Source organism: Chiloscyllium punctatum, chromosome 27 (assembly GCF_047496795.1).
Source record: "Chiloscyllium punctatum isolate Juve2018m chromosome 27, sChiPun1.3, whole genome shotgun sequence".
NCBI lineage: Eukaryota > Metazoa > Chordata > Chondrichthyes > Orectolobiformes > Hemiscylliidae > Chiloscyllium > Chiloscyllium punctatum.
In genome coordinates this window covers 28338010-28400786 of record NC_092765.1, presented here as the reverse complement: position 1 = coordinate 28400786, position 62777 = coordinate 28338010, and the positions used below count along the sequence as shown (strand labels likewise).

General features: G+C 38.8%; 1 protein-coding gene and 1 long non-coding RNA gene across 2 annotated transcripts; one reads left to right on the top strand and one right to left on the bottom strand.

Moving 5' to 3' along the window:
• Positions 1 to 5196: 5196 nt before the first annotated feature.
• On the bottom strand, positions 5197 to 30186 carry psmb2 (proteasome 20S subunit beta 2). Its single transcript, XM_072548394.1, has 6 exons — positions 30008 to 30186; positions 26275 to 26397; positions 25128 to 25198; positions 7565 to 7727; positions 6001 to 6050; positions 5197 to 5387 (listed from the first exon to the last, which is right to left on the bottom strand). Exons 1-6 carry the CDS (start codon positions 30096 to 30098, stop codon positions 5286 to 5288), a joined length of 600 nt encoding a protein of 199 aa, XP_072404495.1. The 5' UTR covers positions 30099 to 30186; the 3' UTR covers positions 5197 to 5285.
• A 50-nt stretch (positions 30187 to 30236) lies between these two features.
• Positions 30237 to 38174, top strand: LOC140453586 (uncharacterized). The gene is made up of 3 exons (XR_011952443.1): positions 30237 to 30685; positions 33402 to 33621; positions 36302 to 38174. It is a non-coding gene; the product is annotated as an uncharacterized lncRNA (long non-coding RNA).
• The last annotated feature ends 24603 nt before the right edge of the window (positions 38175 to 62777 follow it).

The window sequence follows — 62777 nt, the reverse complement described above, 5'->3', positions numbered from 1 at the left end:
CCACAAAAGCAAATAGGCCATTGGCTTGAAATGTTAACGGATCATAGATGGTGCCTCACCTGCTCAGTACTTTCTATTATGCTGGGAAGGGTTTACCTTCAAGTTGCAGTGAGCCACACAAGTGCAGTGTATCAAAAGCAGTGATGATTATACAGATCTTCTATGGTGTGCAAGCCGCTTTGGACAGCAGCTTCAGATTAGAAATTTTGTACATATGCAGCCCTGTATGTGAACCAGGTAAATGGACTCTATATCCTTTAATACAACATAAATGAATTAGAAACATGACAGTTTTTACCTAGTGTATCTTTAAATGCTGTAAAACAAACACAAGAAAAATCAGGTGTTAGGTGGAAATTACCTCTTCAATATAATTCCTCTAATTGAATTAGCATCAACTTCTTCAGACACATTTATTACATTTCAATTTTTAAAAAAATTTAGATTTGAAAATCTGAGCAAAATCTTTGGTCAGTATGTACACATTATAAGTGAGTATCAATGACATTGCTATCATTAGCTATTGAAGCATAATAGAAAGCTTTGGCTTTAAAAGTCTTAATGCAGATGTAACAGGAATAAGAGACCGTTCAGCCCCTCAAGCATATTCTAGCATTCAATTTGACAATGAACTGATCTGCATCTCAAACCCACAGACCTGCTTTGATTATCATCATCTAATAAACATCCCCTGGTTTGAAAGTTCAGTTGACACAGAATCTACAGTCTTCTGTTGAAGAGTTTTAGTTTTTCACAAACATTTTTGTGAAGAAGTGCCTTTTCATTTAACTCCTGATTGACCTGGTTAATTTTAATAATCTGACACCAGCTGAGGAAATAATTTATCTGTCCCATCAAATCCTCTTATTTCAGCCAAATTCCAAATGTTTATATAAACCTTTTTGTAAAAAAAAAAGCCCTAAATCAACATATTTTCTCCATTTCAAATTTTGAATGCCATGAAATTCTCAATGAAAGCTGCCGGCTGGTTATGTGTCTGCAAAGAGTGGAGTAATACCCTTGCTGCCTTGGAGCCTCTCTCAGCGGGGAAGCCGGAGGGTCTCCAGCCTTAGGCGAAACATATGTTACTTTCAAACTGATTAATACGAGTTTATTTTGGAGCAATAATTATCAAATGTCTATTAATCACCTCTGTGCACATGAGCACCACTGAATAAAGATCACCTCATTGAAACAGAGGCACGCACACTAAAAAACAACAAAGAAACAGGTGAACAGCCACAGAAAAGAATTTTGTTACATCTCTCAGTATCAGTAATTGTGCTGAGATGCCATTCTGGCAGATTGTTTAATCAGAATTTAACTTAGAAAAAATATAGTTTTGTGTCACAATTTTAAATCACTAAAACCTTTGCACATGTCCACTCTAATTAGCCATGTTAATTAGATACAGTAGATCCACACAATGGCAGTGACCTTTCCTTTAATGACAGATTCAAGCGACAAGGCCAGCTTCTAAACACTCAATTTATCAGAGTAAAATGCAATAAGTTTCAACTGATGAAGTAGCTGAAAAAAAATGGACCATTACAAAGAAAACAGAGGGGTCTGGTGAATATCCTAGTTCTTACTAAAATAAAGCAGCTTTGGTACAACTTATGGCAAAATTCACTCTCTCAGAAATGGGATCAGTTTTGAGGAGCTAACAAAAAAATTTAGGAAATGCAGGAGAAAGCAGCAATAAAACTGACTGCGCCCTATTGACAGGGCCAGGCAAAATATTAGCTGTGCAGTTTTTTTAAAAAAAACATTGAAACTAACTTCAATGTAAATGAACCTGCAGTTGTATCGCAGTCCTATCAGTGAACTGTAACTATTAATAACAATGGAGGGCACTGGTGATGAAAATTAGTGGGTGCTCAAAAATTCCAGTTTCCACTTTCAAAATGATAGCTCACTTCGCAGGGAGAGGGGTATAACTGGGAGAAAGGGATAACTGGGGGAAAGGCAATTATGATGCAATTAGGCAAGATTTAGGATGCATAGGATGGTGAAGGAAACTGCAGGGGATGGACAGACTTGAATTGTGGAGCTTATTCAAGGAACAGCTACTGTGGGTCCTTGATAAACATATACCTATCAGGCAGGTAGTTGTTGAGATGGGGAGCCATGGTTTACAAAAGATGTTGAAGCTCTTGTTAAGAGAAAGAAGGCGGCTTATGTGAGGAGGAGGCATGAAGGCTCAGTTAAGGGGCTTGAGAATTATAAGTTAGCCAGAATAGATCAAAAGAGAGGGCTAAGAAGAGCCAGGAAGGTACATGAGAAATTGTTGGGGGATAGGATCAAGGCAAACCCTAAGGTCTTCTATCGGTATATCGGGAACAAAAGAATGACTACAGTAGGATTAAGGCCAATCAAAGTGGGAAGCTGTGTGTGGAATCTGAGGACATAAGAAAAGCACTTAATAAATACTTGACAGTATTCACATTGGAAAAGGGCAATGTTACTGAGAATATAGAGAAACAGGCTACTAGATTAGATGGGATTGCAGTTGACAAAGAGGTAGTTTTAGCAATTTTGGAAGATCAGAAAATAAATAAGAACCCTGGGCCGGATGGAATTTATCCTAGGATTCTCTGAGAAGCCAGAGAGGAGGTTGCAGAGCACTTGGCTTTGATCTTTACGCCATCATTATCAACAGGAGCAGTGCCAGAAGACTGGAGAAAAGTAAATGTTGCCTTGTTTAAGAAGGGGAGTCAGGACAACCCTGGTCATTATAGGCCAGTGAGCCTTACTTTGGTTGTGGGTAAGGTGTTAGAAAAGGTTATAAGAGATATGAAGTATAATCATCTCAAAAGGAATTATTTGAATAGGAATACTAAACAGAGTTTTGAGAAGGGTAGGTCATGCCTAACTAAACTAACCTTATTGAGTTCTTCGAGGTGGTGACAAAACAGGTGGATGAAGGTAAAGCGGTTGATTTGGTGTATATGGACTTTAGTAAGGCGTTTGATAAGGTTCCACATGATAGGCTAATGCACAAAATACAGAGTTTCAGGATTGAAGGTGTTTTGGGGTTTGGATCAGAAATTGATGAGCTGAAAGACTGAGGATGGTGGTTGATGGGAAATGTTCATCCCGGAGCTCAGTTATCAGTGGTGTGCCACAAGGATCTGTTTTGGGACCACTGCTGATTGCCATTATTATAAATGATCTAGATGTGGGCATAGAAAGATGGGTTAGTAAATTTGCAGATGACACTAAGGTAGGCAGAGTTGTGGATAGTGCTGAAGGATGTTGTGCGTTATAGAGGGACATAGATAAGATGCAGAGCTGGGCTGAGAAGTAGCAAATGGAGTTTAATGTGGAAAAGGGAGAGGTAGTTCACTTCGGAAGAAGTGACAGGAATGCAGAGTACTGGGCTAATGGTAAAATTCTTGGCAGTGTAGATGGGCAACTTGGATGAACAGAGAGATATCAGTGTCCAGGTGCATAAATCCCTGAAAGTTGCCACCCAGTTGTTAGGGTTGTTAAGAAGGCATATGGTTTGTGGTGTTTATTGGTAGGGGGATTGAGCTTTGGAGCCACGAGGTCATGCTTCAGCTGTACAAGACACTAAGGCCATAGCTGGAGTATTGCGTACAGTTCTGGTCACTGCATTATAGGAAGGACATGGAAGCTCTGGAAACGGTTCAGAGGAGATTCACTTGGATGTTGTCTGATATGGAAGGAAGGTCTTATGAGGAAAGGCTGAGGGAACTGAGGCTGTTTTTGTTGGAAAGAAGGTTGAGAGGTGACTTAATCGAGACATACAAGACGATCAGAGGGTTAGATCGGGTGGACAGGGAGAGCCTTTTTCTTCAGATGGGGAAGGCTTTAAATTGAGGGGTGATAGATCTGGGACAGACATCAGAGGTAGTTTCTTTACTCGGAGATATAGGGGCGTGGAATGGTTTGCTTGCAACAGTAGTAGACTTGCCGATGTTAAGGGCATTTAAACAGACATTGGACATACATATAGATAATAATCGAAGAGTGTAGCTTAGATGGGCATCAGATTAATTTCACAGGTCAAAGCAACATCAAGGGCCAAAGGGCCTGTACTGTGCTGTAACATTCTACATCAGACAGCCCTAAATCTCTGAGCTTCATGACAAATGTATTCCCCTCTACCCAACAGATGTTAGATGTCTAGCACTGGATACAGTTACTTTAATGTTAACCCTCAGATCAGTAATACTGAAAAATTAAAGTTTATATATCAACTTTTGACTACTCATTCGAGGAATGACTTCAATTTACTATTTATAGGTTTTATACAGCAGCTTGACCTCCAGTCCTTCTAAAAAAAAATCAGTAGTGATTTGCAATATTGCACAATTGAGCCTGCAAAAACTTTCTAACGCCTGATTTTTAAATAGGTTTTAAATCTAGTGTGATCAGTGGATATGATGCAATTAAAAAGATTAAATCAATCTCTTGATTCTGATTAATATACTACAAAATGATAATTTACAGAATGGTTATAGCACAGGAAGAAGCCATTTGGCCCACATTTCCAGGAGGGTTATCTGGAATGGATCACTTCATTCAGGAAATAAGAATGAAGTAAATTTTATTTCCATGAAAGCTGCACTTTTGCATTAATTAGCAGAAAAAAAATAAATAAAGTAGCGCTTCTTCCAATAATAGAAAACAACTGTTCAGAGCTTTGAAGGAAAAAAGTGAATTCAATCCAGGACAAAACCGGGAAGGCCGGGGCATGATGGCACTCTTCCAGTCAGACCCCGTGCTTTGCAAATATAAATCATTTTATGAATATATTTGCGATGAGATCTACGTTCAGCAGGATACAGCATGAAACATTTCTTTGTTTCTGTCTATATAAAGTTTTAAATGTCATGAGTCTCAAGAATCTTGTGTCAATTAATGATTGCATCAGTTACAAACCTCACCTTTTTTAAAGAAGAAATATTGATTTGCTCGTAATGAATTGAATAAGGCATCCTTCCATCTCAATTTTATGAGAGATGCAATGCAAATAATCTAGCACAAAACCAGAAAGAATAAACTGACACACTTAATTCTGAAATAATTCAATGCATAGTATTTCAGTTTGTATTTCATACTTTCTGTAATTGTTCAAGAATTTTCTACTTTCAAAATTCATATCCCCAATTAACATTGCGTCAATATAAATTTGAACAGAGAGAATTGAAAGACCACATTTTCAAATAAATTCCAGAACTCTGAACCTCCAGCTTTATTCTGAGCTCATATACATAAATCTCTGAAAGTAAAAACAAAAATTACTGCAAGTAAAATTATATTTTTGACACAGAAATTTGTTCCATATCATGAACACCATCATTATCAACGATTCGAACAGTAAACGAGGGAAGATTCAGAATAAACCGTTTTTGGATCTGAAAAAGAGAACAAATAAATGAATCTTACAAAACTAATATTTCATTTAGCAATGACAAACAATGGAAGCATTTAATCCTACATACATTCAACAGGAAAATATTTTTCTACCTTGTATATGAAATTGGCTTTCGACAGTAACAAATTCATATAATGGAATAACAGGACACCTTATGTCAGCTGTTATTCAAAAGATTTAAGACACTGCAAATATGATTGTTTTGAAGCTGGAATTGTCCCTTATTTGCTGTCTACAAGTACGTTAGCATTTTGAGTCAGGTGGAAACCCACATGCAGTCAAAAGTGTTGTCAGAGAACACTTTCATTAAATGAAGGATGAACCCACAGCAGGCAGTTCATAAATTCAACAATTGTGAAATAACACTCTTCAAAAGAAAAAATTTTACTCTGCTTAGAACATGAATACTGCTGCCTGGTTGGAACGCAGCAGCACAGGGGAAATGAAGGGAATAAACTGTTTTATTTTCATCTGCTGATGTCATGTGTGAAAATATAAACATATGCAGCAACTTTCAGAAGTCTCACAGCTGAATACTGTTCTTTGTATCAAACAAATTTTCCAATACAACTGTATTCAGATTTGGACCTCACCTCTTGCAAGCATTTCTTCAACAGCTCTAATGCCTCTTCGCGTGTGAGATCTGCAAACACACATTGTTTCAATTTTTGAAGACTTCTCAAATAAAAGCAATCCTCCTCTCCACCCCCCCCCTCCCCTACCGCACAAAATTAAATAAAGTCCAGACTTTAAAACAGGAGTTATCTGACTCACAGCTGAATATAGTCCATATGTAAAGCAGGGTTTTTAAACAGAGTCAGACCCACTCAAACTGCAAGCTGGAACGAATCAATTAGTTTTTAGAAATCGAAGCGCATCAGAATCCACCCCCTTTTCCTGGTCCAAACTCGGGAAAAGGACAGGCACCTCTTAGATTCAATTTATTGCAAACAGTGTGAAAATGAGCTCCATCTGCAGATGCCGGCTGCAGTTAGTGCACTTCTTTCACTGGCCTCCTGCTGAGCATTAGATTCATCAATGCAAGTGACACGTGCTTTTTACTTCTAGGAGTATGGACCTGTGTTTCCTCTGCATTATTTGCAGTTCAGTCAATGCCACTTAAGACAGTGACAGCAAGTAGTTTCTTTTATAGTGTACAATGAATATATGTTTTTAACCATTGAAGCACTAGTAATTGTTTTAAATAGTGCAAAAAACTGGCCTTGGCTAGTTAAAAGCCTAGTACTAGTACAAATATTGCGATCTTATAATTCTACTTTAGCTGGATACACTAATTTCTGTATATTTTATCATACTTGCAACTGTGTTGATCACATCGTATGCACATCCTCAATTTTAGAAGATATTTTAAGTTGCTTAAGTAGGATTCTAGCTCGTGAACATCTTAAAGTGGTTACGTGTGTTTTGGAATTTAAAAAACAAGATTAAAATCTAATTTTCATCAGATTGGTGAATGCATTCAATAGGGTATTGCAGAAGAATGAAACAATGACCACGGGACATTTTACATGTTTTACTTTTCTGTTCGCCTCCCTGAAGAGCAACCTTCTGCATTCTTTAATGTCAGATGTGTCAACACAATGTCAAAGTGAGTGAACTGCATTTTGGTAAAAAATTAAATTCAAACTGCTGACTCCAAAATAATTCACTAAAACATTAACCAAATTACCATTTTAATCTTAAATTTAGAAAACAGTTAATATTTTAAATCACTTGGTATTTAGAAAGTTCCTTTTCTATCAGCTCTTTACAGTTGGCGTCACAAAATATACATTGGCTGCTTCCAAGGAAAAAGTTTGCTTGTTACCGAAGTATCTTTGGACTGGCTCAATGTTAATCTTGTGTCTGAGAGTAACTCGCATGCTGAAAATTAAACTTAAGAAAAAGCCTCGAAACAAATTAAATCAAAACACATGTAGACTAAATGTCCAACACAAGAGTTGGAGGAACACAAGTGACTGAAAAGCTGCTGGCATAAACAGGACAACTGCACACTGTTGCGGGTGTAACACTTGGCTTTCATCTGCTCAGACAAACACGTTCAATCCTGTGGTGCAAAGTAGCTGGAAAATAGGGCAAGTACATAAAAATCTGCAGCACAATGCCAAAGTTCTTCTCACCACAAATGACACCCACCTGGCTTATAGTATCGGTCCAAGATACTGAGGGTTAGAAATGCTCCATATCCATGAGCAGCAAAAGGGGCTTTAGCCAGAGCTGCCAGGTAGTCCATGTAGTAGAGTGCTGGACCCTCGTGTTCATCACAGCCAGCTAGAAGCATATTCACATGGTACGGCGTCTAAAAAATAAAATGGGATGGCATCATAATGAGGGTAATTATCACTGAAAACAAACTGATAATGCTTTTGATAAATGGCACTTTTCAATTCTATAAATAAATTCTGTATTTCACGCACCTGAGTAATAATTGGAACTTGACAAATTTCCTAACAACAACTTTAAACTAAAATGGAGGGATACTATGATTTGTTATCTGACAAATAAAATCAAAAGGTGGCCAAAAATCAAAAACTTTTGTATAGCAACTAACTACAGAGTTAATCAGACAGATCAATTACTGTTATTCAACACACTTAGCTGGCTTTAAATGCCAAAGAAATTTCTTACCCAAAGGCATTTAACTATCCCAATTTTATAAAAAGCTCAAATCTTGAATACTGTGAAACTGCATTATTATATCAGCATAAATGAATAAAATTAAAGAATTAATTTTCCTTTTGTGAGTGTCAATGCCTGGCAAATATTGTTTCCTAATTCATCAATAAGCATTACACTTTGTAATGTGGCAGTACTGCTAATATGACATGGGGTTTGAAGGCACAGAACATTGTGTTCCTCGTCACGGCATATCACTGTACTTTAGCAGACTCAAACTAGGTTTTAAAGGAAAAATACAATCAGTATGAAAATGAACAAACTAGCATTTGAGCCAGTTTGTAGCTTTTGGGCTTCGCAATCACTTTTGTTTGAGTTTGACCTGTGCTTTATATCTAGTCATCTGAAAGGAAGGAAGGAAGGAAAAAAGAATATGCATCTTTCCAGTTAAAAAGATGGAGATAACATGGTCCAGGATTTAATAAACTTGTACATTGATAAACAGCAGTTACTTTATACCTCTGAATCAGAAGCCAATAATCCCATGCATGTATAACACAGTTATTGTGCATTTATCCTCAGTACTTTCCTTGCTGTTTCAAAAGGTTCATGGTGAATAACAGGATGAATAACTGAAGTTTGCCAGCAATCAACAATGGGCTTGTAACATCAGTGTAATAGAACAACATATCTGATACAAACCGTCATTAAACTGCATTTGATGGGAAATGAAAAGGGGGGTGGGGGGGGTGCTTAATGTATCAAGTAGAACAATCAAAATGGACAAGTCATGTTCCTTAGGCGATACATATCCAATTGGTTTAATAGGTCACATGATGCAGGATACTTGGTTGCTAATCTCAGACAAAAGCAATGGTCTTTACCATGCATCCAAGACTACAGCCAACTATTCTCACTGAACAATTTTCAAATATGATTACCAGACAGGTTATGATTCCAGATGATTTAAAAAAAACAAAGAATTAACTTTTTAAAATTTGAAATGTTAATTTAATTAAGTCAGTGAGATTTTAACAAGTGAACGTGATAGAGGAGAAAACAAGCGAGAGACAGCATCCAAATCACAGTTAACAAAATAATCTTTTAAGGTTTAAGACATCATTTGAAACTCAAGCAAAGACCAAAAACATTGTTACAAAAACAAATCTCATTGGATTATTAACATATCAATTTGGACACAAAATTATGTCTAATGGATTTATCGCTATCCACAGATAGCTTTAAATGAAAAAAAATTGAGTTGTTGAGCCTATTAGGTCTTTGTTAAAACAATGACTTGCATTATCAAATCTTTAAGAAATGCAAGTTTGTGTTAGGCTTGATTAAAGAAAAACAAAGACTGCTAATAAAATTTAGAAAGTAAACTGTGTGAAATTACACAGGCCTGGTAATCAATTTAATGAAGAAATGTAAAAGCAAATGGGGGGGGGGGGGGGGGCACGTTACTGACGAGATTTTCTGCGACATCTGGTGAAACAAGCTCACAGTTCGGGCAGAGAGTGAGGAAGTATCCTACTGAGCAGGGGAGCGGGAGCGTTAATCTCATATTGGAACTCTTCCAACCCCCAGCAGCCATAATTAAATCTTTAGAAACTTGCACCACAGCCGGCACAACTTGAGAAAGAATAAAACACTGACGAGGGAAGTCTTACTGACTGACTTCCTGACCAATCACAGCAGAATAATACAACATTACAACAAACACCCAACCGTGCCAACCCATTTACCTTCTAATTTATCTAATTTGGTAATCAAACCTATGCTTAAAACAAATCAAATCCTTAGTCCCTGCCTTTTCAAACAGAAGGTGAACAAAAGGATTGAAGAATTGATTCTCTGAAGAATTAGAAAACAAATCCAGAATAAATAGCAACAACATTGGCATGTAACTCTAAAGCCCAGCATCATTTATCTACATTTTTCATTTGCTTGTAAAAGCAAGATAGCTCAGATATCCCTCAGAAATAGATGTCACCTTGAGCCAAACAGCTAGCAAAAGTATCCCAAAGCAGTCTCTGGAGGAAGTGGACAAATAAAATTACCTCCATAGAGAGGGCTGAGTGACTTCTAGTGAAGATGAAGATTTGAAACCAAAGACTTAGCTTTGTAATTTTGCCTCAATCTTTGATGTGATGGGATCAAGAAAGACAAACCTAGTGTATTTTAGCATTTTTAAAAAAATAAATCAAATATAAATTGTTTTACATTGTTCAAGACCCATACTAATTCCTAAAAGCATGGGCCTCGCACAGTGAACTTGAAGCTCGATACAAAACTGTAGGGAATCGTTAAAAAGCACCTAAATGGAAGCCTTCCTGGCAGGCAACTTTAACGAGTCATCGCAATGTAACATTTGCCTGGCGGCCAGCTGTACAAGACTCAAGCTTCTGGGAATCTGTGACACTAGCTAAGGATCTCACAGCAAAATAACTCCAATTTCAACAGTCTGCCAATTATATTGTACCATTATAGTACAATATTCCTTTCCTATGAGATCTACTTGTCACTATTTGAAATTAATGCATAGCAGTTTCAGTAGACTTCCACATTAGTGGCATCACAAAGAATAGTGGTCATATTATATGAGGTGCATTTGTAAACAAGCATGTAGTGACCATGAGGCTGCATAGAAGTCGTTCCCTTTAAGAAACTGCACGTTTATGTTTGCACACAAAAGATACTATATTGTGCAAAGGAACACACTGTACCTACTGAGAGGACATTAAAACGGACTTGTAGAAATATAACCTTTCTTCAGAGTCAGCATACATGGTAACATAACTAAGCCAGTGATGTGGGAAGAAATCAACCTTTGTAAGTTGCAAAGTTGATGTTGTTTATTGTTGTGTAATCTATTCCATTGTCTAAGGGAGTAACTGAACAACACTTTGTTACATAAAAAGCTAATCCTTTGGAGCTAAAAGAAAACAAACAAACATATTTTATACGATTAGTTAGGAAAGCAAAGCTACTGTGTATACTCGAGTAACAGTCGATCTCATGCAAAAGTCGACCCCTTATTTTTGGCCAAATAGTCTGGAATTTTCCACATATCTCATGTAAAAGCCAGCTCTAATTCTTCACAGGTAACAGATCAATGTTTGTGAGTCAGTGTGCCGGCCGTCACGTCCCACTCCAGCTCTCCAGTCTGCTGGTTGCTCCACTCTGCTTCTGGTCTTCCAGTCCGCTGGCTGTTGTGTTCCACTTTGAATTTTCAGAATTACTCTAATTCATTGTTTATTTTTCTTTATTCAGTTAGCGATCAATTGGCTTCTGCTAATGATATGGTATGAGTTTTTACGGGCATGAATTTCAGCCCCTCAAAAGTAGTATCCATGTAATAGTCAACTCCATAAAGTTAACCGTAAAAGGTAGTTTAAAAAAATTGACAATTACTTGAATATATATGGTATTTCTCTCCACACCATTTTTTTCAATTTGTTTGTTGGAAATAATAATCAACAGAAAAAAAAATTAGCTCATTGACACATACCTCAGAACATGAAAAGAAAATCATTAGTTTTAACATGTTTCCTCTCACCAGAAAGGATCAAACTAAACAAAAAAAGAGCAGAGGCCTGAAGAAATGAAGGCTTGAGAAAAGGCCAGTTTATTCTATCTTTGCTCATAGGACAATTAATAATAACTCTTACAATAGTTGGGGAAAAAACTTCTAAAATTTGAAGAACTCAAATAAACTATATTGAACCCTGATAGAACCCTTCTTCCTGCACTGAGTTAGCAATTTCCCAGAGAAATGTGGGCAAATAACTAAATGTGGTTAACTTCCAAACAATTAAACACAAGGTAGTACTGGTTTAGATCATTCTAAAAGAATACCAGATGTGTTATAGAACATGCCCTCACTGCAGTAAGCATGACTGTTCAATCATCGAGCCACCTTTTAAAAATGGCAGAAATTAGCTGAATGCTAATTATTCAGGAGATGAATAAAAAAAATGAACTTTTACATATTTTCTAAGAAGCTGCTGAAACAATTTGAATCTTGATTGATAAGTTAGATGTTCTTAAAACCTAAATGCTTTCTTTAAATTTTATAATGAAATCCCTGCAGCCAAAATGTTTCAGAAACAGACGAAATACCACGATGTATATTGCAGATCCAGGAACTTGAGTTCTTGCCATAATCTGCACCAGTCATAATTTTGAATACAATATTGGATTCTGATGTGGTATATGCCAACACTCATTAATTAATTTGCCTAAAATGTATTACATAGATGAGCTCGGGAAAGCTAGTCCTCAGGTGCGGCTTTAAGAATCTACTTTTGAACAGGAAATATGGCTGTACCTAATTTGAAAAATCATACACACTTAAAAAAACAGGTCACTTTAGTTTTCAAAACTAACTTGCAACAGATTTAACAGGAATACATTGGTAAAAGCTCCAGATGATATTTGAAAAAAGATCAAAGGTAATTAGAAAACAATAATATAAGTGGTTCCCTAAAAGGTTTTTTTTTACAGTGATACAATTGTCCACCTCAACTAAGCGGACAATGGAAAATAGTGGATATATTAGTCCTCAATTTTGGTCTCTTATGTTACATAATTCCTAGGGCTTTGCTGTAAGACAAATGCATTACAAATTGATCACAATATAAGTGATCAACATTTTTGAGGTCAAGAACTTGCTAATACATATTAATGCATTCAATACTTTAATATCTTTGTATGAAATATAATACAAACATTGAATGAACACCCACACTACATCAAATTACAACTAATAAAGTGACAGTGTCTCCAGTTAAATACTCATTCATCACCTCTTAATTAAATTTGTTATATTTAATGCTTCCCTTTCTGCCATGGATTACAGGTGCCTCGACACTGTACACTTATTTCATTGTAAATCACAACAGTTAATTTGAGAAGTGTTTTTTAAGAGCAAAAGTATGAAGTTAATAAATTAGAATTTTATCACACGCATTCCAGCGTAAAGATGCCAGCGTACAAATTAACTGTTAAAAGATTTGTTTTTGACAATAAAAGAATTTATAGTCAGGTTCTGAGCTAAATTCAGAACAGAGATCAATACAGCTGAAGCCTATTAATTGGGATACAATAGTGAAAATTAAATACATCTGTTTCAGACAGCCATTTTTAAATAAAATCCATCAGTGCTAATTTTAAGTTACGAATGAAAGATAAACTTTGGAGCTTAATATTTAAAATAAACTTTAATTTATCAGTTATTACCTGCGGGAAACTTTTAAAAAGTTTAAACATTGATATCACATTCAGATTTTCCTGACATTTAGTGCAAGATGTGGTAGCTCGAAACTTTATTTTATAGTAACGTATTCAAGTACATCCTTTGAAGGGCCCAAGTAAAATATTTTACGACATTTTGTAGTCTTAAAAAAACATATCACAGCTCCTGCAGAAGTTGCAATGCTTTCTTCCACTTGAGTCAGATAATATAGGCTATTCAGAATATCCATGAAGCATGAATATGCACTGTATGAACTGTAAATAGCTCTCATTTTTCAAAACCAGTAATACACATTTGGCAGTGGTGTTTGTAACTACTTTCCTATTTAGTGCTTCAGGTCGCATAACTATAACCCCCCAGCTCTGCTACAGCTGTAATTAAGTAGTCAGCGAGCACAAGGAATTTAAAGCACTAGATTTCAATACAAGCACACTTAAACATCGTAAATTTGAACCCATCAGCTACTACTAGGAAAATAAAACCCACGATCACCACATTCCGTAGCCACCCATAAAAAAAACAGTACAACAGCTACTTAGAGCCAAGAACTGACTTCCTACACAATTTCACTTGCAGCCACATAGATTCTTAATACTTCTCCACAGTGGATGATGGTAACCTTCAGAATGCATATTTTCTGAACAACCCATTAGCTTTGCGATTCATTGCTGAATGAAGTTCTATGTGAATGGCAGACTACCCGTGCATTTAATATTCAATTTCTGTTTCCATCTTGAAAATCGACTGGCTTGACAGTCAACTTTGAAGCTCCAAAATAAAAGTTCAGCGTATTAATGGCCCATTGCACTCTCATAAATTTACAAAATTAAAAAGATGAAAAGTTAAAATGATATTTTAAAATTCTGTAAGTCACAAAAATAACACTTTTAGAAAGAGCTGAGTAATGTACTGAATTTTTAATTTTCAACCATATTTCTATAAAACTAAATAAACAATGAACTAACTTGATGACCAATTGGAAAAAAAAGTTACTACTTTTTCAGATGGCAATTAAAGCAAGATGATTTCAATTTAAATCCACATGTAGAAGAAAACCTGTAAAATTGATCTTAAAAATGGCCTTCAAATGGATATTTAATGTCATAAAAAGAGTACAGTATACAAAATTAAGTAGCTACTACATTAAGGGTATAGACAGAGACACCTGAAACATGAGAATATATTGTTTGTGCACCTAAAAGCTAGATACTTTGCAACAAAGTCAAAAGGTAATCTTATGCTACCTCTACAATGCAAAAGTGACTCAAAGAAAATGGCATTAAGAATTACAACCGTAACTACAATAAAACTATCCTTGGGTTCATAACTTATCATGGGATGAGAAGAACAGATATGATAGGATTTGTTGAACATTCGGTTCTGTACATTTTTGATATCTGTGTGCTATATGGATTGTCCCTGACATGGGGTGGGCCCCAATCTCAATAATAAAACAGGGAATCCAACTGAAACAGGACAGGTATAATTGTTTTAGAATTGTATTCATGCTTTCGGAGTAATTATGCTGTTACCAACTCTGTCCCTAAAAGGTGTCTGTATGTGCATGTGTGTATGCAAGAGAGAGGCAAAGAGGGAGATAGAGTGTGCGTGTGTGCGCTCGCGTGCATGCGCGTGGGGTATTTTTATGGGGGTGGGGGGGAGCTCTATTCAGCTAAAGGAACTATCACAATTACAAAAGAGGTCCCATTAAAAATGCATTTACATTACATAACACACTGTCAAACGAATGCCAAATAATAGTTTCTCACGTGCTATGGATTTACTATAACCAGCCGCTGAATCAGAGTGGAGTGTGTGGTGCTGGAAAAGCACAGGTCAGGCAGCATCCATGGAGCAGGAGAATCGACGCTTTGGTTATATGATGATGGGATAATGCCTGAAACATTCACTCTCCTGCTCCTCGGATGCTGCCTGACCTGCTGCGCTTTTCCAGCACCACACTCTCGACTCTGATCTCCAGCATCTGCAGTCCTCACTTTCTCCTAGCCCCTGAATCAGTCTATCAAATTTTAAATGTCCTAGGAGTTAAATAGCATTGCAAAAAGAAAATTTTCCAACCACTAACCAATGCTGTCATTAAGAAGGGTTTACACTCAAAGAGGATTACCAGAAAAAAAGGCCTGAATATTAAATACTATTCATGAAATAATTGAGATTAAATTGGATTGTACAGTGCATGTGGTTGTATCAGGAAATAACAGCTTCACTAATTCAGACTTAGTTCAGAGATGCCACTTAAAGTATGAGTTAAGTTTTGGAGGTTTTATTTTAGCTGGAGGAGTTTAGGAGAGGAAAACTGGAGAACAGTAAATTCCCCTGCTCACGTTCTACCATCAATATTTACCTTCAGAAGGCTGATTATAATATGGATCATTGACTTATTCAGTGCCTACATCAAAACTGTATTTTTATTCAAAAGGAAGCATTGTTGTGGGTTAACTATTTTCTGGTCTCCTGAAATTAATTGGCCAGTTACTATAACATGATATACACAGTTCCAAACCTGCGAGTACAGACAAATGACTGAAAGTAGAACTTCACATGACATCTACATGAGGTTTTGTGCTCTCCCATACAACATAGCCATTTGCCAGTTTGGTGATTTCGCAACATAACTTTTTTTTCCATGTTTAAACAATGAACAGCAAATACACTATTATGTTTTTAGCCAAATAAACTAAGAATGATCAGATATGGTCACTAGCATAGAGATCACAAACAAAATGTTTCTGACCAGCTGTGAAAACTATTGTTACTTTAACGTCCTGTTTAAATAAAGAAATGCACAGAGCAAGTTTGCCTTGAAACTTGAGGCACGGCTTGAAATTAAATTCATTGGAGTAGTTCCAAGAACTTGGCTTTACATTTGGAAATTTATGAACAAGGTTGCAAACTTGTTCACTAAAATTCATACTCTACCTCTGATAAATTAAGATGAATTTGGATTTTCAGTTACCCTTCTTAGAGGCAATGGATGTGATTTTAAGGAGAATGCATAAATTTGCTGCAATAACATAAGATTCTTAACCATTCAGAGTTAAGAATGGTTGAGATAAACTAACTTGAGATAAATTAATTCCAAATTATGTTTGAAGAAGTGATTTTCACTTGCCACTGTATTTTTAGTGCTTGACCATTTGAATAAACACTTTGCACATGCTGTAACCGTTTGCTGCACAAGATACAGAATCATTTAAATTCACGTAAAAATATGTACTGAAGATATACTGGCTGGTTATGGATTGGGCCTGTACGTGACCAACTGTTGACATTATGGTAAAATTATAAAATGAACAAGGACATGTTTTTAACCACAGTGTATTAGGTGATTGATTGACAGGTATGAACTGAGAAACATAATCTGAACGAGCTGGGACTTGTTCAACGTGATGACATCATCTTACTGCTCACAACTCTGAATGCATATTTAACAAGCAGAGTACTATTCTATCAATTGATTCATGAAATCGAAATATTTCACAGTTTGAATGAGGATGGATTATATAAATCACATCTGTTAATCACCTTCTCACCAAAACTGTGCGCCAAATAGCAACTGAAAAATAGGTTTCACAGAAAATCCACAAAATAACAGGATAATTGATATGCTACTCGGTATTACAAGAAAATACAAGGTAGAGCTCAAACTTTAACACATTTCACAAAATATTATGAAAATGTTAAAGCTTATGGTATTGTCTCTCATCATGCTTATTACTCCAAAAGTACAGAGATTTAAGACTTCAGAGGTTAGGACCCTGTCAAACGTTTTATACATCAGAAATTTTATCACTCAAGGGGGCGGAGTCTAGCTAATAACTGCAGCTGGCTGTGTCGTCTAGAATCCAAGGCAGGCAGCGATCGCAGTTCTGGGAAATAAGTGTCGTTCCATCCTTTAGCTCACTTTAAACACATTCTTCCATTGAGATCACAGCTCCAAGCCACCAGGGAAAATTAAACAGCTGGCTAACTAAAAACGTTAGGTGTCAAGGGAGGGCAAGGTTCAGTGCCAATACAACATCATCAATTATGGATAATTTAATTGGGATGTTTTGCCCACCCTTCTGCGCAAAGTGCAAGAGGGGGGCTGATGAAGCTAGCTGATTAGGTGTCTGACACACATCACATGATTAGCAACATATGGCACAGGTAAATGCTGTGAATGGTTAAGCATGTACTCCCCTGCCAGAGCACTGTAATTGTGACTTGTTACAACTGATTAAAATAAATTCAGTAATAAGGTAATTAACAAGTTTTTGGTTAGTGGAGGTCGCAAGGTGTAGCTGAGATCCCCTGTGTTTGATCCCCGCAGTCTGCCATGCCTGGACTTGCCTGACAGCCTGCCTGCTCCAGATGGACTACACTGCAGGGAGAGCACTGGCATGGGCAGATGTGCTTTTCTGGAAATGGGTAGGGGTGGGGGGGGGATGGTGTAAGCGTCGGTTGCATGTGCTCTTTCAGATGGTGATACCTTGAAGCTGGTGCTGTAGCTTACAGTAATAAAAGTGGCGGTCACAACATCACAAAGACTATTTTCAGAATAAGGGTTCTCCCACTTAAGACAGATTTAAGAAAAATTTCTTCTCCAAGAGGTTTATTAACTTTTTCAAATGCATTACTCAGTGCAGCAGAGGTTGAGTGATGGAGTACACAAGCATTAGACAGAGTTCTGATCTAAAAAGGAATTAGGTTTAAGAAGGTAAGCAGGAAAGTGAAGTTAAGCCCTTAATAAAATCAGCCAAGAACTTATTGGATAGTGCAGCAAGCTTGAGGGGCCAAATGGCCTAATCCTGCTACCATTTCTTATCTTAAGACAAAATTTCACTACGTTTTGGAAAAGGAAACAATAGCTTTGTTCCATCTTTTCACTCATCATAACGTGCACTTCTGAATTTTAAAATATTTAGCGTGATTTCAATTTTTGTAGGAATTCCAGGTATTATAATAAATTACTCACTTGAATATCATATTGGCATTTAAATATTGAGATAACACAAGTGCCTACATCCGTCAATGACAAGGAAATCATGTCTCACAAACTTGATTGAGTTTTTTGAAGTAACAAAGAGGATTGATGAGGGCAGAGCAGTAGATGTGATCTATTTGGACTTCAGTAAGGCGTTCGACAAGGTTCGCCATGGGAGACTGGTTAGAAAGGTTAGATCTCATGGAACATAGGGAGAACTAGCCATTTGAATACAGAACTGGTTCAAAGATAGAAGACAGAGGTGGTGATGGAGGGCTGTTTTTCAGACTGGAGGCCTGTGACCAGCAGAGTGCCACAAGGATTGGTGCTGGGTCCACTACTTTTCGTCATTTATATAAATGATTTGGATGCAAGTATAAGAGATGCAGTTAGTAAGTTTGCTGATGACACCAAAATTGGAGGTGTAGTGGACAGCAAAGAAGGTTACCTCAGATTACAATGAGATCTTGATCAGGTGGGTCAATGGGCTGAAAAGTGGCAGATGACATTTCAATTAGATAAATGCGAGGTGCTACATTTTGGAAAAGTAAATTTTAGCAGGACTTATACACTTAATGGTAAGGTCATCAGGAGTGTTGCTGAACAAAGAGACCTTGGAGAGTAGGTTCATAGGTCCTTGAAAGTGGAGTCGCAGATCGATAGGATAGTGAAGGCGGTATTTAGTATGCTTTCCTTTATTGGTCAGAGTATTGAGTACAGGGAGTTTGGAGGTCATGTTGCGGCTGTACAGGACATTGATTCGGCCACTTTTAGAATATTACGTGCAATTCTGATCTCCTTCCTATTGGAAGGAGGTTGTGAAACTTGAAAGAGTTCACAAAAGATTTATAAGCATGTTGTCACGGTTGGAGGATTTGAGCTATAGGGAGAGATTTAATAGGTTGGGTTGTTTTCCCTGGAGCGTCGGAGGTTGAGGTGTGACCTTATAGAGGTTTTAAAACACATGAGGGGCATAGATAGGATAAATAGACAAAGTCTCTTCCCTGGAGTGGGGGAGTCCAGAACTAGAGGGCATAGATTTAGGATGAGAGGGGAAAGATATAAAAGAGACCTAAGGGGCAACCTTTTCACACAGAGGGTGGTACTTGTATGGAATGAGCTGCCAGAGGAAGTGGTGGAGGATAGTACAATTGCAACATTTAAAAGGCATCTGGAAGGGTTTGAAGGGATATGGGGCGGGTGCTGACAGGTGGGACAAGATTGGGTTGGGATATCTGGCCGGCATGGATGACTTGAATGGAAGGGTCTGTTTTTGGGCTGTACATGTCTATGACTCCATGACAAAAAGTGTTCATGAACTGTAATAAAACCTATTTCTTATTTCTTTTGAAATCACCTAATGAGCATAAAAAAAAGCTGAAAATATTATCATAGCTTTGCAATTAAATGATGCAACATATGATCCCATCATTTGTCTGATTAAGCCTTAGGATGAATAAACCTTTGTGGCAGTTAATTCTGAACTGGAGCTGGACTAAATTTCACCTCTTAAATATAATCTCTCCTTCGCCATAAAGGTAAATGCCTGCAGTGGGAAGGAAATGTATGAAGAATAAAGACAACTGTAATTCATTTTTATTTTACAACATTGTTTTCTCTTATACAACATAACAGGGGAGGCAATGGCCTAGCACTGTTATTGCTAGTCTATTAATCCAGAAACTCAGCTAGTGGTCTGAGGACCTAGGTTTGAATCTTGTCATGGCAGATGGTGGAATGTGAATTCAATAATAATCGGGAATTCAGAACCTATTGGTGACCATGATACCATTGTCAATTGTTGGTAAAACCCATCTGCTTCACTAATATCCTTTAGGGAAGGAAAATCTGCCATATTTACCTGGTCCGGCCTACATGTGACTCCAGACCCACGGCAATGTGGTTGACTCTCAACTATCCTCTGAAATGGCCTAGCAAGCCACTCAATACAAAGTCAACTAGAGATGGGCAATACATGTTGGCCAACCAGCAACACCCATGCCACACAAGTGAATAAAGGAATGTCACAATATAATTTACAGATTGTGAAAACCACCAAGTGTCATAAACATTCTATACACTAAAACATGAATGGCAGCTAAATGGTATGGTAAACTGATTAAATGAAAAGCTGCGGCAAGGTAACAGTTTGGAGCGGTATTAAACAATTCCATGGTAAATGGATCAAAATGCTTTAGTAATATATCAAGTGACTCATGTGAATGTTTGAACTAAATCTGCATTGGGTATTGTAACATTTGAACATTCTCACTACCAGCCAGTCTATACTGGAGCAAGTGCTGGTAAATAAAGCTACTTGAGTAATTCCGTGAATTCCCACAGGTTCATAATTTATGACAAAATAGAAATTACTCAAAGGGCTTAATTAGCCACTAGGCCAGAAACAGAGAATGCAAACCTCCAAGTCATACTCAATATTGCATCTAAAACAGTTGATCATGAAAGAATTTTTAACCACTCACTATATAAAACAAAATCTCAGAGCAATATCATAGAACAGACACTCCTAAAGTTATACAATATACAAACACCATCTTACTAAATGTTATCATCTCTCTCTGGTACTGAACATTTTGCTTTGCTTGGCATTATGCAGAGCAGCAATATCATCATGTCTCCTAAATCTAGGCAGGTGATGGTGTCATGACTTCATTCATTTGGAAGAGGGAGGTTTGGACAGCAATTGAATGTGGAAAACAGGTCAAAGTTAATTATTCTTATATGCTGAGATTTATGAGAAATGGAATTGAACATACATCACTTGCTTGAGTTTTAGATACAGATACACGTAGAGAAAAAAATAAAAACTCACTCATACGTTGAATAAATAACTAACTATCTTGAATTTTTCACTCAAGTTCCTGAATGCAACAAATTGAAATAAATAGTAGCAGCTACTGTGGATCAAACTGATAATGCACGAATTGGTATGAACAATTCTGTCCATCACTAGGTGGTTTTAGGGTAGGTAAAGAGCTGTCAATACAGTCGGTTCTGCTATTGCGAGTGATTCTTCAACGCGAATTGGCTTTAACGCAATTGAAGAATGTAGAATGCAAACTTTCCTTACTTGTATTGGCTATAACGCAATTCCCAGCCCAATAATTTAAAAGGCGCGCCTATTGCGCAAGTTCCAAATAACTCATATAAAGATTACACAAGAACGGAACTATCCCGTTATGTCCCGAACCAACTGTATAGTCAGTGCTGATGAAGTCATGTGTTAAAAACATTCCTGCTCAGAGTCTTGTACGCTCATTACTCCTGCCCTTGCTGACCCAAAATTGCTTACCTCAAAGCCTCAAAATTTAAAATTCTCAAACTTGTATCTAAATAATGGCTTTATTCAACTTTATTTCTGATCTACCCTAGTCCTACAATGTGTTATTCTGGCCCATTTACTTTGGAAATCCCACCATAGCCATTCCTATTCCTATCCTCTTTCCAGTTTGCTCAAAATCTAACCTTTTGATGATGCTTTCAGTCACCCACTGCTGTTATGCTCTGTTCTGGTATTGCCAAGTTTTGTCTGATAAAGATCAGATCCGGGTTCAATTCCCGCCTCAGGCGACTCTCTGTGTGGAGTTTGCACATTCTCCCCGTGTCTGCGTGGGTTTCCTCCGGGTGCTCCGGTTTCCTCCCACAGTCCAAAGATGTGCAGGTCAGGTGAATTGACCATGCTAAATTGCCCGTAGTGTTATGTAAGGGGTAGATGTAGATGTAGGGGTATGGGTGGGTTACGCTTCGGCGGGGCGGTGTGGACTTGTTGGGCCGAAGGGCCTGTTTCCACACTGTAAGTAATCTAATGTATTAAAGCCCTCACATGGTCATAGATGTTACTTTTCATAATGTTCAGCTGACAAAAGTCACAATGCTTCTCTATTTTATGAGCAACTTTTGTTAAGAAACTGAATACTATGGTTCCACAATACACAGGCTTTAAGATTTGATTCCTCACAGAAAGGGGACAATTGCATTTCAACTTTTAACCATTCTGTCTTCTGTTTAAGGTCTGTTTAGAAACTGTGTGGATTTGGGAACTGGACACTTTCTCCAATTCACACCTTTCACTGTCAAGTAAAATACAATAGCTAGCTCATTGATCTTTAAAGCTTTGGGCAACAATGCTCTAAAAACAGTCACCAGATGGTGTCAAGTGTGGTGGCAGATAAACTTCTTCCCCCCTCTTTCTGTTACCTTGATGCACTTGGGATACTATTTGGTGCCTTCCTATGATACATTCTCCTGCACTGGGAACTCACACAGGTCCATGTTTTGCTCTGGTATGCTACAACACAATGTGATCAACACAAAAGCTGGTGCATTAATTTTAAAAATATACAATTATAAATATTGTCTAACGCTTGTAACCTGTAGATTTTGGAAAGTTTGTAAAATTATGCTGCATTTATAATAATTTCTATAATTGCATTGTATTCTACACGGGGATATGGGAAGTTGAGACACTTCAGCAGATGAACTATAAATTGGAATGAGTTCAAAAATAGAAAGAGAATGTCCATAATACGGTCAGATGTAGGTCTTTATAGAAAAATTAAAGTAAATATATTTTGAAAGTTTGGAATAGAAACAAAAATCAAAGTTATAAGATTTCAAATTAAATGGAGAACAAAACTATCTTATTTCACTGATACTTGGGCCTATAAATGCTGGAAGCTCCAGAGATCAGGATAGATCATGAAGTTGAAATATTGAATTTAATACTCTTGCATCAATCTTTGAGTTATCAAGAAACTGGGTTGTAGGTATTGTTAACTGATCAGATGGAGAGAGGTTACAGTTTTAAAGAGGGTTGTTTTTCAGACTGGAGTCCTGTGCCCAGCTGTGCGCTGAAAGGATCACTGCTGGGTCCACCGCTTTTTGTCATTTATATAAATGATTTGGATAAAAGGTATGGTAAGTAAATTTGCTGATGACACCAAAAGTGATGGTGTAGTGGACAGTGAAGAAGGTTACCTCAGAGCACAACGGGATCTTGATCAGATGGGCTGAGAAGTGGCATTTAATTTAGATAAATGTGAAGTGCTGCATTTTGGAAAGGCAAATCAGGGCAGGACTTATACACTTAATGGTAAGATCTTGGGGAGTGTTGCTGAACACGTGCAGGCTCATTGTTCCATGGAAGGGGAGTCGCAGTTAGACAGGATAGTGAAGGCAATGTTTGGTACGCTTGCCATTGATGGTCAGTGCATTGAGTAGAGGATATACAGGACATTGGTTTGGCCACTTTGGAATACTGTGTTCAACTCTGGTCTCCCTGCTATAGAAAGTTGTTGTGAAACTGGAAAGGGTTCAGAAAAGATTTACAAGCACGTTGCCAGAGTTGGAGGGTTTGAGCTACAGGGAGAGGCCGAATACACTGGGGCTATTTTCCCTAGAGCATCAGAGGCTGAGGGATGACCTTACAGAAGTTTATAAAATCATGAGGGGCATGGTTAGGGTGGATAGACAAGGTCTTTTTGCCAGGGTAGGAGAGTCCAAAATTAGAGGGCATAAGCTTAGGGTGTGAAGATAGATATTTAAAAAGGACTAAAGGGGCAACTTTTCATCCAGACAGTACATGTATATGGAATGAGAATTACAACATTTAAAAGGCATCTGTGTACATGAACAGGAGCGGTTTAGAGGGATACGGGCCAAATGCTGGCAAATGGGGCTAGATTAAGTTAGGATATCTGATTGGCATGGACAAGTTGGATTGAAGGGTCTGTTTCCATATTGTACAGCTCCATGACTCTATAACCTAGAAATCAGCATTTTTATTAGTGCTGGTAAAGTTCAGGGCAAATGTTAAAAAGTGTGTTCATGGGTTGAGGGCATTGCCAGCATTATTTTTCCATCTTTAATTGACCTGGAGTAGGTGATGATGAGCTACCTTTTTGAACCACTGTATGTGGGAGTGTGAATTGATGTATCCAAGTGCTGTTAGGAAAGTAGCCCTAAGATATTAACCCAGTGACAGTAAAGGTATAGTAATATAGTTCAAACTCAGGATGGGATGTGCCTTGCAAGTAATGTTGTCCCACTGCATCTACTTCCCTGTACATCTAATGGCAGAGGTCACAACTTTGGAAGGTGCAACTGAAGGTGCAATGGTGTGCTGCTATAGTATGTTTTGTAGAGATGGCATACACTGTTACCACTCTGTGGTGGTGGAGGGTGAGAATGTTCAAACTGGTGAATGGTGTGCCATTCAAGTGGTCTGCCTTGTCTTGGGTGATAATTGAGCTTCTTCAGTGTTGTTGGAGCTAAACTCATTCAGGCAAGTGTAAAGCATTCCATCTCACTCATGATCTGTGCCTTTTTGATCATGGCCAGGCTCTGGCGAGTCAGGAGCTGATTAACACACTGCAGAATTCCTAGCCTCTAACCTGCTCTTGAACCCACAGCATTTATATGATTGGTCTGATTCAGTTTCTGGGCAATGGTAACCCCTGGGATGTTGATATTGGGGGAATTCAGTGATGCTGAACATCAAGGGGTAATGGTTAGATTCTCTTGTTACAGACTTTTTTTTTCCCTGCACCTATTCCTCAAATGTTGCATGTAAATTGATAGAAGTCTTCAAAATTACGAGTTAGTATGCTAGGTTGAACAATGAAAAGCGTGTTTTTTTAAAATTCATTCATGGAATGTGTGCATTGCTGGTTGGGCCAGCATTTATTACCCATCCCCGGTTGCCTTTGAGAAGGTGGGTGCCTTCACAAACTGTTGCAGTCTGTTTGGGACAGGTAAATATACGAAGTCTGTAACAAATTGAAAGTTATTCATTCCTGTATAAGCTGTTCACTTACCCGACTTCGGAGGTACTCTGCCAGGTTTTTGCGAGTAAAGTTGGCAGCTGCTGAAGGGGACAGTTCGTAACCTGTAATGATGAAATAAAGATGAATGGTCTGTAACACATATGATTAAGTAGTGCTAAAATGTGCAATGTATAATTTGGAACAAACTACACATGAAACTGTACTTATGGTAATTTTTGGAATATATATGCACAATCTCCTGTGGCGTTAGACGTGGTAAATCAAAGATGATACTTTTATAATGAAAGCAATGTTATGCTACTGAATGTTATGATATAATTAAAGGAGAAATGTATCTGTACATCTTTGGCGTCAAATCATTTTCTGAAAAGATGAAAACATACTGCTTGCATTCTATTAGAGCAAAACATCCTTTTTATAAAACAAACATTCATAAGCTGAATCATAATTGCTCTGTCATCTATAGCAGTTAAGATATTAAACTGGTGCTTCCCACACCCTTGCCCACTGTGACTCCATTTTGAGGTTTCAAAATTGTCATGATCACTCAGTGAAAAATGAGAGGATGGGGCCACAGAACTATGCGAGTAGGGGCCAGGAAACAGACGATGCTTGTGAGGGAGGGGTGGAGCTACACATGGCAATTGCTACCTTCAAGCTCATTAACTGTTTTTTCTCTCTCCACAGATGCTGCGACACCTGCTTAGTTTCTCCAGCATTCTCTGAGTTTGTTTCAGATTGCCAGCATCTGCAGTATTTTGTTTTTGTGTTTTATCCTGTCTTCTTCAGGTATCAAGCAAATTGATCAGCTGGTACTAAAACATCAGGTTTCCCCCAGTAAACAGGTAGAAACTCTAAAAGGGAATGTGCCGTGAAGTGCTGCTCAGACATTTTAAAACATCTGTTTGAAATCTGATAACAGTACAGATTCTGTTAAAAATAATTTCTGACTAAGAATTTGAAAAATTTTAAGTCCACATTTGTGCTGTCAAAACTTGGACCCAAGACAGCTCTAAACAGACCATGCTGTTTAGGTTAATTAGAGAATCAATACTAACAAAAAAAATTGATGTTACATATACTCACTATCAAATACCCAATTCATACTCACTAAAATAAATGATTTGAAACCTTGACAAATTGTGAAAAAGGTGAATGAGGTATGCCAGTTACTCACCATTTCTCATTTTGTAAAGCTGTACATTTTTCTGAATGTATTCTGCAAACTGGACGGTGTCCCCAGCTTCGCCGACACATAGCAGTATGATCTTCTCACTCAGTTTAAACATTTTATCATAATCTAAATGAAACCAAGAAATTAGAAAATTAAAACTCCCAAGGCAATGACTGACAAAATCTAGAGACCCATCTTTCGAGATTCAATTACTTTAATGAACTCATATATTCAGTTAGGAGAGAAAGCAACTGACTCAAAACTGACCGTGAAACATTTTCAAAATGATCACTGTTGGCTCTGTCATTTGACACAGACACGATAGAGTAATTCATTTCAGTGTCAGAATCTATCTCACATTATATGGCTCCCTAGACTGTTCAAGATCAGCAGGGTGGGGAGGCAGCTGGCCATGAGATATATCAAGTTCAAAAAGCAAAAGAAAAATTCAAAACAATTCTGATTCGCTGGTTAGGCTCTGAATCCATTCCAGGTCCTGAGAGTAACTCAGATGAAGAAAGTAAGAAATACTAAAAAAAAAGGTGGGATTAACCAGTCTTTGGTTTGCTGTCCACCCTCTAAAAACACACTCGCTCAGCAAGTTGAGGGCTAACATTAAATTGAGATGATATTTGCATAACTCCATTTTGTCATTTTGAAATCAGTATTCATTACTACTCAGTTATACTTTCACTTTCAATTTTGTAAATGTTGCTGAATAATACTGTGAGCTAAGCTAAGGCCTGAAAGAACAGTGAAATAAGTGAACTGTAACTCTTATTTGAATGATGATCCTGAATGAAAATAATCCTTGGACAATACTAAAGAATGTCTCTCACTAAAAACCGTAAATTTTACTCTTTGAGGATATTTTGTTTCACAAAGAACTCACCTATACATCAAATTGTAGTCATTATTTCCATTAGACCTACAAAGTCCCAGTTTAAAATTACCACAACAAATTACAATTATCCAGTTTCTTAAGGGGAAATAAGCAAAGGTTTCTATGCTCTTTATAGTTTACTGGAGACATGTTCCAATGTGTACAATTTATGTCATTTTAAAAATGTGTCAAAACAAGATAGTTTTTAAAAATATTTTGCTGCACTTAAAAGGAGCATGATCCAACAAGTACTAAAACTGTTGTTTGATGAACTAACAACAACGATAACTATTTCTGTCAATGTTTGATGGTTTCTACAAGTTTCAGATTAATATTGAATTTTGAGATGGAAGAGGACCAAACAAGTTGCACTACTAAAATGTTTATGCAGGGAATTAGATTTAAGGTAAAAGTCACAATGGGATAGCTCTGCAAGCTATCAATCCAATGTATTTATCACCTCAGTAAATGTCACATGAGGATGCTACTTCATCACTGCACACATGGTGTGGAGATTATGTTGGATTGGGGTGGACAAGGTCAAGGTGAGAACATTCAGTTCTGTAGTGACAGTTACATTGTGTTTCCTTCAACAACCCATTTTTAAAATCAAAGTCACATTTGCATGCAAGTCTCTGCTCATCTTTCCAATTACTAATATAGGAAATAGGGATAGCAGTAGGCAACACAGTCTATGTGTCTATTTTGCCATTCAAGATAATCACGGCTGATCCTCAATCTCAACACATTATTCCTGCATTCTCTCCATACTCCTGTACACCTTTAGAAATCTATTTTCAAAAATATATTCAGTGGCTTGGCCTCCACAGCTTTATTTGTTAGAGAATTCCACAGGGTTCACCACCTTCTAAGCAAAGAAGTGTCAGTCCTAAATGGCCTACCACATACCTTGAGGCTGTGTGCATTGTTCTAGACCCAAACATCTCTCCAAGTAGCATAGCTGTGAAGGTCACAATTAACATCCAATGTAATTCCCCCCCCTTGGGTATCTATCTGTAACATCTTCCTGCTCCTTAGCTGCTTGTTGCCCATAACCAACATTATTCACAAACACACCAGGTTCTACAATGCGCATTGATCACATTTAACTCGATCTGAAGCATTTGTCTTTGCCCCTTACCACAATCTCTCCTCAGTAGTCACTGACTCCAGTGCTCTTCCGATACAACTGAGAGTTTGAAGCAGACTGTTCACAAGCTTGGTGTCACATAGGAATATTAGAATTTTATACTAAGGCCAAATATTTCTGCCTCAAAAATATTACCAGACCATAGTTCATCTGCTGCTAAAACTCATCTGAGCTTTTGACTGTTCTAATCTGTTCCTAGCCCACCTCTCGTGTTCCACACTCTATAAAGCTGTTGCCAATTTCATAATACCATCTGAGCACTCAATGGATTATGACTTTCTTGATTTTAGATTTCCTATCCTTGTTTGCAAATCCTTTCCTGATCTTTCCTCTCCTTAGCCGTATAAACTTACGCCAACCCCAAAACTATTGAGGTGTCTCTGCTGCACCAAGCATGGGCCCTTTATTGTCTGATCGGATGGCAGCTTTAACATTATCCTTTGTCTTTTGCCTAGATCAGCTCCAAACTATTCCCTCTCAAAATATTGCAGCAATCAGCTCCAACACCCTTCCACACAAACCTCAGGGTGATCACCTACAAACCACCCCACCAAATTCTGGGTCAGTAATTCCAACCCCACCAAATCTCCTACCCAAACTAACAGATGCTCAGCTCTGAAATACCTCGACATCTTGGGGGATCAACTAACAACCTGCTCAAACTCCAAGAGATCAGTTCCAACAATGCCCAACCACAAACTCCAAATCTCAATGGTTCATTTCCAATATCCACGCTCCTGAGGGTTTAGCTCCTCTGGGAAGGATCCCTGATAGAAGCCACTTCAGTACCAACACCTCCAAATATAGTCGGGGGGGGGGGCTGAAGAAGAGAGACATCTTCTCCAAAACCCACTCCCCAAAGCCCTGGGGGGGACCAGCTCCAATACCTACTCCCCAAAGCCCTGTGGGGGGAACCAGCTCCAATACCTACTCCCCAAAGCCCTGGGGGGGGGAACCAGCTCCAACCCCCACTCCCCAAAGCCCTGGGGGGGGGAACCAGCTCCAACCCCCACTCCCCAAAGCCCTGGAGGGGGGGGGGGGAAGGAAGGGTAACCAGCTCCAACCCCTGCTCCCCAAAGCCCTGGGGGGGGGGGGGCGTAGCCAGCTCCAACCCCCACTCCCCAAAGCCCCGGGGGGGGGGGGGGGGGGTTAACCAGCTCCAACCCCCACTCCCCAAAGCCCTGGAGGGGGGAACCAGCTCCAACCCCCACTCCCCAAAACCCCTGGGGGGGGGGGGGGGGGAAGGAAGGGTAACCAGCTCCAACCCCTGCTCCCCAAAGCCCTGGGGGGGCGTAGCCAGCTCCAACTCCCACTCCCCAAAGCCCCGGGGGGGGCGGGGTGTAACCAGCCCCAACCCCCACTCCCCAAAGCCCCGGGGGGGGGGGGGGGGGTGTAACCAGCCCCAACCCCCACTCCCCAAAGCCCTGGGGGGGGGCGTAGCCAGCTCCAACTCCCACTCCCCAAAGCCCCGGGGGGGGGGGGGGGGTGTAACCAGCCCCAACCCCCACTCCCCAAAGCCCCGGGGGGGGGGGGGGGGCGTAGCCAGCTCCAACTCCCACTCCCCAAAGCCCTGGGGGGGGGTAACCAGCTCCAATCCCCAAAGCCCTGTGATCACTCACACCACACCCCCCTCCTCAGACAGTGATGGTGTGGCCTGCGATCAGGGGCTCCCTCCGGCCTTCTTACCCTCCCCGCGTCCATACCGTGCTTCATGGCGACGATGCTGCTGGCCGCTATCATGTCGGACGCCACGAGGACGAAGTCCCTGCCCTGTATCCCTATAAGGTACTCCATGACGGTCTCCGGGAAACAGCGAGAGATTCAACAACGCGGGCCCAGCCTGAGACAGCAAAACCCGCAGAGCGCCTGCGCGGGAGCTCAAGCATCGCGAGAACTGAGTAATGGCACGTGATCCACCTTGGTGGGTGGGGCCTCTGGGTAAATGATACAACGAAAGAGATACAGTGAGGGATACATGTAGAGAATGTCGTAAGCATAGAGATTGTGATACAACATGAGCGATACAGATACAGTGAGAGAATAATTCACAAAGAGATAGAGAGGATATAGTGAGATTAATAGAGGGGATGATATAGAGATAGAGACAGAGAATGGTACACAGAGGGAGAAAGGTTCAGAGAGTGATATATTGAGTGAGAGTGATGGGGCTGAGAAAGTGATATAGTGAGAGAGCGATACAACAAGAAAGAATGTATTTCACAGAGAGTATTTTTCCTAGTTAAGTCATGACATTCAAGATATTTTATTGCACAAAGTTGCTATTATCAGTAGAAGACATTGTTACTTGTTATGAGCAAAATAGGAAGTGGTTTAATAACAAAGGCAAAAAACTTTTGGCAGAGATATTATCGCAATGTGGGGTGAGTTATACATTATTTTAAGCATCAGTTGTGAACAAGTTGTGACACACAATATTTTTGAGAATATATTTGACAAAACAGATACATAGTTACCTGATCTATTTGGGACTAATGTGAAAATTGCCATGAAAATTGCAATTTTCACGCAATGAAATGTTCAAGTGTTTTCATTCTTATGTACATTTGGCACTTCACTTTTGAACCTGCAGGATAGTTATAAAGTCCCTGGAACTTTATACAGTAACAACTTTATATGCAGTGGTCAAAATATTTCAGTTGAAAGCTTCTTGGGAGATTTTACTGAGCATCACCTTTTGATTTTAGAGATTTGATGCAGAGCTTCTTTTTAATTCTTACTAACACTTTTATGAGGTGGGCAGTGAGATAGAAATTTTATGTTCTGTATCTTTTTATTGGTTTCTTCTTGACAAAGTCCAGTCTATATGGGCAAAACTCAAAATATACTATCAAAAATTAGATGTGATCCCAAAATTGCACAACAGTTGATACATAGTCCTGAATATGCTAAGAATTACACTAACAACCCTAATTTAAAATTGTCACAACTCTGTATTCTAGATGTGGGATTACAATGTCCATCATCAAGAGTATCTCTAATAATACTCCTGACCAAACTGGCAGAGTCCCTTAGTACATAACTGCTAGACTGAATCTGTGCCAGGTGGTGAGGGAACCAACAAGAGGGAATAATCTAATCTCCTTGACCTTATACACACCAATCCACTTTTTGCAGAAGCCTTCACCGACAAATATATCAGTAGGAGTGTCCATCGTCAGTCCTTATGGAGGTGAAGTTCTGATTTAACATTGAGGATAACATCTATCATATTGTGCGGCACTGCTAGTGTTCTAAATGGCTCAAATAGATCTATCAACTCAAACCTGCATCCATAAGAACAAGGAGCAGGAGTAGGCCATCTGGCCCTTCAAGCCTGCACCGCCATTCAATAAGATCATGGCTGATCTTTTCATGGCCTCAGCTCCATTTATTCACCCTCTCACCATAACCCTTAATTCCTTTATTGTTCAAGTTGTGTGTGTGCCATCAATAACAAAAGATTTGTATTCAGTTACATGATCTGGCTTTTCCCCAGTTTACCATTAACAACAAGGTGGGAATTCATCTCTGGTTCAATGAACAGTGCTGGAGGGGATGGCAGGAGTATTATCAAATACATTTTTAAAATTCACTCAATGGGTATGGACATTGCTGGCCAGCCAGCATTTATTGCCTGTCCTGAGTTGCCCTTGAGAAGATGGTGCCTTCTTAAACTGCTGTAGTCCACATCTAAGTATTATGTGCCAAGCTTGTAAAGCTACAGCAGAGGACTATTGCATGCAAAGCAGAGTAAGCAGCATGCAATACATAAGATTAAGCAATTCTGTAACCAATGGATCAGATCTAAGCTCTGCAGTCCTGCCGCATTCAGTTTTATTCTGGTGGAGAATTTTCAATTAACAGGAGCTGGAGACTCCAAAAAACATTCCCATCCTCAATGTTGGGGCTCTGTAGCATAACTGAAAATAAAAATACAGGAATGAAGTATTTGCATCCATCTGCAGCCAAAAATGCCATATGGATGATTCATCCCTGCCTCCTTCCAGGACCCTCAACCTCACAAGGAATTGTCATGGCAAATGAACCAAAAGCAGTTATTTCCCTGAGTCTTTGTTTAATTGAAAGAGGCATGATGCCTGGGCATGTATAGGTTAGAGCCCTGCATATGAATATATGTCAGTCCTTGCAAGCATAATGAGCCACTTTGTGAGCCTGGCAGATAATGTGATGGTAACGTGCCTTTAAAAGGAATTTGTTCTGTGCTGTTCACTTGCAGAGAGATGTTGCCAGTGGCGCTGGAATGCCTACTTCAGAAACATTTAGAGTCATAGAGATGTACAGCACAGAAACAGACCCTTTGGTCCAACATGTCCATGCCAACCAGATTCCCAACTCAGTCTAGTCCCACCTGCCAGTACCTGGCCCATATCTCTCCAAACCCTTCCTATTCATATACTCATTCAGATGCCTTTTAAATGTTGCAATTGTGCTAGCCTCCACTACTTCTTCTGGTAGCCCATTCCACACATGCACCGCCCTCTGTGTGAAAAAGTTGCCCCTTAGGTCTTGTTTCTTTCCCCTCTCACCCTAAACCTATGCTGTCTAGTTCTGGACTCCCCCACCTCAGGGAAAGAGACTGTCTATTTACCCTGTTCAAGTCCCTCATGATTTTATAAACCCCTATAAGGTCACCCCTCAGCCTCTGACACTTGTATTAATATTATGAATATCTTACCAGATGTGAAAGGTGTATACTAATGTATTTGCAACGGAATGAGATTGATTTGCAACTTTTATGTTTATGACTTTGGTTTTGATAAGTATGATGATCTAAATGGCATTGCAGATAACACAACTGAAGTGATGCTTTGCTGACAATACATTACTGTAAGGAAATAATGCTCACCACTGTCTGGAGGTGCCCTGGAGGACATAGCAAACCTAATAGAGACAATCCTCAGATAAGTCTTTGGATCAAAAGGTGGGGTGGGGATGTTGCATAAGGCTGAAGATAACTGGAAGTGATAGTAATTGACAAGAGACTTAACAATGGACTGTTATGTGAATTAAGTTATACTGAGTCAGGTCTGCTGTGGGTTAAAACTGCAAGAAATCATGAAACGTTGTCTCTTGCAGATAAGACATACATTTGGACAAAACATTTGGGATTGATCATTTGCACAGAAAAATCCGAATAAGACACATTATTGGCATCGAGACTTGTCTATAAAGAGCTTGAAGCAATCTCTTTATACAACAACACGTCAAAGATTCAAGTTGTGCAAGTACCCTACATAGAAGGCGTGGTGAAGACATCGAGCAAAGTTTCAGCTTGGCCAGTTGTGAACTCTCCTAGGTAATAACATTTGGATATTGTTACAGAGATCAGGGTAGTGAAATACAGTGATTGAAATATCTCTAGTAGTTAAAAGTGTGTGTTATTCGTTCAAGAAATTCAACAAATTGTGGTTTTATAGATCTCTAAGTATCTCTGCTGTATCTTCGTCAATTATATGTATTGTTTTCTCTCAGAGACAGGCAACACTTGTCTATCAAGTTAAAGTACCAACTCAGGGTGTTGGGGGGTGTGGGGGGAAAGGGGAATAGACCAGGTAGTTATTGATTTTAAGAGTTTGTGTGATTGTCACTCCTCAAATTTTGTAAATATATTTCATTAGTAATAAATAGTTCTCTGTTCTTCATTAAACAAACTGTCAGAAGTCATTGTGATGGGAGTATAGCTCAAGGGCAGCAAGTTGTTGGAAGGCCAATTGGACAAAGTTATTGTGATGACTTCACAAAACTTTCATCACAAAATGAACCTTTGCTTCCCACTTTGTTCGTATGGGAGGCTAATTCAGTGTCCATGATGATACGAGTGAGATTAAACATTTGCATTGTTGACCAAGACAAGATTGCATTCTTAAGTGAGGAGTGTTATGGAATACTCCCCAATTAGCTCAATAGGTGCTGCTCCAACATTCAAGAAGCTTGACACCATCCAGGACAAAGCAGCCCTCTTGACTGGCACCACATTCACAAGCACCCACTCCCTCCCGATGCTCAGCAGCAACAGTGTGTACTACAGACAAGATGCACTGCAGAAATTCAAAGATAGACAGTACCTTCCAATCTTGAAGGACAAAGGCAACAGATATATGGGAATATTGCCACCTGCAAGTTCCCCACAAATCCACTCACCATCCTGATTGGAAGGGTATGGCCATTTTGTCACTGTTGCTGAGTCAAAATCCTGGAATTCCCTTCCTAAAGGTATTATGGGTCAACCTACAGCATGTGGACTGCAGCAGTTCAAGAAGGAGCTCACCACCATCTTCTCAAGGGTGACAGGGGACAGGCAATAAATGGTGGACAATCAGCGATGCCCAAGCCTCAAGTAAATTTTTTTTTTAAATTGTTAAAACTTTAAGTCGCTCACTGGTACAAATTTAACAAATCAATAAGCCTGGGTTATGCTTCAAAGTTTCTGTTGTTTGTAGTATCAAGAAAGATCCTTCAGAATCAAAGATCAGGTGGTGCAAGGCAACCAACTAGTAAATTAGCAAAATTGTTTTTTATTTTTGAAACAGTAGTGCACCAAGATATTTGTTAGTAGATTCACCACGTTCATGGGGCACAAATTATAGCAGCCACAAGCAGAACACTGTATTAGATTAGATTCCCTACAGTGCAGTAACAGGACCTTCGGCTGAACAAGTCCACACCGACCCTCCAAAGAGTAACCCACCCAGACCCATTCACCTACTCATGCACCTATCACTATGGGCAATTCACCTGACCCGCACATCTTTGGGCTGTGGGAGGAAACCCATGCAGACACAGGGAGAATGTGCAAACTCCACACAGACAGTCACCTGAGGCTGGAATTGAACCCGGGTCCCTGGCGCTGCGAGGCAGCAGTGCTAACCACTTGTAAAGGGATTTTCTATTGTTGCTATTGAATCAGCAAGAAGAACAAACAGTGGATAAACAACTTTTAGCTCTGTGAGTGGTGTTTAAAAATTAGACAAAAGAAGCATGAGTGGGTGGAGTCAAGCACCCACACACCCAGGGTTTATGTTTTGCTTTCAGTCAAAGCTGGGAGCTTTTGGGAGTTGGTTGTTGGAGCTGTTAGATACAGCTCTCTCTGCTGCAGCTAAATGTTTGAGTTCTGCCTCTGCTACTAGATTTACTATTTTGGCATTCCTTTCTCCTGGAATGGAGATATCATGTGAGAAAAATCTGTGTTGCTGAATTTGCTTTGCCAAGGTTGTGTTTGTGGGATGCTGCTATATTGGAATAGTTGACAATTAGTAGTTAAATAGCATATTCTTTTGTTAAGTATTTCAATAGAGTTAAAGTTATGCCAATTCTTTTTTGTTTTGTTTGTATTTTACCTGTGGTGTAGAATTAAGTGTATTTTGCTTAAAGCCATGTAGTGGACCAATCGATTCACATCTAGAACACTGTGCCTTACACTTTCCTTTAAACAAAATAAAAGTTATGATCTGTTTTACCTCCATGATACATTTGAAGGGGTTTGGTCTGGTCCATAATAATAATCTTAAATGAGTTGTAAATATAATTTGTATCATGCTTGGGATTATTCAGTGGGTGCTCTCCAGCCATGGACTCACATACAATGTTGGAGACTGTATTTGGAGATTGAGTACAGGTTGCCTGATACAAACAACTGAAGGGATTTGATATTGATATGATTCTCAGTTGTTGAGACACTGTGTTTACTCATCTGCCATCACACTGATGCTGAAATCTATATATTAACATTGCATATTTATGTGTTAGATTAAATTACGTTTTGGCTAATTACAGCTTTCTATTAGTGGAAATACTATTTGCATTACTACTGCATAGTATCGATGTGAAGTGGTTAGTTTCATTTGTTGCACGAATTTTTCAGAAACTTTATCCTCCCAGCATAATTTGAGGTAGACTGGGTACTTTTCACTTTTTCTTCTCCTTGATGTGCCTGATGAGAAATTTGCTCATGGATATTCTTCTATTGTCTCCTGCAGGCCTACATTCACTGATCAACATACGCTCTGGGATTCCTACAGTTCCATGCATTAATTGGCAATCTTGTGAACTGGGCTAGCGCCATTTGCTGACTGTGTGAATTTGATGCTGAAATAAGGAGTGTCATTGCTCACTATGAGTTGTTCAAACACATGGATAGATCTAAGGCCACCACTTATATCTTTGTCAATAGCAACATATCAAGATATATACTCACGATTATTACTTAATAATGGACACAAAATCAACCATTTTTGTTAATTCACCCAAAGCAATCTCCCTCAGTTGAATATTCCAAAGGATTTGACAGTAGCATTAAATGGTTCTAAGTGCTGGCCATTGTCTGAATTCGTGTGAGATCAATTTGTAGTTCTCATTCGAAGGGAAGCAGCAATGGTTCTAATAAGGTATCGCAATGAAAGAAAATGCATAATTTTGCTTATTGATGATGTTTCTTAATACACTACAATTAATGGCAGCTCCAGAATGATGACTTTCCTCAGTAAGAGAGTTAAAGTCACTTATATTCCATTACAATTTAATGTATCTGGTTCTAAACCATTTGTGAAGTGCCATGATACACACTAATAGCAATACTCTGTGTTCCCTTGAAAAGGACTATGCCTGCTTGGTTCAACAAGTATATAATTATTTTATACAGAACCAGATTAGCTATAAAACCAAAGTACGTAATATTTTCCATCCTTATTAATGAATATAGATCTGATTTTGTTAGGATGTGAAATTGCCCTGTACACAATGTATGACTTTTGAGTAGTTCCTGTTGTGAGATCTACAAGGGGAAAGTGATTGTTATGCCATGTTGGCTGTCATGTTTTGTTTTATGCCCGGAAGATTCCTAATGCAGAAATTTTCTGTGGGACTTAACAATGATATCCACAGTTGGAGTTTATAGAAAATCAAATTTGTATGTTGCTTGCCTTGAAAGTTGTAAAAGATGTTCAGTATGATACCAAATACCGAGATATCACCAAGTCTATTTTGTACAGATTAACTGACTAACAATTAGAGTTGGAAACTGGAAAATGGACAATAACAGCTTGGATAGACCCAATAACCTACAACAAGACATGATAGAGTGCATCCAAAAAAATTAATCTGAATGATGTTGTTCTTTAGAGTGTGTGTGACTTACTGATTACTCCTCACAGCCAGTCTGTATCTGTGAAAAGTGTTATTTTAGTGTAATATTGCAGAGGAAGTCATGAGAAATCGATTTGTATTTGAAGGTGAAAATGGATTCCAACTTGCTATCCACAGCACGGTTTGTGCGATTATCACTAACTTTCTTTCTAATCAATTGGTCTGCAGGTGTGATTGGAACAGAATGAGACTGGGAAATCTGGAAAGACTTAAAATGCAACACTTGACCCCCAATCCTGTCCAACATATCACAAGCATTCATGAACTGACACCCATTCTTTGCACTTATGTCCATTGAGAGTTGTTTGTATCATATGTACAAATTATGTTTGAACACAGTTTTGTCCTTAAGACTAAATGTATTAGCATATTATGTATAAAAAAGTTTGCGAATGCCAAATTGACTTACTGTTGCCAGTTATCTGGCTGATTCAGATTCTACTTGAAGATCAAAATAATTTTAGTTGTGAGTTGTGGCAGTGCCACCTTGGTGAGTTTGGGATGTGCCTGCTGAGGGACCCTGCAAGTATATCGGAATGACATTTATCAATACAGAGTGGTGATTTGATGTCAGCAGCAACAATTTGGAGCACCATGGAAAGGATGTTCTTTGAATGATGAGCTATCCATATATGATGTCACTTCGGTATACAGATAATGCAGACGTGCATATCATACATGCAATAAAAGCCTTATTGCCACACAAAATGTGATAGAGGAAATTATTACTGTGCTGAAACAATGCTTGAGCTGCCTAAAGTCCTCTGCAGGAGCCTTACCGTACTCAGCAGAACATGAATGAAAGGAAGATTCAGTCTCAGCAGTTACATGAGGCACTGAGAGAGGGAGTAGAGGGGACATGACCACCTATCCAGACAACTCCTTTCCGAAAGGGCATACCTGAGTGTGATACTAACCCCTCTGTCAATGACAATCAGAGCATTCAACTGGGCACAATGCACAAGTAAAATTCAAAAGCATTGCTCCCTAAGCATTTTGCCGAGAGCCCTTCTGCTCTTTCCTCTTAAATCAGTTTATACTGCTCTGAGTTTTCTCATTTCCTGTGCAATGCTCAGTGGCAAAAAGGATGTAAGGTGTTGATACGGAAGTCTTAAAGTGTGGACAGGTCATAGCCATCTTAGATCTCAGGAGAGAAAAGTACCCTGCAATTGGTTAGGGGTCACAACACTAGACATCAGCAATGGTGAAATTAAGGTGGTCCAGAGCCCTGGTTACAGCATTAAATGATGCACTAACTGTGGGCACTTAACAGTTATTCATTTTAAGTGGATGTGATCACAGTTTCTGCTCCCACCCCTCTCAGTAACCAAGAATGAATCTCATCTAGACCAGGTGACATTTCTCTTCGAGGAGAGTCACCTATTAATCACATCTTTTCTTTTTATCATAACCAATATCATTGCTGTCTGTTCTTTGATTGCTATATTGATGAGTTCTCATAAATTCAGGTATAAAATATTAATTTAGAATTACAGCTGTGTTGTGTTCTCCATCAGGATAACTTCGATCTTGGTCAATAGCCATTGTTCCTTTGTTTACATAATACTCTACAACATTAAAAACAAGTTTTAAGTAATCTGCTAATCTATTCTTATACACTCTCTTTTCTTCTCTGAGTATTATATCTGAGTAATTCCTATGTTTGGCTTAGTTATCTACTGTTATTTGGATCTTACAATTGTCATTAGCATAGTTTTGTTTTGCTCATTATAACCTCCTTGGCCTGAATTTTTGTGTTTTTTTCAGGTAATTGTGACTTGTTTCAAGATTTTGGAAGATATCTCATCATGAAGCCCAGTGAGATTTCTCGTCCAATCTTATTAGCTCACCTCATTAACTGCCTACCATGCTCCTATGACATTCCTCATGTATGATTCTATCTGCCTTTTACCACATGCTGTTTCTGGAACAACTTGCCACTCAGTGGGTATCTGCTGAAGGACCAGCATTCCAGGAACCTGTGCCATCTTTAAAAGCCTCTTGTGTACTCAAGCCAGCTGCCCCACACAGTTCCTTGACGTAGACATGGCACATTGGGGAGAATTGTCTCCTTACTTTGTGGGCTGGGACCTGGAGGTCCTGATTGACACGATGGTGCAGGGTGGGGTATCCTGTTCCTCTGCAGCAGAGGCCATGATTCCAGCCCATGCCAACCTTGTGTAAGGTTGCCATCCAGGTCAGTGCAGACTCAGCCACCTGAAGGAGTGTCCAGCAATGTAGGAAAACGGTCAGTGATATTCTCTAATTCACCATCTTCTCTCTGATACACCACACTCTTATCTCTGTGACTCTACTCACCTCCACCAAGGCTCACACTGTACCACTGTCACTATTGCCTGAAGTGTCTTCCCTCACTCACTGTTACCCATACCAACCCCTTATCCGACTAACTCTGCACTGCCTCCTCAGGCACTCAGGATACCTCTCTGCACCAAATTAATACTTGTGCACCTGCTTTCATCTCCCGTAATATCTATCCCTCTCTCATTCCAGGAGGGTAGATGGATGGTGGGCTGCCCAACATTCAGCTCTGACCATATGTGGCTGACTGATCATATCCATGCACCTTGGCTAGTGTCAGAGCCTACCCCTGACCTACTGTGCTAGATAGAGAACAATATCTTCCTTGACATGACTAATGCATGCTGCCAGCCATGATAAAATCCCTGGCTTTGTGTTTGGGTTCAGCAGTGAGACAAGTTAGAAGTAAGATGAACCTGGTACCTTTAGCTGAGGGGCAACGTGGCAAAAAAGGCAATGCAAGGTAGAAATGCCTGTTCTTTTCCATTTGGGGCAAAGTATCTAGTCTTGATTATGATAATGGCAAATAGAATGAGTGGGTCTTTGATAGAAAAATAGTTCACAAAGAGTGAAAATATGTGTGCTGCTGCAATTAATGTTTTATGTACTAAGCCAGACCACTCAAAACACTCTTAAGCAGGCAGCTCAGACCATAACTTTGCAGTTTGTTTCAGTAAGTGTACAGTGAAAGTTACCCAGATTACGTTAGCTAGGTTGACTACTAGATTTTAAAACAGATAAAAATGTATCCACAAAGTTACACAATGAATCACAAAGAACAGAATAAAGAACCCCTACAGAACTCAGCCTATCCAACTAGACTTAATTACACTATTCCGAATATACACAACAGTCCCTATAAACAATCCCCCTTTTAAAAAAAACAGTATAAATGGAATATATGCTTATAGGGTGAAGTTGAAGGGCAGAAAAGAGAGAGAGAGTTTCCACACAGTTCCCTGTTGAACTTCCAACCAGTTCAAGACTGAACTAAAACAGCTCACATCACCTGCTGTAAAAGGCCAGTTGCAGACCTTTGGAATCATGTCACCACAGTTGGACTGAAGTGAAGAGACTGACACTGAAGACGCTATGACTTTGAATTGCTTGCTGAGTCTGAGTTGGAATAAATTGAGAACGAATTAGGACTGGATCAGGGACAAATAGCAAACCAACAAACCATTGGAGCCACGAGGTCATGTTGCAGCTATACAAAACTCTGGTGTGGCCGCACTTGGAGTATTGCATACAGTTCAAGTCATTGCAGTGTAGAAAGGATTTGGAAACTTTGGAAAGGGCTCAGAAATTATTCATGATGAAGTTGCCTAGTGTGGAAGGAAGGTCTTATGAGGAAAGCCTGCGGGACCTTTGGCTGCTTTCATAAGAGAGAATAAGGTTGAGAGGTGACTTAATTGACACATATAAGATAATCAGAGGGTTAGATAGTTTGGACAGTGAGAGCCTTTTTCCTCAGATGGTGATGGCTAGCATGAGGGGACATAGCTTTAAATTGAGGGGTGATAGATAAAAAACAGATGTCAGAGGTAGTTTCTTTACTCAGAGAGTAGTAGGGGCGTGGAACGCACTGCCTGCAATCGTAGCAGACTCGCCAACTTTAAAGGCACTTAAATGGTCATTGGATAAACATATAGTTGAAAATGGAATGTGTAGGTTAGATAGGCTTAAGATTAGTTCCATAGGTTGACGCATCATTGAAGGCCGAAGGGCCTGTATTGCGCTGTAATGTTCTATGTTCTATGCTCACCTCAGCTAGAGAACTGACCACTCCCCTTTCTTTATATAGGTCACTTATAAAAGATGACCACTTTGGCCTGAAGTCTCATCTGTTTACATATAAACAAAAGGCCTCTCAAAATGCTTTTCATCTCTGTACCAAACCAGACTAATCGGAGCCTGGCCCAGTTTATTACCCCTCTGGAAAAAAATCAAGGACAGAGTCTCCTTGAGGCAGGGAACAGCTTTTAGCAAAAAAAGGGACTAGCTTTGTGACAAATGTCGTGTGTTTTTGTCATTGAATTGTCAGATATAATTAATATGCAAACTCTCATAAATCCATTTTTAAAAATACGGAAGGTCCAATTTAGTGGATGCTAATGAAGTTGACTTGTTGTGAGAAATAGCACAGACTAAACTGCTCTCTGGGGAATAGGAATGGACTTGCTAGACCAAATGGTATCTATGCTGCAAATAGTCTGACTATCTCATCTTTGAAGGCATCCTGCAAGCATTGTTTTTTCTAGCAATTTTTGATTCCAATCCAGCTGAGGCAGAAACCTCTTGGGATTCACTGAACTTAACTGAAGGAGAGCTATTTGCTCTTTTTTTGTTTGCAGCATAGCCTTTTCCAGGACTATTTTAAATCTGTTGATATTATCAGAGCATAGGAAAAGGAATAGCCATTTAGCCCCTTGAATCTATACTCACTGATCCTCAAATGTTCTCCCACTGAAACATGCTCAACTTTTTTCAATCCTGAGAACTGAATGCAACACCACATCTTCTTTCTTTTTCAAACTGATTCTATTTCAGTCTATCCCCGTTTCTATCCCAGATATAAACACTTAACATCCCTTTGAAATGGTCTTGATTATTAGACAGTTAAAACAAAGTGTTACAATAAATAATTTTGACAACAGTAGTTCAAGAAGACTTCCCATCACCTTCTCAGAGCAACAAAGGACTCACTGCATGTTTATCTTGCCTGCAACGTCCATAGCACTGGGGTTATTTTATTTAGATGTTTTATTATTCATTTTATATCTGGTTATTCGCTTGATCAAAAACAGGGAAATACTATATTATGGTAACTACAATGAGATTAATGATGAATCAGAAAATTTAAAAGGTCAGGGCAACTAGCAATGGGCAATAAATGCTGGCTATGCTGATGAGCACCACATGCTTACAATTACTATATGAGGAAACACAATGGGAGGAGAAATCTAATATGACTCTAGTACTTTGTAATGAGAAGGCAAAATAAGGAGTTTTTTTTAAACCCTACAATTTCAGTACAAGTGAGCATTTGGAATTTGTAACAATATCTCATATTTTTGCATAGAAAAACATCCATTATTTTCCTTCATTCCATGTTTAAAATGTATGCTTATTAAAGAAGTTGTTGACAACAGAGAAAAGCTTATTTAGTTGATAAGATTGTAAACTGAGATCATGGAAATAACTGACGGCTGAATTGAAACAGATATGGATCAGAAATTCCAAAATTCTTGCAAATTCTACAATTATTTTTTGAACCCTCTTCACTGAGCTATTTCAGACCTAATTAGTTGTAACGAGCACCCCCCCCCCCCCCCCCCCCCTCCCCTGACTCCTGACTAAGTGAAGGGTGGAATATGTTGATTTAGATTTGTAATACTTTGATTGAATTTCAATTGTACGTTTCAATCCTCTTACATTGTTATTTCTTCTTTGATACCTTTAGAGATTTTCTTTCCACCTCCTTTCTTATCCCTGGGGATATTTAACATATTAGCAATACACAGTAGGAAAACTAGCACTCAAACTAGAATACATTAATGTTGTGTGATGCCACACACTTCTTGTGTGATACACTGACTGTTACCACTAATGTAGCAATCTGGTGATTTATCAACCTCGAAATGTTCTTTCCAGTCACAAAGGACTGTTGTTCTCATCCTTCTCAGGTCATGGATAAACATATCACTTGCCTGTCATTACACTTCAGTGAAATCTTGGCGCTGACATTTTATGTTTCGGCCCTTTCTCCAAATCATGCTGTTAGTTAACTGGATTGCTGATTAATATTGTGGTCATGAACAGGTCAGAGGCTGGAAATTCTGTGGCAAGTAATTCATCTCCTGACTCTCCAAAGTCTGTCCATCATCAAAAGGCACAGGGCAGAAGTGTGGCAAAATACTCTCTACTTGCTTGGATGACTACAGCTCCAACATCACTAAAGATGCGCAACACCATTCAGAGTAAAGCAGCTCACTGATTGGCACCCATCTACCACCTTAAACATTAATTCTGTCCAGCACCAACTCACAGTGGCAACATTATGTATCATTGAAAAAGTGTTCTGCATTAACTCATCAAGGCTGTTTACATAGCAAATTCCAAACCTGTGACTTCTACCACCTAAAAGAACAAGGACAGCAGATGTGTGGCAGTTCCACCAAATGCAAGTTCTAAGCCACACAAATTCCTGATTTGGAAATATATCACTGTTCCTTCAGCATGCTGTAACTCCCTTCCTAACAGAGCTCTGGTGTACCTACTCTCCACGGACTGCAGCAGTGCAAGAAGGTAACTCACTTACATCTTCTTAAGTGCAATTAAAAATGGACAATAAATACTGGCCTAGTCGGTAATGTCCAGATCCCATAAAAGAATTTTAAAAAAGGAAGCCAAAAAGTATAGGTACTGACCTATCCTCTTACCTTTATTCCTCCCAATTAGTATTGTACAGCTCAAGAGGAAGTCAATCAGTCTATTGTGCCTGTTCTTGTTCTTTAAAGGAGCTATCCCAATGCATTCCAGTCCTTGCCTGTTTCCACGCAGCTCTGTAATTCGTTCCTTTTAAAATATATATGCATTCTCCTCTGAATGACACAACTGAATCTGTTTTTATCCCCCTTTCATTGCTTTCATTTCTAAACAAATTTTTGATCTTGTTGTAATTCCTTGAATAATTATCTTACTCTAGTAACCAACTTTCCTGCCATTATTTCCCCCTATTTACTCAATGCAAGCCCTTCGTGATTTGGCACAACTCTATTAAGTGTCTTGTTAAACTTCTATGATGTAATGAGAACAATTTCATAGCCCATTTGAAATTGGAAACATTATGGACACCAGGATTTGTAAGTGCAAGTGGTATCAATTTCATGTTACCTCATGGGAATATGTGAATTATAGGACTTGTAAAATGATACTGTGGGTGAGAGTGATTTGCACAAAGCACTGAAGAAATAAGAAATAAGAAAAAAATACATAAAACTACGGAGCAAAGGGATTTGGGAGTCCTCATCCATGAATCACAAAAAGATAGTATCCAAGTTCAGCAGGTAATAGAGCAAGCAAATGGGATGTTAGCCTTTTAAAGTGAATGGAATATAAAGTGGCATGGTGCCTCAGTGGTTAGCACTGCAGTCTCACAGCACCGGCAACCTGGGTTTGATTTCAGCCTAGGGTGACTGTAAATGTGAAGTTTGTACATTCTCCCCATGTCTGTATGGGTTTCCTCCGTATGCTCTGGTTTCTTCCCACAGTCCAAAAATGTGCACGTTAGGTGGATTGACCATGTTAAATTGCCCACAGTGTCCATGGATGTGCAGGCTAAGTGGATTAGCCATGAGAAATACAGGGTTACAGGGATGGGGTAGAGATGTGGGTCTAGGTGGGATGCTCTTCAAAGGGTCAGTGTAGACTTGATAGGCCAAGTGGCCTGCTCTCACACTGGAGGGATTCTATGATAAAAATAGGAAAGTTTTGCTAAAGGTATGCAACGCTCTAGTCAAACTGAAATACTGTGTACAGTTTTAAGCCATTTATGTAAAGAAAGATATTTGAAGGCAGTCCAGAGAAGTTTCACTATGCTGATGCAAATTACTCTTTCTTTTAATGATAATAGTAAGTCAGCTGATCTGTCAATACTATCCTATTCTTTTGACCATCCCAATCCTCAAAAGCCTGCTTAATTGCAAATCATGGACATGTTCACAGGAACTTTGCTTTAGAGATATTTGTATTCATCGGATTGAAAATCTCTTTCCATACCGAATCTATAGTTTCAACATCTAACTACTTTGAAGTAGGTGTAAATCTCACAGGTATGCTTATAAGTCAATGTTCAATTTATTATTCAGAAATAAGTGTAGAAACCTATCAAAAGTGTACATGAATTGTTAACACTCAGTGGCATTATAATCTTTTTAATTGAGATACTGTTTCAATTAATTATGAATGACACTGTAGTTGTCAGATTATATCACTCAATTCACAATGTTAAAGGCGATCAACATCATATCCCATATCATGTAGCTTCAAAGATTCATAGGCTCTGGGGTATTAAAGTTATAAATTGTGATTTTTGAAAGAAACCTTTACATGATATTTTGACCCCTACCTATCCCCATCACAGACTGAATCAAACAATTATCATCCCTTCACACTACTCTTTACTAGAGCTAATAGTCTGTCAGGATTGTAGAGGGTCAGTAACTGGGATTGACCCTCAAAAGGTTGAGGTTATCGGGAAATTACTTCCACTCACTTCTCTTGCCTCTGGTGAATGTAATCCAGACACAATCACCACACTTGACAGGTCCCTTTAAGGCATATTTACATGTAGGATATTTGAATGTTTTCTGTCAATTTATGATGACCCTGAAGTGGTGCTAGTTTTGTCACTTCACAGTGATTTTGTATTGGCGTCATTTCAAAGATTTACAGTACAAGCCCAGAATCCAGTGCCAGTGAAATATTTTAGTCACTCGTATTAAATGTTTCTGTTGTAAGGCATAATTAGGTTGCAGCAGAAAAGCAAATCTGATTCCAAACTGCACATGTCAATTTTATGAAGCAGGTTTTTGCTGTGTATGAAAAAGGTTAAATTGTGGGTAGTTTGGGTTCATTTTTTGCTGGCATTGTAAATGCAGCATTGGAATCAGCTTTAAAAAGTGTAAAACTCCAAAAATCAATTCTTGGAGTTAAAGTAAAACCCCAATTCTCGACAGAATTATACCAACCTAGGGAGTTAATACTTAATTATACTAAATTATCACTGTAAAATGCTGTGAATGCTGGAAATCTATTTAGAAGCTGAAAATTCTGGAAACACTTTACTCGCCTAGCAGCAACAATGGGAAGAGGAAAAGAATTAATATTTTAGGTCATAGCCTCTGATGAGTTTGAATGAGCTCAAGTTTATGGAGAGTATGTGCAGAGAGACCAGCCAATAAAGCGTCTGAGTAGTCGAGTTGAGAGGCAATTAAATGCATGATAATGGTTTCAACAGCAGATAAGCTAAGGAAGGAATGCAGACATATTATACTATGAATTTGGTGATAGAGAAGATATGAAGTGTGAAGCTCAACTGTTGAATTCACAGGTTGCAAATATTGTGATTCAGCCTCAGACGATGACGAGAGAGGGACATGCACTATACTAGGGAATATAATTTATAGTACACACTGAAGACAATGGCTTTGAAGTTTTAATTGGAGAAATTCTTTTCTTGTACTATACTGGGTATTGGACAAGCAGAATGACAAATCACTGATAGTGGATGTATTAAGATAGGTGATGATGGGGTAGAACTGGATGCTGCTTGGCACTTCTGGAAATTTAGAGTTTTCCCCTTTCTTTATATCAGAAATCATGGAACAGATTTTCATTTTTACCATCTTGCTGGTAAGTTATATGCAATAGATAAAATAGCGCTCAAGCTAATACCCTTGATGTGTGTTTGCTGCTACTCTTATACATCTCTCACTGTTTCCATGCTATTATTGATGTACTCTTGCTTTGCTTGTTCCCATTCTTGGATTACTACTCAAGTACGCATAGCTTAGGAATGGGCCTGTAGTAAAGATTAACAACAGCAGTGCAATGGGTCAAGTTAAATGTATTCACACTACACTTGGATAAGGAAACAACACGTTTTATTTCAAAATGAAATGAGTGAATGATGAGGAATGAGTGCATTATATTTACATAAACTGACATTAGGTTGAAGAGTTATAATGTGCTGGGAGGTGAAAATGCTTACAGGAATCACGGAGGTATTATTGTATTGATCATCTGATAGATGCTGTACTGATATTCATTTCTGTTGCCTTCAATTGAATTGAATGTTAGCTGTGTTGCATAACATTTTCAAATTTGACTCTACCTATTTTTGTGTCTCTGTCCTTGCTAAATTTTACCTATATGGTATTTCAAAAAAATGAGAAGGGACATTTCCATATGCACATTTCTATTTCCATAGAATGCACTCTATATAATGCATTGTAGTTCCATAAGAGGGAAGCAGTAAAATAATCTGATCTGCTCAAACTAGCATTATTTTCATGTTTGCCTGAATCCAGTTATATCCAGTAGACCCTTATAATATTGCTAATTTTTATTTGTGATGATCTTAATTCGAAAAGAAATATTGATTATAAAACATTATTGCATAAATATGCAACAAAATTGGAAAGGACTTTCCAAAACATTGGAAATTATTTCTTGATTCATAACAATTCAAGTTGCCAGACGGTGAGATTTATGTAAAACGGGATGTGAAATGGGCTTTACATACTGGGGAAGATGTGCTGTAGAAATGCACAGTTGAGTGGGCTAGGAGATGTCAGTCATTATTTGAGTTGTCACATAATCACCAGTGACATGGAGTGGAGTACAGTACTGATGATGTCTCAGCCCTTAACAGATTCCATCTGACAATCCTCACGTCCAGTTGCTGGGCAATGCACTTTCAGCTGTCATTGGTAATAAATTATAAGAAAAGGAATCACATCAGCCACATAAAACTTGCTCCAGGAAAAACGCTGGAAAAATGCCTTCTGTTCTTTCTTTGAAGGTCACTTTTGATCCAGTCAGAGTAAGAGGACTCATTTAAAAATAGTGACATCTGACACTTGTATTTTTTGTATTCCAGTTGATTCTGATTCGTCTGCTTTTTATTCTTATTTTAATTGCCAACCCTGACTCTTGTGACTTTCTTTTCTAACAGTGTATATGGTTGACACAAATGTCTTCATTAGCACCATCAGTAATATCTATTCAGGTGACTAGCATTGTTTTTGTCCAGCTTGAAGTGGAAAATGCCAAGATTGGTTGTTACCCTAGCTTCCATGTGAAGAAGCAAGTACTTTAAAGAGCATCATACCTGACACCTGATGATAGAGAATTAGAGGTTAGATGATGGATCTTTTGCATTTTATTCCCAATACAATCCCACCCACACTTAAGTTACCTGATTTTTGACATTGTAATCCTCTTGTTTCGGAGGACTGAGCACCTAATTTAAATGGCAAATTAATATTCCAGTTGGATGTGCACACCAATTTCACTGCATCTCCATCAATGGAACACACCTTGTCATCTCCACGAGGAATAGCTGGCATCAAGATATGTATTATCCACAGGTTGCACTATAGCAAGGCTAGGATCTGACTGCAGCTCCCCAAACCCATGATCTTCATTTTCCAGAAAGACAGATTTGCCTTTGTGTGCATTGTAACAATCATGGGTCAAAATTCCCCAAATAAATAAACACCATCTTAAGGTGGACATATATTGCTTTTTCTACGGCATCCTTGAAATCCACATTAATAGCACTGTTGGAATATATAGACACTATGGACACAGCAGTTCAAGCAAAAAGTTCACCAACAATTGTTCAAGGGCCACCAGGGGTGGGCAAAAATAAATATTGGTCATGATCACATCTGGAGAAATAAACTGAAAAATTTAAGTATTAACATATCATTTTAGGGAGAATGCTTTCCCTTTCTCGCACTGTGGAAAATTTGATAACATCCATCTGAACAAGCAGGTTTGGTTTTTACGTAACTTCTTATTCAAAGTTATGACTTCCACTAATGCTGTAGCTTCTCAGTGTTGGCCAGCATTAAGCATTCAATTATTGTTATACCTATTGTAGTGACAAAAATACATTTTAAAGTGCTTGTTTGTGTATACATCAATAAACCAGGATCCCAATTAGTATTCAGCTTTCCACCTTGTGCTGCAGTTGTTCTGGCAAAGACACTTGTTCCACAGATTGGTACAGATATTGAAGTTTCGCTGTCTTGATAAAAGAAGTCTTTTGTTGTTATTATCGAGTCATTGAGCAACTGATTATCTTTTGCAGTTTTGAAATTGTGCATATTTTTTGTGAGATTTCGTTTGTGGAGAAAATATTTTGGTTAATGCAGGCCAGCTCAATATTTATTATCTAGTCTTAATCATCTATGAAAAAAATAGCACACTGCAGTGACATATTTGCTTGAACAGCTACAATCCAGGAGGTTAGGTATATACATAGGGCTGTTGGAAGGGACTCCCAGGATTTTGACCCACAACAGTAAAAGGGCACAAATACAGTTCCACGTCTATGGCTTGGATTGAACCTCGCAGATGCTGATGTTAAATCTCTTCTGCTGCTGCAAACAAATGTAAAAGTGTGCCTTCAGAGTGTATTTGATGAGAAACTGTGGGACCCATTGTTAGGAAGAAGGTTATGCATTTATTTTATGTACACTTGAAGGAAAGTCCTTCAATAATTCCCTTGTCTCCCTACCCCTCTGGGCTCTGCCTCCACCTTTCCCCCAATACTGTGACCCCAATTTGTCTTCAGCATAAATACCACTTTTCCTTAGTTGCTATCTGTTCTGATGAACAGTCACTAGATTTGAAAAATTAACTCTACTTCCTTCCCATAGATGCTGCCTGACCTGCTCAGCTTTGCCAGCAATTTCTGTTTTTGATTATGAAAGAAAGTCCTTTTTAGTTAGCATCCATTAAGAAAAAAAGATAATTTCATTTAAAAAGGTTACTGGCCAATTTCATTAATATTAATGTTCTAATAAACAGTTGGTTGTTAGGGATTTATTAACTCCCTGGTTTAGTTTATTTTAAACAATAAAACAAATTAGAAACTATAAATCAGATATTGTAACTGATTTCCATAAGTGTAGCTTAGAAATAGACAGCATTCAAATTGGCTGGCAGAGTCACAGCATTTTATACGCAATGCACTTGGGGTTCTTAAGGATGAATTCTTTTTACGACAAGTAAGTGTACAATATACTCTTCCTTTCCACAGTAAAGTTTAACTATTCACAATGGCAAGTGAGGTTATTTGTCTCTATGATATGTAGGTAATTTGTTGAAATGTCCAGACCTCATGATGTTGGCTTTGTTTAGAGCTACTGTTGTTTGCCCACATTCTCTGTGATAATGTTGTGTTCAGGGTCCAATATGTGATAAAACAGAATGGAAGGCATTTAGGAGACTGCATTAGACCTCACTTGTGCTTGGTTCCATTTCACCGTTACACCATCTTGTGTGTGAATCTCATAGGATCTCTGTTCTCAGCACATTCTTGTTACTTTAGCTGAATACCATGTACCAATTGTGGGATCCTGAATGCAAACTTGTTGTCCCACTTGTAATTCTGTAAGTCAGTAAATTGGTTTGCATTGGTCTGACAACCAGAAGTTTCACTGATCATGAAAGGTCACTGGACCCAAACTACTTTCTCTGCTTTCACTCCACAGATGCTGCCAGACCTGCTGAGTTTCTCCAGCAATTCTGTTTTTGTTTCAGATTTCCAGCATCCACAATTCTTGGCTTTATTCCACTGGTGATGCACTGATTGCACTCAAAAGTGTTGTTCTCAAATATAACATTGCAAAGTGTAGATCTTGCTTTTTCTAAGGATTAGATTTGTTCAAATCATGCATTCAGCTAATCCATTGGACAAGGCATGATATATGGAAAAGATGCAGTGTGATTGATACACCATTTCTCACGTGTCTGGCATAGTTTACCAATAAATTGTGGACCAGTGCCCATAATGACCTTTTTGGGAGCTTTAAACGAACTAAAAATTAAGTTTAGAGCATGCATGACAGTTGTCCTTGATGTATTGTGCAATTGATGAATGATGGAATACTTGGTAGTCAATGATGGTGATAAAGTCTCCAAACGACATGTGCTTCCTCTCTGGTATTAGGATATTGGAATCTGCATTTTATTTTTCTTAATGAGCTCACCAGAAAAAGCTAGGTGATAGGATTTATTCAGCATTTTTACTGTAAGTGAAGTGATTCTGTTGAAACAGAACTGTTTCATTTATATTTCTCCCTGCCTTTGTCAGTCTTAGCTTTTGATTGACATAATTGGCCACCTCCAGGAAAGTGCCTTTTGATGTCCCCACTGCTAACATGAGCTTGGTCAGCTTCAATTTTTGGTGGTGGGACACTGGACCATCCAACTTTATGGTTTCTCATTAAGTCCTTTGGCAAAAAGTCAATAAACGAAAAGTGACTTTGACAACCTGAGCTACAAATCTTCTCAAAACTCACTTTGACAATCAATGTTGCAGTTGTTGACTGCCTAGTCCAATTCTGTGACTTGATTATCAGGCCATAAATCACACTTTTCAGATGGAATCAGTCAAAAGCATTTGGGATCAGGAGCTCTTACTGATTTTCCTCCTATTGCACAAGGCCACTGAGGTCAATTTAACTACCAATTGTTGCTTGAGATCAGTTTTCTTATTGCACCAGCACAGAAAGAACCTGGCACTTTGCTGGTCTGAATGGTTCACTTCCACATTAGACTTACTAATGCTTTTCAACTGAAGCAGCAGCAAATCTATATGAGTGAATTTTAATGGATCACTAATTAGTGAGAAGTCTGTATATTGCATCAATTATCAGCTGTTCCATGTACAATTATGTTTCAGTTGATTTATGTCTGATTGGTTTAATAGTCATTATATTAATGCCTTTATTCAATGACAATATTTTTATGTGAGCTTTAATAAAATTATGAAATTGTGGTGGTTGTTCAGTAGATGCAGATGCTTAAATCTTACAAAACTGACACTGCAGTGATGCTGCAGATCTGTTCTGTTGCACAGTGTGTACCACAGTAAAAAATAAAGCCTACGAAAATCCATGGGATGTTATACCATCAATTACACTGGAAATCTGCCATCTGCTGTTAACCCTGTAAGGCCTTCTAGGGTAAGGGAGAGGGCAGCTGCACCACTATATGCACAACTCCAGTGCCTGCCTCCCCACTGCTGTGACCTGGAAATCTACACAGACCCCTCTTTTCCCTGTACACCCTTCACCTCGCACCCCCCCCCCCCCCCCCACCCCATCCAGGCAAAGGGAAGGATTTAAAACTCTAAATGTCACTCTTTTCCAGAGTGCAGGTGGGTTTCCTGATTCCAACCATATAGATGTCCTGAATACTCTTATTCCTTTCACCACACTCAGAGCAACAAAGCAATTTTAGCCTCCGATATATCCACTTGATAATCAATAGAACAGTTAAATGTTTGTCAATCCTATAGAGTGAACATTATCATATATTAATTATGACAGCACACTGTTTGCATAAAATCAGACTGAAACTTCCACATAAAATGGAAGAGATTACATCATAAAACATGAACAGACATCTTTGGGTATGTTGTCATACTGTAATCTCATCCTTGAGTTCATTTTCTAATTGTTAACTACAAGTTGCACTAGTACAATTTATTGTCTTGTAATCATAGTCAGGTGTCCATTAAGCTCTATTTTTACAGTTTCTATTAGAAAGATTTCTGTATGTATAGTAGTTTATGATATGTGCAACATACTCTTTACAATCCATCAATCCATAAAATGCAATGGATTTCCTTTCAGTAAGTAGTAAAATAAGAATTCAAATCATTTTGGTTTAAGACAGATTGCATACACATCATTTAACTTGCATTAGCCATTTGCTAGCTCCAACCCTCTTCCTCCAATCATTTTATACTCTGTAAATGTCTTAAAATTTATGTGAGGAAAAGAAAAATAAAACAAAATGAAAGATCACAGACCTGAAGTTTAACCTTATTCCATTGTCTATAGATGTGCTGAGTATTCCCAGCATTTTGCGTTTCTAATTCAGTTTTCCAGCATCTGCAGTACAGGCAATTCTCCTAGAACATGATAGTTGCATTCCTGTGCCACTCCATGCTATACACAAATCGCGCTATACTAATAACATTTAAAGTCTCGGTGACATAATTGCGCTATAGCCAACTCACATTTTAAAAGTTCGCACTTTAGAAACCACGTCCCCTACTTATCAATTGCTTTACAGCGAATTCACATTGACGAAACACATGTTAAAGCAGAATGACCTGTATCTTGCTTTTAAGAGAAAGTGAAGACTGCAGATGCTGGAGATCAGAGTCAAAAAGTGTGGTGCTGTAAGTGTGTGCTGCTTTTGTAAAAATAGTGATGTTGGATTTACAATATATCTATAGCATTAGTAGGCATCACATTCCAGAAACATTTATAATTCCAACGTAAATAAGGTCAATAAACATTATGCATCATTCCAAGGGTCTTAATGCCTCTGTAAATTTGCCTGTGCTTCGGATTATGACATTAATATTCTGCTCAATCTTGTCTCTTATATTTAAAATATAATAATTTAAAAATATTATATGAACCCCTCAATGTATATTCCTTTGTAACTTTCTGTTTTCTTTATCAGTTTTTGGTTGAGAATGCGATAATACTTTGTTTATTCAAGCTCTGCAGAAATTTTCAATACATTACCTGACAAGGCTACCACCATAATGATGTTAAAAATCACACAACACCAGGTTATAGTCCAACAGGTTTAATTGGAAGCACACTAGCTTTCGGAGCAACGCTCCTTCATGAGGTGATAGAAGGAGCATTGCTCCGAAAGCTAGTGTGCTTCCAATTAAACCTGTTGGACTATAACCTGGTGTTGTGTGATTTTTAACTTTGTACACCCCAGTCCAACACCAGCATCTCCAAATCATGACCATAATGATGGTACATCACAGCTATTGTATCAATTTCTTCAACTGAATAGCAACATGTGGAAGATTACAGCAATGCTTGATTTATTAATAAATAATGTGCATTTGATTACTCAGGAAATTCATGCCAAATGTACATGCAAAGGTGGGGTTAGAGGATAATTCCTAATCTGGGTTCAGATAACAGTTTTAATCTTATGACATAAGTAAACTTCTATCTCTGTCTTGCAAGTTCTTTCTATCACCTGTGTATATTCTCATTATGATGAAGTACAATAGTAGGAGGATACTAACATTAAGTACACATAAGTCAGTGCTGCCAATGTGTGATTTGTCCTCAATGTCTTTATGACGTGAATGATTTTGCAGTGTACCTCAGCGAAAGGGTGATTTAGCACAAGACTAAAGCACAGATCAGGCAGAAGGAAAAGATTTTTTTAATTCTGAAATGCCTGATGTGTTCAGCTTCACTGGCTCATTATTGTTCCTAATTTGCGTTAGGATTAATTAACTAATTACAGACAAATGTCTGAAGGCAAAATTATAGTTCTGCTTGTCAACTTGAAGTATTTAATTATTTTAATCATTTACTTTAATCTTCAACTTTACCCTGCGCCGTTATGTTTTCAGGCATTGCGAATTATAATTGTGATTTAAAAGGAAAATAGTTAACCCTTTCATTTGCCTCCTAGGAGACACAGTACAAATGATACTGTAGTGATTGTAACAAGGTCAGCCAGTTGGACCACATAGAATATGAGTTCTCTGATTGGAACTGCTAACCTGGTCCAATCAGGGAGCCCTGGCTGACAGATATAAACAGGAGTGGGAAGCTGGATCGGTGTCAAGGGCTCTCCACATAAAAATAGAGCGTGACTTGGAGGCAGGATATCAGCGACTGTGGAGTTATTTCAGTAGTGACAAGAGAAAAGCACACCCCTAAAGAAATTCATTCGCTACAGTCACCTTTGAGTTGGGGTAAGCATTTCTGGCATCATACTGTTATTTAGGAAGCTTGACCTATTTGATCCTGCCGTCAAAGACTGGGGCCAGTATGTGGAAAGAATGCATCAAATGTTTTCCAGGCAAATGACATTGAGGCAAATGAAAAACAACGAGTAAATCTCCTGACAGCTTGTGGATCCGCTAGCTTTTTTGGTTATTAGGAGCCTATATTTCCCTGAGGCACCACATATGAAGTGTTGATGGATTTAGTTGTGGAATATTATGACCTCCAAGTCTCCTCTAACTCCGAGATGCTATCGGTTTTGCTCAGCAGTTTGAGAACCAGGGAAATCTGTGTCAAGAATTTTGAAGAGGTTAAGATGACTGGCAAAGGCATGTGACTTTGGTTTTAGCTTTAATGAGATGCTGAGAGACTGTTTGCTATGTGGGATTAATAATATAACCATGCAAAAACACATACTAGCTGACATCAAATAGGCACTACAACTGGGTTTATCATTGGAAAATGTGGCAAGTTGAGCATATAAGTTGCAGGGTATTCTAATGAAAGTGGACACCCTCACCAGTCTGACTGAGCTTGGGGAACATCATTTGAGTGAAGGCAGTTGCATAGCCTCATTCAGGACATTTCCTGAACAGAAGGAATCTCGGTCAGCTTACAGCAAAACCCAAAAACAAAGCCAAACCTTGACCAAACGGTTACATTTTCTTCAGGATCTGGACCAGCAAGTGGACTTGAGACAGCGAAAGAGTCCCACTAAACCTAAATTGAGTAAGAGAACTTATAGACTGGTATCCAGGAGTATATACATCCTGGAAAATCCACCTACATCGGGCTTGAAATAATTAAATTGCTTAGCAACCCTTAAATCAGAACCAATCAAAATAAATGTCTGATTAAATGGTCACCTGGTTCTAATGGTACTAAAGGCACTGGTGTGGCCTTTTCAGTGATCACAGAGCCAGTCTTTAATAAAATTCACTCTGGACTCCAACCCTTAAGTTTGCACAAGACCTTGACTAGTCTGAGATCCTATACAGATTAAGGGTACAACTTTGGTTCTTGTCTCTTATAAGAAGCAGCTGGATCAGTTACCACTGATTGTAGTAAAAGGCTCGGGCCCAAGCCTGACCAGGCAAAATTGTTTGAGAATGATTCACCTTGATTAGCTCAACATTTATTAATTAGAAAATGGCTGCCCAAGTGAAGTTCTAATTAAGTGCTTGGAAGGTCGAGGGACAATCAAAGGCGAAAAGGCCACCTTGCTTATTGACCAGGAAACAATTCCATGATTCTGCAAGGCCTGCCCAGTGTCATTTGCTTAAGGCCAGAAATCAAGAGGCTAGAAAGTGAAGGAATCATTAAAACAGTCCAGTTTGTAGAATAGGCAGCACCAGTCTTCCAGATTGTGACATCTGACGGGTCAGTTCACCTTTGTGCGGCTTTTAACGAAACAGTAAATCGCTGTTCACAGCTGAATAAATACCCAAACCTTCGCATAGAGGATTAATACACAAAGCTAGCAGGGACCTGTCCTTCACAAAGCTGGACATGAGCCATGCGTATTTGCAATTGTGGTTAGATGAGGATTCCCAGAAGTATGCTACATTTTATACTCTTAAGGGTTTGTATCAACATATAAGACTGCCATTTGCATTATCATTGGCCTGTACAATTTTAGAGCAGTCAATGGAGAACATTCTACAATATCTCTCCCTAATCACCATATATCTAGATGACGAGCTTATAACCAGGAATACTAACAAGGTGCACTTAGAGAACATAGACGTAGTCCTTTGATGTTTCTCTTAGGTAGGCATTTGGCTTAGAAGGGAAAAATGTGTGTTCCAGGCACCCCAAATGACCTATTTGGGCCAGAGTTTCAATAAGACTGAGTTACACCCATTGGAAAATAAAGTGTGGCCAAACAAAGGTGCCACATCAGTACCAGAGCTTAGGTGTTTTCATGGGCTAATGAACTATTACAGAAAGTTCATCTGGCATACATTCTGGCATCTTCGCATCCACTTTTTAAAAAACGGGTCAGCCTCAGGAATGGTTATGTAGCCAAGCCATAGCATTCAGGCAAATGAAGAATCAGCTATCGTCCTCTAAGGTATTGGCACATTATGATCCCAAGCATGATCTAGTATAGACTGCGATGCTTCCCCCAAAGGCATCGGAATAGTATTAGCTCATTGCTGGCCCATTGGAGAAGAACACCCAAAATACATCCAGGACTTTGGCTAATGTTGAGCGTAAATATGCCCAGATAGAGAAGGAAGGTTTGAAGGTCATACTTGGAGGCAGGAAGTTCCATCAATACCTTTACAGACATAGATTTGTATTAATAATGGACAACAAACCCCTGCTAGGTCTACTTAAAGAGGACAAGGCAGTGCTGCCCATAGCTTCAGGCCAAATTCAGTGGAGGGCTCTAATACTAACTGCGTATTATTACAAGTTGGATCACTGTCTGGGAGGTCAAGTAGCATTGGTGGATGCATTGAGCCTCCTGTTGGCAGATATGGAACCATGGTACTGCCATTGGAAGAGTTTGTAATGGTTGTACATTTTCTGGACACACTTCCAGTCACAGCTGGCAATATCAGACATTGGCCGCAGAAAGATCCTGTCCTCCCAAAACTGAAACAACTGGTGGTGATGGGGGAAACCAAAGGACGGTCACAATCAGAACTGAAACCCTTAGACCTGAGAGACCAGATTAGAGTAGAGGATGGCATATTATTATGGGGAGCAAGTCCTGGGCTTGCCACCAGATACAGGCTGAACTCCATCAAGGTTATCCAGGGGTTTCCAAAATTAGGATGTTGGTGAGAAATTTTCTCTGGTGGCCAGGATTGGATGCAGACATAGCTGCATTGATGGGGCAGTGTCCAGAATACCAACAAGGACAAAAATTATTGCCAGCAATTCCCCTACATTCATGGGAAGTTCCAGGTAAACCCAGGATTTGGTTACACCTTGACTATGCAGGTCCTTTTGTGGGTTCAATGTCCTTGGACATTGCGACTGCCCACTCAAAATGGCTGGACGTGCATAGAATCCATTCATCAAGCAGAAGACAATGATTAAAAAAAAGCACACAAATCTTTTGCAATATGTGAACTCCTGGAAGTGTTGGTCACAGATGACAGACTATCGTTTACCAGCAGAGAATCTGAGTATTTCCTAAAGTTGAATGGTATTTGTCATATAATGACAGCTCTCATATCATACATCATTCAATGTCTGGCAGAAAGAGCAGTTCAGACTCTGAAGGCACACTTAAAGAAACATCCTACAGCTTCACCAGATGCCAAACTGTCCTGATTCCTATCTGATTATAGGACCACCCCTACAGGGATAGTTTTAGCAGAGTTGCTGATGGGAGAAGACACCACACCAGCACCCAGAGGGAGGATGAAATAGCATCAAGAACGCCAGTGCCAGACTGAAGATTCCACTAAATTAGAGAGACAGTTTACTTTAGGGGACTCAGTTTGGTGTAGAAACCATTGGAATGGCCCTGCATGAGTAAGAGGCATGGTAGATGCGAGGTCAGGTCCACTGAGGTATAAAGTTCGGATAGGTACGATCATTCTGAACAAGCACATGAATGACATGAAAACTGCAAACTTGCAAACGGTACAGGAGCAAAATGTGCCCAGCTCCTTGACTGCCTGGAATCCATGAATTCTCCTTCTCTCTCAAGCATTGAAGATACCTTGGAATCTGCGATGAACACGACAGATATTGCCAGTTTGACACCTTTGCCACCTGAAGAAGAGAATGAGTTTCCTTCAAGATGCCCTGGGCTCAAGAAGTGAGCTACTGTGCATTACACATGGCCTGTATTACAGGCAGAATTGGAGGAATCTGACCTGGTGATAAAATGCCCAAAGAAGAGCTACAGAAAAAAGAACTGGTCTATGTCCTCAGACTGAGAGCGGGAGGGATGTAGTGAATGTAAGAGGTCAGCCAGGTAGACCACATGGTGTTCCCCTATTGGGGCTGTTAACCTGGTCCAGTCAGAGAGCCCTGGCTGACAGACATAAACAGAAGAGTCAGAAGTTCCGTTGAGTCTGAGAGCTGGCTCTGAGCAAGCTGGATTAGTGTCAGGAACTATGTACATGTAAATAAAAGGTGACCTGGTACAGGATACTGGCCTCGATGGAATTATTTCTGAGATCTTGCAGAAGCTGGTCAACATAATGTGATATTTCATACCATAGAATCCCTACAAGTGCAGAAAGATGCCATTTGGTTTATTGAGTCTGAAATGACCCTTCAAAGAGTATCCCAACCCCCACCCTATCCCCTGTAACCATGCATTTTTACCATAGCTAATCAATCTTGCCCGCAAATTCCTGTACACTACGGGATAATTCAGCATGGCCAATCCACTCAACCTGCACATCTTCAGACTATGGGAGGAAATGGAGCACCTGGAGGAAACCCATGCAGACACAGGGTGAATGTGCAAATTCCACACAAACAGTTTTGTAAGGCTGGAATTGAACCCAGGTCCCTGATGCTGTGAGTCACTATGCCACCCCAGATGTATGCAGGTAGACTACAAAATGCCCTTGGCATAAGTAAATTTAGAAGCAAGATCAAAGTTATTCTTTAATTAGTGCTGTTAGAATTGATAGAAAGAATAAAGATTGGATTTAAAACAAATGGCGCCTTTCACAATCTCAAAACATCAAGAGTATTTTATAGCCAACCAAATATTTTAAAATATATTTGTAGTCATAACGTTGAGAAACACAATAGTTAATTTACACTCAGCAAGGTCCACAAGTAGCACTGAGATGGTGATAATCTATATTTTAGTGCCTTTGTATAAAAGGCAAAAACTGATCTGATTAATAAGAGGACTTCCTACCCTTCTTCAAATAGTGACATAGAACCTCTCATATCCATGAGAGAAGACAAATAGGAGCTTGGTTTAACATCTGAGCAGAAAGACAGTACTTCTAGCACTGAAATATCAGTCTAACTGTAATTATGTCGCTGGAAAAGGACTTGAATTCACAAGCGTTGACTCAGAGGAAAATGTGCTACCATTGAGTTAAGATTGATATCTGCAAATCTGTTATGTAAGTACAGTATGTAGACATCATCTGTATATAATTAAAAAGTATATAGGTATTATATGTCTGAAGATAAACTACCTTTACATTCTTCCAAACCGATTATGTATAAGGGATTCCTGTACCCTTATTTCTAAACAGCACTGATTTATACCAAGTGGCTTAGAAAGTCCATTTTCAGCAGCTACTTTGGAATATCACTGGTGCTAGGGCAAGATTGTTTTTTTTAATTTTGAATGAAATAATGTACTGTAACTGTGGGGTTCCAATGTTTCAGAAAAAACTTTGGAGATATCCTGCAGAAATGTTCCTCAGTGGTGACTTTGACTTGCTGGATTAGTCACAAGGAGTTTCCAGTTCATTTTTTGTCCTATGGTGTGAATTCATTGTATTTGAAAGTCACTACTGCAATGAAATTGTGCCAACAGAATATCCTGCTGAAGGTGAATGGTTTATCCTTTTTAATAATTATTAATTTATAGCTGGTTTAAAGGTTCCAATTTCAAATGAATAGCAGTCAAGAGGTTGAAATTTTGAAAGAAAATTGACAAACTGTTTCTTTTCACATTAAGACTAACAAACTGCTAAAGAAATTGTGGGAACATACATCTTGGATATTATATTTTTGGAGCATGTATTTTTTTAGCGACAGTGATAAACAGCAACTGACTGCAATAATTATTTAATGCTTCTTGAGCAGTTAATGAGTCATTTAACTGGTATAAATGCTGGAAATTTGTCTAGCTATGCAGTTTGCAACTGTAGTAGACAATGGCTCAACGATGTCAGAAAATCTCATCTTAATTGTTAGGCACTATTAATTCTCATGTATCCTGCAATGGAGCTTATCAAGGACACTGATGGTGGCAGGAATGTGAATCCCAAATATGCAATGGAGGAGAAAGAGTACATCATAGAGATGGTGACCTCTGTATCAGCAACTTGTAGGTGCAATGGTATCTGGAAAAAAATACAAGAACATAAGGTTAAGGCCTTAATATAATAGCAGCATGCCACAGATTGATCTGAAAATGAAGAAAAGTCAGAATTGTTGAAAATGTACAGGCGTACAAGGAAGTGGTCGAAAAGGTCAACTCTGATCTCCAGCGTCTGCGTCCTCACTGTCTCCTATGCAAGAAAATGGTGTCCTGACCAGAAATGTCAGCATTAATTCAGTAAATATCATGGAAATAAAAAAGCAGGGGTGTATATTGAGAACTCTACATTTCCCCAGTGTGAACGAGAAAAAGTACTGCAGACAGAATTTCCATGGGTTAAAGTTTAAACATCAGAGCAATGGAGATTATTGGAAAGAATGCATTTATAATTAAATCTGCAGAGACTGTGAGACACTGGCTTCAAACAACAGTTATTTAGCTGTTTGGAATGAGGAGCCCATTGTTGGCAGGATTAATGGTGGTTGGATGAACTCGTGGCATGGATCATATTCAAATGTGTGTGTTTGGCACAAGCTCTACATAAGCATATCAACATGCAGTGATTGTGTTCAAGAACATATTATTGATTACCATGTTTGTGCAGTTATCAGATATATGTGTCCTTATTTACTGATAATGTATCACAGAATGAAATGAAAACAGTTGTTCTTCTGCAAAGCTTGAATAATACTTATTAGAATACTAACCAGCCCCATACTAATTTAAATCAGCCCTCAGTGTTAATGCACACAAACAGGACATTTAAATCCTAGTGGTAAGGAATCATAGGATGAAAATTAGAGTTATCAAAGGGATAACATACCTGGCGCTTTTCTGATTTTCCTATATTTCCACAAATACATATACTCCATCAAGTGCTTCATTGGTTAGAAAATGCTTCAGGATGTCATCAGATGGTGAAAAGTGCCTTATAATTACAAGTCGTTTCTTTCCTGAAATGGAGATTGGAACCCCAGTAATAATTTGTAAAGGAATTCTATTCCTTCTTGCAGATGGTCCAAAGTGATGTGGGTCACATGAGGACAGTACACAAAGATACCGCCATCTCTCATGAATAAACATCATAAAATAGTCTTTGCCTAATCTGATATCTTCCAAATGGTGTCTGCAGTAGAGACCTGGAATTATAAAAACTACAGGTCCAGTAAAGCATACCTCATGAAAGTTGCTAAAGCTACTACAGAGGCTTAAGCTATAGGGAGAGGTTGGATAGGCTGGGCTATTTTCCCTAGAGAGTCAGAGGCTGAGGGCTGACCTTATAGAGGTTCATAAAATCATGAGGGGCATGGATAGGATAAACAGACAAAGTATTTTCCCTGGGGTGGGGGAGTCCAGAACTAGAGGGCATAGGTTTAGGGTGAGAGGGGAAAGATATAAAAGAGA

What these genes read in the sequence shown, in the direction of transcription:
- psmb2 (XM_072548394.1), bottom strand. Translation starts at nt 30,098, where the DNA reads ATGGAGTACCTTATAGGGATACAGGGCAGGGACTTCGTCCTCGTGGCG. An exon ending in CATCGTCGCCATGAAGCACG is followed by an intron (nt 26,398 to 30,007) that starts GTATGGACGCGG and finishes GGTTTCATTTAG; the next exon opens with ATTATGATAAAATGTTTAAA. An exon ending in GGACCGATACTATAAGCCAG is followed by an intron (nt 6,051 to 7,564) that starts GTGGGTGTCATT and finishes GTGTGTTTGCAG; the next exon opens with ATCTCACACGCGAAGAGGCA.